The sequence below is a fragment of the Pristiophorus japonicus genome, chromosome 1, assembly GCF_044704955.1.
Source record: "Pristiophorus japonicus isolate sPriJap1 chromosome 1, sPriJap1.hap1, whole genome shotgun sequence".
Taxonomy (NCBI): Eukaryota; Metazoa; Chordata; class Chondrichthyes; family Pristiophoridae; genus Pristiophorus; species Pristiophorus japonicus.
Genome location: NC_091977.1, coordinates 544,352,331 through 544,424,419, shown reverse-complemented (window position 1 = coordinate 544,424,419; position 72,089 = coordinate 544,352,331). Strand labels below are relative to the sequence as shown.

The following is a 72,089-nucleotide window of genomic DNA, read 5'->3' as shown; positions in this document are numbered from 1 at the left end:
GATCCAGGCAGACTAAGTGTCTGACTAACCTGATTGAATTTTTTGAGGAGGTAACCAAGAGGGTCGATGAGGGTAGTGCGTACGATGTAGTATATATGGACTTTAGCAAAGCTTTTGATAAGGTTCCACATGGTAGACTGATCATGAAGGTTAAAGCCCATGGGATCCAGGGCAAAGTAGCTTGGATCCAAAATTGGCTTGGAGAGAGGAAGCAAAGGGTAATGATTGATGGATGTTTTTGTGACTGGAAGGATGTTTCCAGTGGGGTTCCACAGGGCTCAGTACTGGGACCCTTGCTTTTTGTGGTATATATCAATGATTTAGATTTGAATATAGGGAGTATCATTAAGAAGTTTGCAGACGACACTAGAATTGGCTGTGTGGTTGATAATGAAGAGGAAAGTCATGGGCTGCAGGAGGATATCAATCTACTGGTCAGGTGGGCAGAGCAGTGGCAAATGGAATTTAATTCAGAGAAGTGTGAGGTGATGCACTTTGGGAGGGCTAATAAGGAAAGGGAATACACATTAAATGACCTTGGAGTGCTTATTCACTGATCCTTGAAAGTAGCAGGCCAGGTGGATAAGGTGGTTAAGAAGGCATACGGAATGCTTGCTTTTATTGGGCAAGGCATAGAATATAAGAGCTGGGAGGTTATGCTTAAATTGTATAATACTTTGGTTAGGCCACAGCTGGAGTACTACGTGCAGTTCTGGTCACCGTATTGTAGGAAGGACGTGATTGGACTAGACATTGTGCAGAGGAGATTTACTAGGATGCTGCCTGGAATGCAGAATCTTAGTTATGAGGACAGATTGGATAGGCTGGGTTTGTTCTCATTGGAACAGAGGCGGCTGAGGAGACCTCATTGGGTTGTACAAAATATTGAGGGGCCTGGACATAGTGGATAGTAAGGGTCTATTTCCATTGGTGGAGGGGTCGATTACGAGGGGGCATAGTTTTAAGGTGGTTGGTGGAAGGTTTAGAGGGGATTTGAGGGGGAGGGGGCTTCTTTACGCAGAGGGTTGTGGGGATCTGGAACTCACTGCCTGGAAGAGTGGTGGATGCAAAAACCCTCACCACTTTTAAGAGATGGTTGGATGAGCACTTAAAGTGCAGTAACCTGCAGAGTTACGGACCTAGAGCTGGTAATTGGGATTAGACTGGATGACCTTTTGTTGGACGGAGCAGATATAATGGTAAGTACTGCAGGGAATAGAATATGGCCAGGGTGATCTCCTGGACTAGTGTCGATCGCCTGGATGGGTCGGAGAGGAATTCTTCCAGATTTTTTCTCCCTAAATTGGCCTGGGTTTTTAATCTGGTTTTTGCCTCTCCCAGGAGATCACATGGCTCCGGTTGGGGTGGAGTATAGAATGTCATGGTACATCAGTCATTGAAAGTTGGCACGCAGGTACAGCAGGTGGTATGTTGGCCTTCATAGCTTGGGGATTTGCGTATAGGAGCAGGGTGGTCTTAAGGCAATTGTACAGGATCTTAGTGAGACCTTACCTGGAATATTGTGTTCAGTTTTGGTCTCCTAATCTGAGGAAGGACGTTCTTGCTATTGAGGGAGTGCAGTGGAGGATCACCAGACTGATTCCAGGGATGGCTGGACTGACATATGAGGAGAGACTGGATCAACTGGGCCTTTATACATTGGAGTTTAGAAGAATGTGAGGGGATCTCATAGAAACATATAAAATTCTGACGGGACTGAATAGGTTAGATGCAGGAAGAACGTTCCCAATGTTGGGGAAGTCCAGAACCAGGGGACATAGCCTAAGGATAAGGGGTAGGCCATTTAGGACTGAGATGAGGAGAAACTTCTTCACTCAGAGAGTTGTTAACCTGTGGAATTCCCTATCGCAGAGAGTTGTTGAGGCCAGTTCATTGGATATATTCAAGAGGGAGTTCGATATGGCCCTTACGACTAAAGGGATCAAGGGGTATGGAGGGAAAGCAGGAAAGGGGTACTGAGGGAATGATCAGCCATGGTCTTATTGAATGGAGGTGCAGGCTCAAGGGCCGAATGGCCTACTCCTGCACCTATTTTCTGTGTTTCTATGTTTCACTATAAGGAGTGTCGCAGTTGTGGTTAGGCGGATTGGTTGGGCTGGGTGCTCTTTGCCGTTTTGTCATTGTTCATAGGTTTATATGGAACCTTGAGGGCTGCTGACCAAGGGCCATGTTGCTCTTTGTTGGCCGGCGCAGACACGATGGGCTGTAATGGCTTCCTTCTGCGCTGTAAATTTCTATGTTTCTAAGTGAGTGGGCAAACATTTTGCAGATGGAATATAATGTGGGAATGTGTGAGCTTTTCCACTTTGGCAGGAAAAATAAAAAAGCAAATTATAATTTAAATGGAGAGAGATTACAAAGTGCTGCAGTACAGAGGGAGCTGGGGGTCCTTGTGCATGAAACACAAAAAGTTAGTCTGCAGGTACAGCAAGTGATCAGGAAGGCAAATGAAATGTTGGCCTTTATTGCAAGGGGGATGGAGTATAAAAGCAGAGAAGTCCTGCTACAACTGTACAGGGTATTGGTGAGGCCACACCTAGAGTACTGCATACAGTTTTGGTCTCCTTATTTAAGAAGAGATATACTTAGAAACATAGAAACATAGAAAATAGGTGCAGGAGTAGGCCATTCGGCCCTTCTAGCCTGCACCGCCATTCAATGAGTTCATGGCTGAACATGCAACTTCAGTACCCCATTCCTGCTTTCTCACCATACCCCTTGATTCCCCTAGTAGTAAGGACTTCATCTAACTCCTTTTTGAATATATTTAGTGAATTGGCCTCAACAACTTTCTGTGGTATAGAATTCCACAGGTTCACCACTCTCTGGGTGAAGAAATTCCTCCTCATCTCGGTCCTAAATGGCTTCCCCCTTATCCTTAGACTGTGTCCCCTGGTTCTGGACTTCCCCAACATTGGGAACATTCTTCCTGCATCTAACCTGTCTAACCCCGTCAGAATTTTAAACGTTTCTATGAGGTCCCCTCTCATTCTTCTGAACTCCAGTGAATACAAGCCCAGTTGATCCAGTCTTTCTTGATAGGTCAGTCCCGCCATCCCGGGAATCAGTCTGGTGAACCTTCGCTGCACTCCCTCAATAGCAAGAATGTCCTTCCTCAGGTTAGGAGACCAAAACTGTACACAATACTCCAGGTGTGGCCTCACCAAGGCCCTGTACAATTGTAGCAACATCTCCCTGCCCTTGTACTCAAATCCCCTCGCTATGAAGGCCAACATGCCATTAGCTTTCTTAACCGCCTGCTGTACCTGCATGCCAACCTTCAATGACTGATGTACCATGACACCCAGGTCTCTTTGCACCTCCCCTTTTCCTAATCTGTCACCATTCAGATAATAGTCTGTCTCTCTGTTTTTACCACCAAAGTGGATAACCTCACATTTATCTACATTATACTTCATCTGCCATGCATTTGCCCACTCACCTAACCTATCCAAGTCGCTCTGCAGCCTCATAGAATCCTCCTTGCAGCTCACACTGCCACCCAACTTAGTGTCATCCGCAAATTTGGCGATACTACATTTAATCCCCTCGTCTAAATCATTAATGTACAGTGTAAACAGCTGGGGCCCCAGCACAGAACCTTGCGGTACCCCCCTAGTCACTGCCTGCCATTCTGAAAAGTCCCCATTTACTCCTACTCTTTGCTTCCTGTCTGACAACCAGTTCTCAATCCACATCAGCACACTACCCCCAATCCCATGTGCTTTAACTTTGCACATTAATCTCTTGTGTGGGACCTTGTCGAAAGCCTTCTGAAAGTCCAAATATACCACATCAACTGGTTCTCCCTTGTCCACTCTACTGGAAACATCCTCAAAAAATTCCAGAAGATTTGTCAAGCATGATTTCCCTTTCACAAATCCATGCTGACTTGGACCTATCATATTACCTCTTTCCAAATGCACTGCGATGACATCCTTAATAATTGATTCCATCATTTTACCCACTACCGATGTCAGGCTGACCGGTCTGTAATTCCGTTTTCTCTCTCCCTCCTTTTTTAAAAAGTGGGGTTACATTGGCTACCCTCCACTCCATAGGAACTGATCCAGAGTCATTGGAATGTTGGAAAATGACTGTCAATGCATCCACTATTTCCAAGGCCACCTCCTTAAGTACTCTGGGATGCAGTCCATCAGGCCCTGGGGATTTATCGGCCTTCAATCCCATCAATTTCCCCAACATAATTTCCCGACTAATAAGGATTTCCCTCAGTTCCTCCTCCTTACTAGACCCACCGACCCCTTTTATATCCGGAAGGTTGTTTGTGTCCTCCTCAGTGAATACCGAACCAAAGTACTTGTTCAATTGGTCCACCATTTCTTTGTTCCCCGTTATGACTTCCCCTGATTCTGACTGCAGGGGACCTACGTTTGTCTTTACTAACCTTTTTCTCTTTACATATCTATAGAAACTTTTGCAATCCGTCTTAATGTTCCCTGCAAGCTTCTTCTCGTACTCCATTTTCCCTGCCCTAATCAAACCCTTTGTCCTCCTCTGCTGAGTTCTAAATTTCTCCCAGTCCCCGGGTTCGCTGCTATTTCTGGTCAATTTGTATGCCACTTCCTTGGCTTTAATGCTATCCCTGATTTCCCTTGATAGCCACGGTTGAGCCACCTTCCCTTTTTTATTTTTACGCCAGACAGGAATGTACAATTGTTGTAGTTCATCCATGCGGTCTCTAAATGTCTGCCATTGCCCATCCACAGTCAACCCCTTCAGTATCATTCGCCAATCTATCCTAGCCAATTCACGCCTCTTACCTTCAAAAGTTACCCTTCTTTAAGTTCTGGACCATGGTCTCTGAATTAACTGTTTCATTCTCCATCCTAATGCAGAATTCCACCATATTATGGTCACTCTTCCCCAAGGGGCCTCGCACAACGAGATTGCTAATTAATCCTCTCTCATTACACAACACCCAGTCTAAGATGGCCTCCCCCCTAGTTGGTTCCTCGACATATTGCATTGGAGGCTGTTCAGAAAAAGTTCACGAGGTTGATTCCTGAGATGAGGGGGTTGACTTATGAAGATAGTTTGATTAGGTTGTGTTATGTCTTGAATAAAGAGTCAGACCAGATACTGCAAGCTCAAAGTAATGTGTGACTGTCGTCCTTTATCACAGAGGGCCTCCTTATGTACAGATGCTCTCAAGGAATTGTGGGATCCCTTGGGACTCCAGGGGATGAGCCCTCTGGTGGTTAAACATGATATTTACAGGTTTACATATATAACACTTCTCCTTCCCCCGCCCCCTCCCCCCACCAAAGTCAATAGTGTAACTGTTTACAATGTGAGTCGATCTGGGGCCTTCCTTTCCCTGGTTGATCGTCTCGGTGCAAATGCTGGTTTTGGTGAGTCGTTTGTTGGGCCCTCGCTGGGCTGCTGCGCAGCTGGCCTTGCTGGGTTGCCGGGCGTGGTGAGTCCTGCTGGCCTGCTGTGGGTGATGGGTTCTGCTTCGTGGTCAACCGCTGGGTCGGTTGCCAATTGTGTATGTGTTGGACGATCGAAAAAGATAGAGTCTATTGTGGGTTGTTCTGGATAGTCAGTGAATCTGAGTTTGGTTTGGTCCAAGTGTTTCCTGCAGGTGAGTCCATTTGAAAGTTTGACCAGAAACACCCTACTCCCCTCTTTGGCCATGACAGTGCCGGGAAGCCACTTGGGACCTAGTCCATAGTTCAACACAAATACAAGATCATTAATCTCGATTTCGCGTGACACATTTACGCGATCATGATATGTATTCTGTTGAAGCCACCTGCTCTCTACCTGTTCGTGTAGATCAGGGTGGACTAACGAGAGCCTTGTCTTAAATGCCCTTTTCATGAGCAGTTCAGCGGGGGGAATCCCAGTGAGTGAGTGGGGTCTTGTGCGGTAACTAAGTAGGATTCGGGACAGGCGAGTCTGCAGTGAGCCTTGAGTTACCCTCTTCAAGCTCTGCTTGATTGTTTGCACTGCTCTCTCTGCCTGACCGTTGGACGCTGGTTTAGGCGGGGCAGATGTGACATGTTTGATCCCATTGTGGGTCATGAACTCTTTGAACTCGGCACTGGTGAAGCACGGCCCATTGTCGCTCACAAGGACATCAGGCAGGCAGTGCGTGGCAAACATGGCCCGCAGGCTTTCAGTGGTGGCAGCGGACGTGCTTGCCGATATTATCTCACATTCAATCCATTTGGAATATGCATCTACAACCACTAGGGACATTTTTTCCCAAGAATGGGCCTGCATAGTCGACATGGACCCTAGACCACGGTTTGGAGGGCCAGGACCATAAACTTAGTGGAGCCTCCCTGGGTGCATTGCTTAACTGTGAACATGTGTTACAGTTGTGCATGCAGGACTGTAAGTCTGCATCGATACCGGGCCACCACACGTGGGATCTGGCTATCGCTTTCATCATTACAATGCCTGGGTGGATACTGTGGAGGTCACTAATGAAAGTGTCCCTGCCCTTTTTTGGCACAACTACCCGATTACCCCACAGGAGACAGTCTGCCTCGAGAGGCATTTCAGCTCTGCGCCACTGGTACGGCTTTATTTCTTCCTGCATCTCTAAAGGGACACTAGACCAGCTCCCGTGGAGCACACAGTTTTTTACTAAAGACAGTAAGGGGTCCTGGCTCGTCCAGGTTCTAATCTGTCGGGCGGTAACAGGTGATTGCTCACTCTCGAATGCTTCCATTACCATAACTAAATCTGCGAGCTGTGCTATCTCCAGCCCTGTGTGGACAATGGCAGCCTACTGAGAGCATCGGCTCAGTTTTCTGTGCCTGGCCTGTGGCGGATGGCCTATTTATATGCGGACAACGTGAGCGCCCATCTCTGGATGCGGATCGATGCATTCGTATTTATCCTCTTACTTTCAGAAAAAAGGGATATAAGTGGCTTATGATCGGTTTCCAATTCAAATTTGAGTCCGAACAGATATTGATGCATTTTCTTTACCTCATAAACACACGCTAACGCTTCTTTTTCGATCATACTATAGGCCCTCTCAGCCTTAGACAGACTCCTGGATGCATAAACAACCGGTTGCAATTTCCCAAATTCATTAGCTTGTTGCAATACACACCCGACACCGTATGACGACGTATCACATGCTAGTACCAAACGCTTACATGGATCTTACAACACAAGCAATTTGTTTGAGCATAATAGTTTCCTAACTTTCTCAAAGGCATTTTCTTGGCTTTTACCCCACACCCATTCATCTCCTTTACACAGTAAAGAGTGCAGTGGTTCAAACAGTGTGCTGAGTCCTGGTAAGAAGTTACCAAAATAGTTCAGGAGTCCTAGAAACGACCGCAGCTCCGTCACGTTCTGTGGCCTCGGTGCGTTCTCGATTACCTCCGTCTTCGAATCGGTGGGCCTGATACTGTCCGCCGCGATTCTTCTCCCCAGGAACTCCACTTCAGGTGCCAGGAAAACGCACTTGGAGCATTTTAACCTGAGCCCCACATGATTAAGCTCACTAAGCACCTCCTCCAGGTTCTACAGGTGCTCGATGGTGTCCCAACCTGTAACCAAGATGTCATCCTGGAAGACCACGGTGCGCGGGACCGACTTCAGCAAGCTTTCCATGTTCCTCTGGAATATCACCGCGGCCGATCGAATCCCAAACGGGCATCTGTTGTAAATGAAGAGACCTTTGTGCGTGTTGATGCAGGTGAGGCCCTTCGAAGATTCCTCCAGCTCCTGCGTCATGAAGGCCAAGGTCAAGTCGAGCTTCGTGAACGTTTTTCCTCCCACCAGCGTCGCAAATAGGTCGTCTGCCTTTGGTAGCGGGTATTGATCCTGCAGGGAGAAATGATTGATAGTTACTTTGTAATCACTACAGATCCTGACAGTGCCTCTCCCTTGAGGACTGGAACAATCGGACTGGCCCACTCATTGAATTCGATCGGCGAAATGATGCCCTCTCGTTGCAGCCTGTCCAGCTCGATCTCCACCCTCTCTCTCATCATGTAAGGTACCACTCTCGCCTTGTGATGGATGGGTCGCGTCCCCGGAATCAAATGGATCTGAACTTTTGTTCCTTGGATCTTCCTGATACCCGGTTCGAACAGCGAGGGGAACTTGTTTAGAACCAGAGCACATGAAGTGTCGTCGACGGACGAGAGCGCTCGGATGTCGTCCCAATTCCAGCGTATCTTTCCCAGCCAGCTCCTGCCGAACAGTGTAGGGCCATCGCCTGGTACCACCCAGAGTGGTAAATTGTGCACCGCTCCATCGTTGGAGACCTTTATGGTAGCACTACCGATTACGGGAATCAGTTCCTTTGTGTACGTTCTCAGTTTAGTACAAATGGGAGTCAGGACTGGCCTTGAGGCCTTGCTGCACCACAATTTATCTAAAGTCTTTTGCTCATTATGGACTGGCTCGCGCCTGTGTCCAGCTCCATGGACACCGGGAGTCCATTTAATTCAACCTTCAGCATTATCGGGGGACACTTTGTGGCAAATGTGTGCACCCCATATACCTCTCCTCCTCAGTCTGAAGCTCTGGTTCGTTGTGATCCACTGTGGATCTGTCCTTCTCTGCAACATGGTGGTTTGCAGGATTAGCAGGGTTTGCAGCTCACCTGCACATATGTTGGAGGTGTCCCATTGTTCCACAGCCCTTGCAAACGTATCCTTTGAAGCAGCATGAATGGAAATGATGATCACCCCCGCAGCACCAACAAGGTGTTAATGGCCTTGCATTCACCACCCTTGATGGTGGGCTCTGAGTCATCTGTGGACGTGCAGCTGCAGGTATGTGTGACCTGCCCTGTATGTTACGATTCGAAAACAATGTTACTTTGTTCAGAGTACTTGCAGCAGCACTCATGTGCTGAGAGATTTGTTTGGTATTGTCACTGGTGGCGATGAACGCCTGGGCTATCGCTATGACTTTACTCAAGGTTGGGGTCTCTACAGTCAAAAGTTTGCTTCTCCTTCCAGCTCGTTGGCCACGAAGTATTGGTCGAGTTGCTCCACGAAGGTTTCCCATTTATCTCCCTGCGCAAATTTCTCCAGAATGCCCACGTTTCTCCAGGTTCGTCGTGGCCAATGCCAAGTACAATGAAGTCCCTGAGCATGTGCTCCAAGTGTCCTTCAAATTCGCAATGTCCCGCAAGGCACCTTAGCTCGACGACGTAGCTCGCCACTTCCTGGCCTTCAGACCTCTTGTACATGTAGAACCGATACCTCGCCATCAGTACGCTTTCCTTCGGGTTCAGATGCTCCCAGACCAGTGTGCACAAATCATCGTACGAGTTCTCTGTGGGTTTCGCTGGATCAAGCAGATTTTTCATGAGGCCATACGTTGGTGCCCCGCAAACGATGAGGAGGATCGCCCTTTGTTTGGCAGCGTTCGCTTCTCCTTCCGGCTCGTTGACCACCAAGTATTGGTCAAGTCGCTCCACGAAGGTTTCCCAATCATCTCCCTCCAAAAATTTCTCCAGGATGCCCACGGTTCTCTGCATTGTTGTGGTGAGGTTCGTCATCTGTATCTCGTCGCCAGTTGTTATGTCTTGAATAAAGAGTCGGGCCAGATACTGCAAGCTCAAAGTAAGGTGTGACCGTAGCCCTTTATTACAGGTCTCAGAGTTCCTCTCCAGCCTGTGAGGCCTCCTTATATACAGGTGCTCGCAAGGAATTGTGGGATCCCTTGGGACACCAGGGGATGAGCCCTCTGGTGGTTAAACATGATATTTACAGGTTTACATATATAACAGGTTGGGCCTGTTCTGAGGGACTGCCTATGATGGTATGATGATACTCATTGGAGTTTAGAAGAATGAGAGGTGATCTTATTGAAACATATAAGATAATGAGGGGGCTCAACAAGGTCGATGCTGAGAGGATGTTTCCACTCATGGGGGAATCTAGAACTAGGGGGCATAGTTTCAGAATAAGGGGCCGCCCATTAAGAACTGAGATGAGGAGGAATTTCTTCTCACAGAGGGTCATAAATCTGTGGAATTCTCTGCCCCAAAGAGCTGTGGAGGCTGGGTCATTGAATATCTTTAAGGTGAAAATAGACAGATTTTTGAAAGATAAGGGAGTGAAGTGTTATGGGAAGCAGGCAGGGAAGTGGAGCTGAGCCCAAGATCAGATCAACCATGATCTTATAGAAACATAGAAAATAGGTGCAGGAGTAGGCCATTCGGCCCATCGAGCCTGCACATTATTCGATAAGATCATGGCTGATCATTCCCTCAGTACCCCTTTCCTGCTTTCTCTCCATACACCTTGATCCCCTTAGACGTAAGGGTCATTTCTAACTCCCTCTTGAATATATCCAATGAACTGGCATCAACAACTCTCTGCGGCAGGGAATTCCACAGGTTAACAACTCTCAGTGAAGAAGTTTCTCCTCATCTCAGTCCTTAATGGCCTACCCCTTATCCTAAGACTGTGTCCCCTGGTTCTGGACTTCCCCAACATTGGGAACAATCTACCTGCATCTAACCTGTCCCGTCCCATCAGAATCTTGTATTCTTCTAAACTCCAATGAGTATCATCATACCATCATAGGCAGTCCCTCGGAACAGGCCCAACCTGTTATATATGTAAACCTGTAAATCCCCTCTCATCATTCTAAACTCCAATGTATAAAGTCCCAGTTGGTCCAGTCTCTCCTCATATGTCAGTCCAGCCATCCCAGGAATCAGTCCGGTGAACCTTCGCTGCACTCCCTCAATAGCAAGAACGTCCTTCCTCAGATTAGGAGACCAAAACTGAACACAATATTCCAGGTGAGGCCTCACCAAGGCCCTGTACAACTGCAGTAAGACCTCCCTTCTCCAATACTCAAATTCCCTAGCTATGAAGGCCAACATACCATTTGCCTTCTTCACCGCCTGCTATACCTGCATGCCAACTTTCAATGACTGATGAAGCATGACACCCAGGTCTCGTTGCACCTCCCCTTTTCCTAATCTGCTGCCATTCAGATAAAATTCTGTCTTTGTGTTTTTGCCCCCAAAGTGGATAACCTCACATTTATCCACATTATACAGCATCTGCCATGCATTTGCCCACTCACCTAACCTGTCCAAGTCACCCTGCAGCCTCTTAAGAGTCCCCCTCGCAGCTCACACCGCCATCCAATTTAGTGTCATCTGCAAACTTGGAGATATTACACTCAATTCCTTCATCCAAATCATTGATGTACATCGTAAATAGCTGGGGTCCCAGCACTGAGCCTTGCGGCACCCCACTAGTCACTGCCTGCCATTCTGAAAAGGAACCGTTATCCCGACTCTCTGCTTCCTGTCTGCCAACCAGTTCTCTATCCACGTCAGTATATTACCCCCAATACCATGTGTTTTGATTTTGCACACCAATCTCTTGTGTGGGACCTTGTCAAAAGCCTTTTGAAAGTCCAAATACACCACATCCACTGGTTCTCCCTTGTCCACTCTACTAGTTACATCCTCAAAAAATTCCAGAAGATTTGTCAAGCAAGATTTCCCCTTCATAAATCCATGCTGACTTGGACCGATCCTGTCACTGCTTTCCAAATGCGTTGCTATTTCATCCTTAATAATTGATTCTAACATTTTCCCCACTACTGATGTCAGGCTAACTGGTCTATAATTACTCGCTTTCTCTCTCCCTCCCTTTTTAAAAGGTGGTGTTCCATTAGCTACCCTCCAGTCCATAGGAACTGATCCAGAGTCGATATACTGTTGTAAAATGATCACCAATGCATCCACTATTTCTAGGGCCACTTCCTTAAGTACTCTGGGATGCAGACTATCAGGCCACGGGGATTTATTGGCCTTCAATCCCATCAATTTCCCTAACACAATTTCCCGCCTAATAAGGATATCCTTCAGTTCCTCCTTCTCACTAGACACTCGGTCCCCTAGTACTTCCGGAAGGTTATTTGTGTCTTCCTTCGTGAAGACAGAACCAAAGTATTTGTTCAATTAGTCTGCCATTTTTTTGTTCCCCATTATAAATTCACCTGAATCCGACTGCAAGGGACCTACGTTTGTCTTCACTAATTTTTTTCTCTTCACATATCTATAGAAGCTTTTGCAGTCAGTTTTTATGTTCCCGGCAAGCTTCTTCTCGTACTCTATTTTCCCCCTCTTAATTAAACCCTTTGTCCTCCTCTGCTGATTCTAAATTACTCCCAGTCCTCAGGTTTGCTGCTTTTTCTGGACAATGTATATGCCTCTTCCTTGGATTTAACACTATCCTTAATTTCCCTTGTTAGCCACGGTTGAGCCACCTTCCCCGTTTTACTTTTACTCCAGACAGGGATGTACAATTGTTGAAGTTCATCCATGTGATCTTTAAATGTTTGTCACTGCCTATCCACCGTCAACCCTTTAAGTATAATTTGCCAGTCTATTCTCGCCAATTCACGTCTCATACCATCGAAATTACCTTTCCTTCAGTTCAGGACCCTAGTTTCTGAATTAACTGTGTCACTCTCCATCCTAATAAAGAATTCTACCATGTTATGGTCACTCTTCCCCAAGGGGTCTCGCACAACAAGATTGCTAATTAGTCCTTTCTCATTACACATCACCCAGTCTTGGATGGCCAGCTCCCTGGTTGGTTCCTCGACATATTGGTCTAGAAAACCATCCCTAATGCACTCCAGGAAATCCTCCTCCACCTCATTGCTACCAGTTTGGTTCGACCAATCAATATGTAGATTAAAGTCACCCATGATAACTGCTGTACCTTTATTGCATGCATCCTTAATTTCTTGTTTGAATGGCGGAGCAGGCTCGAATGGCCTACTCCTGCTCCTATTTCTTATCTTTTTATGTTCTAAGTTATGCTGCAGCTATACATCACCCTGGTTAGACCACACCTGGAGCACTGTGAGCAGTTCTGGGCAGCAGGAAGGATATATTATTAGCCTTGGAGGCAGCGATTTCAGAATGATAGCTGGAATTCAAAGGATGAATTACGAGGAGAGATTACACAAATTAGGGATGTATTCCCTCGAATTTATACAGTTAAGGGGTGATCTGATCGAAGTTTAATGATATTAACATAGAGAAAAACGCGCTTCCACTGGCTGGGGAGTCCAGGACTGGGGGGGGGGGGCAGAGTCTAAAAATTAGAGCTCGACATTTCAGGAGTGAAAGTAGGAAACACTAGTTTGGGACAAAAACGGGTTGATGGAGTTGGGTCACAGATCAGCCATCCATCACCATTATCATACGCAGTCCCTCAAACGAGGATGACTTACTTCCACGATTTCACAAATCTTTCAATGAGGACCCGATGTTCCAGTCCTGAACTCCAATTGAGGGGGTGGAAGATGCCTGTTCGTGGATTTTTTTAACGTTTGGTGACCGTTGCAAACCAGCCACCACACAGGCTTGACATAGCTCGGCCTTTATCCAGTGGCAAGGGTAAACCAGGACGACTTAAGACCTGCTCTGCTGCACGGACCTGGTGCGCACACATATCGCAGTGTGCTCTGGTCCGTGCTGCCCCTGGGCCCTCGCCTCTTCTGGGCACCGAACCCTCATTCGCCGCACCTCCGCCCACGATCTCTCACCGCTCCTCCGCCACAAAAACACTCGCCGCACCTCCACCACGATCTCCCGCTGCACCTCCGCATCAAACATTCGCTGAACCTCCGTCACGATCACCCACCAAATCTCAGCCACGATCCCACATCGCTCCTCCGTCCCGATCACTCGTCGCAAGCCCGCCAACGACCTTCCCGCTCCTCTGCCGGAACCAGGGCCCCACTATCATCATCATAGGCAGTCCCTCGGAATCGAGGAGGGCCTGCTTCCGCTCCCTTAGTGAGTTCTTTGACGGCTGAACAGTCCGATACGAGAGTCACAGGCCCCGTTACAGGTGGGACAGACATTGGTCGGGGGAAGGGGTGGGTGGGGCTGGTTTGCCTGCGCCTGGCCTCTTCACGCTCCTTGCATCGAGACTCAAAGAGCTCAACGCCCTGCCGGATGGGCTTTCTCCAGCCCGGGCGGTCTGCGGCCAGGGTCTCCCAGGGTCAGTATGGGTACGGCAGCCTATCAGTACGAGTACGGACGGTAACATAGTGGTTATGTGACTGCAGTAATCGAGCAGCTCATGATGCCGAGACAGGTCAGCCGTGATCTCATTGAATGGCGGAGCAGGCCCGAGGGCCTCCTGTCACATTTATCTGTGTGTCTCCAACACTGTTGTCATGCGCCTTGGGACGTTCTACGTTAAAGGCGCTATATAAATAAAAGTGATGATTGTTACTGTCCCCATGTCCCTGGGCTCGGGCGGGGGTCCTGGGGCGATGGGACGCTGTGAGGCCGGAGGTCCTGCTGCAGTCCTTCGGTCGGGCGGCGAGTGGCGAGTGGCGCTGGGCTGCTGACCGGAAGTCCCGCTGCTTCACTGGGGGACGTGCGCGCCCGCGGAGGATGCTGGGAGGAATGGCCGCCATTGCCGTCCCAGGCCCGGTGCTATCCCCTCAGCCGGGAGCCGGCTTCTCACATCCCACGCCCGGCCGGCTGCTCGGTGGCCGCTGGCCGAGTGTCGCTGGGCCGGGAGCCGCCGTCCTCCGTCCCTCTCGGAATGTTTACGCGGCCCGCTGTCACTGCGCATGCTCCGCTCCTCCGCGCCGAACTACACGTCCCGGCGGGCAATGCGCAAGTCCGCCGCACGGCGTCATGGCGTCAGAACGGGGTGACGTATGGGGAACCGTGTGATCCGGTCCCGGGGAGAGTTGGTGACGTAGGACGTCGGGTTACGCCGAGCAGGGATCGCGCGCGCCGACGTCATTGGGTCGTGCGTGATGACGCGGCGGGCCTTGCGCGCTGTGGCTGAGGCCGAGCCTGACGCTTGGGCCGGGGCGAGCGGGGCAACCATGGAGCCGCCGGCAGCCGCTGTAAGTACCGCAGCCGCCGTCTGTCCGCTGCTCCGGCTCCGCGGGGTCCCGGGTCCCGGGTCCGGCTGTGGCCGCGGACAGCGCTCCTCCCGCCGGGGTCAGGGGGCCGGGGGAGACGGGCGAGCCTGGAGCCGGGCCCCGGGGCAGCGGCCGCCGCCGCGCTGGGAGAGCCGGCCCTCGGGACCCCGCGCGGCTCAGTGTCTCCCACAACCGGCCCGCACCAAACACCGTCAGCGGCCTGTCTCCCACAGCTGCTCCTGGGATCTTGCTGTGTGCAAATGGGTCAGTGCACCAGCAAATATCCGTTCCTGTTCAGCCAGGGGCTCATTGAATGGGGCAGGGCCGCAGGGGGCAGGGGGCAGGACCGCAGGGGGCAGGGGGCAGGGCCGCAGGGGGCAGGGGGCAGGGCCGCAGGGGGCAGGGGGCAGGGGGCAGGGCCGCAGGGGGCAGGGGGCAGGGCGGCAGGGCCGCAGGGGGCAGGGGGCAGGGCCGACTCCTGCACCTAGTTTCTATTCCTGGGATGTGGGCATCGCTGGCAGTGCCGGCATTTATTGCCCATCCCCCTTCGCACCGTGAGAAGGTGGTACTGTCCGTGTGGTGAGGGTCTCCCACAGTGCTGTCAGTCCGTGTGGTGAGGGGTCTCCCACAGTGCTGTCAGTCCGTGTGGTGAGGGGTCTCTCACAGTGCTGTCAGTCTGTGTGGTGAGGGGTCTCCCACAGTGCTGTCAGTCCGTGTGGTGAGGGTCTCCCACAGTGCTGTCAGTCCGTGTGGTGAGGGTCTCCCACAGTGCTGTCAGTCCGTGTGGTGAGGGTCTCCCACAGTGCTGTCAGTCCGTGTGGTGAGGGTCTCCCACAGTGCTGTCAGTCCGTGTGGTGAGGGTCTCCCACAGTGCTGTCAGTCCGTGTGGTGAGGGTCTCCCACAGTGCTGTCAGTCCGTGTGGTGAGGGTCTCTCACAGTGCTGTCAGTCCGTGTGGTGAGGGTCTCTCACAGTGCTGTCAGTCCGTGTGGTGAGGGGTCTCCCACAGTGCTGTCAGTCCGTGTGGTGAGGGTCTCTCACAGTGCTGTCAGTCCGTGTGGTGAGGGTCTCTCACAGTGCTGTCAGTCCGTGTGGTGAGGGGTCTCCCACAGTGCTGTCAGTCCGTGTGGTGAGGGTCTCCCACAGTGCTGTCAGTCCGTGTGGTGAGGGTCTCCCACAGTGCTGTCAGTCCGTGTGGTGAGGGTCTCTCACAGTGCTGTCCGTGTGGTGAGGGTCTCCCACAGTGCTGTCAGTCCATGTGGTGAGGGTCTCCCACAGTGCTGTCCGTGTGGTGAGGGTCTCCCACAGTGCTGTCAGTCCGTGTGGTGAGGGTCTCCCACAGTGCTGTCAGTCCGTGTGGTGAGGGTCTCCCACAGTGCTGTCAGTCCGTGTGGTGAGGGTCTCTCACAGTGCTGTCAGTCCGTGTGGTGAAGGTGCTCCCACAGTGCTGTCCGTGTGGTGAGGGTCTCCCACAGTGCTGTCAGTCCGTGTGGTGAGGGTCTCCCACAGTGCTGTCCGTGTGGTGAGGGTCTCCCACAGTGCTGTCAGTCCGTGTGGTGAGGGTCTCCCACAGTGCTGTCAGTCCGTGTGGTGAGGGTCTCTCACAGTGCTGTCAGTCCGTGTGGTGAGGGGTCTCCCACAGTGCTGTCAGTCTGTGTGGTGAGGGTCTCCCACAGTGCTGTCAGTCTGTGTGGTGAGGGTCTCTCACAGTGCTGTCAGTCCGTGTGGTGAGGGGTCTCTCACAGTGCTGTCAGTCCGTGTGGTGAGGGTCTCTCACAGTGCTGTCCGTGTGGTGAGGGTCTCCCACAGTGCTGTCAGTCCGTGTGGTGAGGGTCTCTCACAGTGCTGTCAGTCCGTGTGGTGAGGGTCTCCCACAGTTCTGTCAGTCCGTGTGGTGAGGGTCTCCCACAGTGCTGTCAGTCCGTGTGGTGAGGGTCTCTCACAGTGCTATCAATCCGTGTGGTGAGGGTCTCTCACAGTGCTGTCAGTCCGTGTGGTGAGGGGTCTCCCACAGTGCTGTCAGTCCGTGTGGTGAGGGTCTCCCACAGTGCTGTCAGTCCGTGTGGTGAGGGTCTCCCACAGTGCTGTCAGTCCGTGTGGTGAGGGGTCTCCCACAGTGCTGTCAGTCCGTGTGGTGAGGGTCTCCCACAGTGCTGTCAGTCCGTGTGGTGAGGGTCTCCCACAGTGCTGTCAGTCCGTGTGGTGAGGGTCTCCCACAGTGCTGTCAGTCCGTGTGGTGAGGGGTCTCCCACAGTGCTGTTAGGGAGGGAGTTCCAGGATTGTGACCCAGCGACGATGAAGGAACGGCCGATATATTCCCAAGTCAGGATGGTGTGTGACTGGGAGGGGAACGTGGAGGTGGTGGTGTTCCCATGCACCTGCTGCCCTTGTCCTTCTAGGTGGTAGAGGTTGCGGGTTTGGGAGGTGTTGTTGAAGAAGCCTTGGCGAGTTGCTGCAGTGCATCTTGTAGATGGTACACACTGCAGCCACGGTGCGCCGGTGGTGAAGGGAGTGAGTGTTGGAGGTGGTGGAGGGAGTGAGTGTTGGAGGGAGTGAGTGTTGGAGGTGGTGGAGGGAGTGAGTGTTGGAGGTGGTGGAGGGAGTGAGTGTTGAAGGTGGTGGATGGGGAGCCAATCAAGCGGCTGCTTTGTCCTGGATGGTGTCGAGCTTCTCGAGTGTTGTTGGAGCTGCACCATCCAGGCAAGTGGAGAGTGTTTCATCACACTCCTGACTTGTGCCTTGTAGATGGTGGAAAGGCTTTGGGGAGTCAGGAGGTGAGACACTCGTCACAGAATACCCAGCCTCTGACCTGCTCTTGTTGCCACAGTATTTATGTGATTGGTCCAGTTAAGTTTCTGGTCAATGATGACCCCCAGGATGTTGATGGTGGGGGATTCGGCGATGGGAATGCCGTTGAATGTCAAGGGGCGGTGGTTAGACTCTCGCTTGTTGGCGATGGTCATTGCCTGGTACTGGTGTGGTGTGAATGTTACTTACCATTTATCAGTCCAAGCTGAATGTTGTCCAGGTCTTGCTGCAGTGTGCACGGACTGCTTCATTATCTGAGGAGTTGCGAATGGAACTGAACACTGTGCCTTCATCAAACTTGCTGACGTTACAACAGTGACTTCACTTCAGAAGCGGTGCATTATCTGTGAAGTGTTTTGAGGTGTCCTATGGAATGAAAGGTGCTACATAAGGCCTTTGTTTTCACTCCGCTTTGAGCCAACCAACCAACTTGATCGAGTTTTTTGATGAGGTAACAGAGGGTTGATGTGGGAAATGCGGTTGGCATAGAGTACATGGATTTCCAAAAGGCATTCGACAAAAGGCATGCCACATAATGGGCTTGCCAGCAAAGTTGAAACCCATGGCATTAAAGGGACAGTGGCAGCATGGATACGAAATTGGCTGAGACAGAAAACAGAGTAATAGTTTTCGGACTGGAGGAATGTATACCGTGGTGTTCCCTCGGGGTCGGTTCTTGGACCACTGCTTTTCTTGATCTATATTCAGGACTTTAATTGATAATCAAGGGGCTATTGGGAGGCGGGAACTTAAAACTATCACTCGAGAAAAAGTACTCGGCAAACTAATGGGACTAAAGGTGGACAAGTCCCCTGGACCTGATGGCCTGCATCCTAGGGTCTTAAAAGAAGTGGCTGCAGAGATAGTGGATGAATTGGTTGCAATCTACCAAAATTCCCTTGATTCTGGAGAGATCACAGCGGACTGGAAAACTGCAAATGTAATGCCTCTATTCAAGAAAGGAGGGAGACAAAAAGCAGGAAGCTATGGACCAGTTAGCCTAACATCTGTTATCAGGAAAATGCTGGAGTCCATCATTAAGGAAGACATGACAGAACATTTAGAAAATGTTAATACAATCAAGCAGAGTCAGCATGGTTTTATGAAAGGGAAATCATGTTTGACAAATTTTCTAGAGCTCTTTGAGGATGTAACGAGCAGGGTGAATAAAGGGGAACCAGTAGATGTAGTGTATTTCGTTAAGGTGCCACATAAAAGGTTCCTGCACAAGATAAGAGCTCACTGGGTTGGGGGTAATATATTAGCATGGATATAAGATTGGCTAACTAACAGAAAACAGAGAGTTGGGATAAATGAATCATTTTCAGGTTTTCAAACTGTAACTAGCAGGGTGCCACAGGGATCAGTGCTGGGGCCTCAACTATTTACAATCTATACTAATAGAAACATAGAAAATAGGTGCAGGAGTAGGCCATTCGGCCTTTCGAGCCTGCACCGCCATTCAATAATCATGGCTGATCATTCCCTCAGTACCCCTTTCCTGCTTTCTCTCCATACCCCTTGATCTCTTTAGCCGTAAGGGCCACATCTAACTCCCTCTTGAATATATCCAATGAACTGGCATCAACAACTCTCTGCGGCAGGGAATTCCACAGGTTAACAACTCCCTGAGTGAAGAAGTTTCTCCTCATCTCAGTCCTAAATGGCCTACCCATTATCCTAAGACTGTGTCCCCTGGTTCTGGACTTCCCCAACATCGGGAATATTCTTCCCGCATCTAACCTGTCCAGTCCCGTCAGAATCTTATACGTTTCTATGAGATCCCCTCTCATCCTTCTAAACTTCAGTGAATAAAGGCCCAGTTGATCCAGTCTCTCCTCATATGTCAGTCCTGCCATCCCTGGAATCAGTCTGGTGAACCTTCGCTGCACTCCCTCAATAGCAAGAATGTCCTTCCTCAGATTAGGAGACCAAAACTGAACACAATATTCCAGGTGAGGTCTCACCAAGGCCCTGTACAACTGCAGTAAGACCTCCCTGCTCCTATACTCAAATCCCCTAGCTATGAAGGCCAACATACCATTTGCCGCCTTCACCACCTGCTGAATATTTTTATGATCTTATTGAATGGCGGAGCAGGCTCAAGGGGCCAAATGGCCGACTCCTCCTATTTCTTGTTCTTTTGACTTGGATGTGGGAGTACAGGGCATAATTTCAAAATGTGGATATAACACAAATCTTGGAAGTTTTGTGAACAGTGAGGATGATAGTGATAGACTTCAGGAAGACATAGACAGGCTGGTGGGATGGGTGGACATGTGGCAGATGAAATTTAAGGCAAAAAAGTGTGAAGTGATGCATTTTGTTCGAAAGAATGAGGAGTGGTCATATAAACTAAATGGTACAATTCTGAAGGGGGTGCATGAACAGAGAGACCTGGGGGTTTGTGTGCACAAATCGTTGAAGGTGGCAGGGCAGTTGAGAAAGTAGTTAAAAAGGTTTCATAAATAGAGATATAGAGTAATTATGATGAACCTGTATAAAACACGGGTTCGGCTCCAGCTGGAGTATTGTGTCCAATTCTGGGCACCACACTTTAGGAAGGATGTGAAGGCCTTAGAGAGGGTGCAGAAAAGATTTATGAGAATGGTTCCAGAAATGAGGGACTTCAGTGACGTGGATAGACTGGAGAAGCTGGGGGTGTTCTCCTTGGAGCAGAGACGATTGAGAGGAGATTTGATCGCAGTGTTCACAATCATGAGGGGCATCATGGATCCATCATGAACAGATTGAGAGAAACTGTTCCCATTGGCAGAAGGGTCGAGAACCAGAGGACACAGATTTCAGGTGATGGACAAAAGAACCAAGGGCGACGTAAGAAAATACTTTTTTTACGCAGCGAGTGGTTGGGTTCTGGAATGCACGGCCTGAAAGGGTGATGGAGGCAGACTCGATCTTATTTTTCAAAAGGGAGTTTGCTAATTATCTGAAGGAAAAAAAAATTGCGGGGCTATGGGGGAAGGGCGGGGGAGTGGGACTGGCTGGGAGGAGTCTCGGGCTCGACGGGCCGAATGGCCTTCCGTGCTGTAACCATTCTATGATTCAGGCTAAGAAATTACAAAAAAATTTGTAACCAAATTTGGGACCAAGCAAATTAAAGTAACTGATTATTTCTGCCGTGAACTCTGTTCTGGGCAACGACATTTTTCCTCCACAATACTCACCATTGCACAGTGCAGACTTCAGGTGAACTGGGATTAGGGGGCGGAGGATAATTGGATCAGCGCACGCAGATATAAATCGATGCTCTTTCTAAAGTCGTACGTTCCATCCTAATAATTTGTTTTTAAATCAATTCTTGCATTACATTCTTTCTTTCCAACTATACTTCACAATTGGCCCAATTAATCTCTATTGCAGCAAATATTCCAGACTAATGTTTTCCATACCTTTCTATCTCTAAGATCACCCCTCAGATGCCTCCTTTCCAGGTTGAAAAGCCCATATCTCCAGTCTCTCTCCGTCACTCTGACCCTTGGGAGCAGTCTCCATCACTGGAATGTTTCTTGGTGACAAGAATAACTGAAGGTCATTTGTTGTATGTAAATGAGAGAGGCGCTATATAAATTGAAGTTCTTGCTCAAACTCCAGCAAGATCCTAGAATCTATTGAGGATGCAGTAACAGGGTTCTTGGAACGTCACAATATGATCAGGCAGAGTTTTTGAAAGGGACAATCTATTGGAGCTTTTTGAGGTTGTAACTAGCAGGGTAGATACAGAGGATTTTCAGAAGGCATTCGATAAGGTGCCACACGAGGTTGTTGCACAAGATTAAGGCTCATGGGATTGGGGTAATATATTGGCATGGATTGAGGATTGGTTAAGGTACAGAAAACGGGAGGAATAAACAGGACTTTTTCAGGGTGGCAGGTTGTAACTAGTGGGGTACCGCAAGGATCGGTGCTTGGGCCTCAGCTATTCACAATCTGTATCAATGTACCCAGGTTTGCTGGCGATACAAAGTTATGTACCCTTTAATATCCCACCCAGTCCCCGTACCTTTAATATCCCGCCCATTCTAACCCCACTCTCCCCCTCACTCCCCGTACCTTTAATATCCCACCCAGTCTAATCCCCCTCTCCTCGCACCCTTTAATATCCCACCCAGTCCCCGTACCTTTAATATCCCGCCCATTCTAACCCCACTCTCCCCCTCACTCCCCGTGCCTTTAATATCCCGCCCAGTCTAATCCCCCTCTCCCCGCACCCTTTAATATCCCACCCAGTCCCCGTACCTTTAATATCCCACCCATTCTAATCCCTCTCTCCCCTCTCCCCGCACCCTTTAATATCCCGCCCAGTCTAATCCCACTCTCCCCCTCACTCCCCGTACCTTTAATATCCCACCCAGTCTAATCCCACTCTCCCCCTCACTCCCCGCACCCTTTAATATCCCGCCCAGTCTAATTCCGCTCACTCCCCATACCTTTTAATATCCCGCCCAGTCTAATCCCCCTCTCCCCTCTCCCCGCACCTTTTAATATCCCACCCAGTCTATCCCAGGAATACAGTGGCGATTCCTCTCAGTTGATACAAGTCTGAAGCAATGCTTTGCTCAGTCACTAAAGAGGACATTGGAGTTTGTGAGACTGGAGTCACGTGTAGCCCAGACCGAGTCGGGTTGGTGGATTCCCTTCCCTGAAGGACATCAGTGACCCAGTTAGGTTTTTGTGACAATCCGGCTGTTTTCATGGTGATTTTTCTGCCAGCCCACAGATTACCAGATTTATTCAATTCAATTTGAAACTTTCCCTGGTGGGCCTTGAGCTCGAGATCCCTGGGTTTCTAGTCAGACCCCAGATCCACTACACGACAGATTTCCCTCTCGATGTTACTGGGGTAATATGTTCTATCGCTGATGAATGCAATCCACTCACGCAAGTGACCATTTTTGTTGAATGAGCCGTGATAGTGAGTGTTAGTGTGCTATTCGATCTTGGGGGCACCACCATGTAATCTCACATCCCACACGCATGGGCTTCAATGGTGGAGTGGGCTCTTGGGATACTGATCAGGAGCGGGAAGGACACATGAATCGCTGGATGAAGAAACTGGACTTCCCCAACAACAGGAACATTCTTCCCGCATCTAACCTGTCCAGTCCGTCAGAATCTTATACATTTCTATGAGATCCCCTCTCATCCTTCTAAACTCCAGTAGATCCAGTCTCATAAGAACATAAGAATTAGGAACAGGAGTAGGCCATTTGGTCCCTCGAGCCTGCTCCGCCATTCAATAAGATCATGGTTGGTCTGATCATGGACTCAGCTCCACTTCCCTGCCTGCTCCCCATAACCCTTTATTCACTTATCGCTGAAAAATCTGTCTATCTTCGCCTTAAATATATTCAAATACCCAGCCTCCACAATTCTCTGGGGCAGTAAATTCCACAGATTTACAACCCTGTGAGAAGAAATTCCTCCTCATTCTCAGTTTTAAATGGGCTGCCCCTTATTCTAAGACTATGTTCCCTAGTTTTAGTTTCCCCTATGAGTGAAAATACACTTTCTGCATCCATCTTGTTGAGACCCCTCATTATCTTATAAGTTTCAATAAGATCACCTCTCATTCTTCTGATCTCCAATGAGTATAGACCCAACCTACTCAACCTATCTTCAGAAGTTAACCCCCTCATCTCTGGAATCAACCTAGGAACCTTCTCTGAACAGCCTCCAATGCAAGTATATCCTTCCTTAAATACAGAGACCAAAACTGTACGCAGTACTCCAGGTGTGGCCTCACCAATACCCTGTATAGTTGCAGCAGGACTTTCCTGCTTTTATACTCCATCCTCTTTGCAATAAAGGCCAACATTCCATTGGCCTTCCTGATCACTTGCTGTACCTTCAGACTATAATTTTGTGTTTCATGCACCAGGACCTCCAGATCTCTCTGTACTGAAGCACTTTGTTATTGTTCTCCATTTAAATTATAATTTGCTTTTCTATTATTTCAGCCAAAGTGGATAACCTCACATTTTCCCACATTATACTCCATCTGCCAAATGTTTGCCCACTCACTTAGCCTGTCTATATCCCTTTGCAGATTTTTTGTATCCTCCTCACAATTTGCTTTCTCACCCATCTTTGTATCATCAGCAAACTTGGCTACATTACACTCAGTCCCTTCATCCAAGTCATTAATATAGATTGTAAATAGTCCCTCAAGTTCACCTCCCATCCTGGTAGTTGCACGATACAGTGATACTGGAGTTGTTGACCAATCACAGCGACCTACATCTATCAATGCGTGTACCACAGACTCAGACACGAGGTGAGCAAAAACCCCAATGGGGGAGAGCTTCGGGAACCACAGGCCCAAAGTCTCCTGTTCCTCCCGAGCTCACCACACGTCACATCTCACATTACTTAGCTACTGCGTCACAAAGTACTATCTTCTGAAACAAATCTATCTTAATTTGCATTTGAATGAAACAACACAAACTGTTTCTGCCGTCTCCCGAGGGAGCCTGTTCCATAGATTGACCACTCGCTCACTGAAATATTGTTTCCCCAGATTAGTTTTGAGTTTGCCCTTCAAGCGCAGGCCATGTACTGTACGGGACACGGGGAAGACAGCTGATCACGGTCGACATTATCCAGTCCCTTTAGAATCTTAAAAAGAGCAATCGCATCACCTCCCAACGCTGTCTTTTCCAGTGAGAACATGCCTAATTTTCACAACCGCTTCTCCTCGTCCAAACCCACTGTCCCTGCAATCATTCTGGTTGTTCTTCTGTCTTTGTGCAATATCCTTTATGCACTGTGGCGACCAGAACTGTACCCAGAATTCCAAGTGCGCTGACACCAGGGTGGCAGGAATATCTCACTATCGCGGCTCACTATTAATAAGCAATAGGAGTAGGCCATTCGGCCCCTCGAGCCTGCTCCGCAACTGAATACAATCATGGCTGATCCGATCATGGACTCAGCTCACTTCCCTGCCTGCTCTCCATAACCCCTTATTCCGTTAACGTTTAAGAAACTGTCTATCTCTGTCTTAAATTTATTCAATGTCCCAGCTTCCACAGCTCTCTGGGGCAGCGCATTCCACAGATTTACAACCCTCTGAGAGAAGAAATTTCTCCTCATCTCAGTTTTAAATGGGCGGCCCCTTATTCTAAGATCATGCCCCCTAGTTCTAGTCTCCCCCATCAGTGGAAACATCCTCTCTGCATCCACCTTGTCAAGCCCCCTCATAATCTTATATGTTTTGATAAGATCACCTGAATTCCAGTGAATAGAGGCTCAGCCTTTCCTCATAAGTCAACCCCCTCATCTCCAGAATTAACCTAGTGAACCTTCTCTGAACTGCCTTTCGTAAATATGGAAACCAAAACTGCACGCAGTATTCCAGGTGTGGCCTCACCAATACCCTGTATAACTGTAGCAAGACTTCCCTGCTTTTATACTCCATCCCCTTTGCAATAAAGGCCAAGATTCCATTGGCCTTCCTGATCACTTGCTGTACCTGCATACTATCCTTTTGTGTTTCATGCACAAGGACCCCCAGGTCCTGCTGTACTGCAGCACTTTGCAATCTTTCTCCATTTAAATAATAACTTGCTCTTTGATTTTTTTTTTGCCAAAGTGCATAACTTTGACCGTATCACACACCCTAATGCCTGATCTACTTTGCTCACTGCCCCCGAGCATTGTTGTGAAAGCTTCAGTCTAGTGTCACTCAGGGCCCCCAGATCTTTCATTTTCCATTAATGTCCCTCCATTTGAGTAATAGTCTCTTCCTGTATCTTTTTGTCCCCCATGTGAAGCACTTTAGAAATTTACAGCACGGAAGGAGGCCATTTGGCCCATCAGGTCCATGCCGACCGACAAAGAGCTACCCAGCCTAATCCCACTTTCCAGCTCTCGGTCCGTAGTCCTACAGGTTACGGCACTTCAAGTGCACATCCAGGTACTTTATAAATGTGGTGAGGGTTTCTGCCTCTACCACCCTTTCAGGCAGTGAGTTCCAGACCCCCACTACTTGAAAAACAATTCTCCTCAAATCCCCTCTAAACCTCCTACCAATACTTTAAATCTATGCCCCCTGGTTATTAACCCCTCTGCTAAGGGAAATAGGTCCTTCCTATCCACTCTATCTACACCTCTCATAATTTTATACACCTCAATCAGGTCTCCCCTCAGCCTCCTCTGTTCCAAAGCCTATCCAATCTTTCCTCATAGCAAAAATTCTCCAGTCGAGGTAACATCCTCGTAAATCTCCTCTGTACCTTCTCTAGTGCAATCACATCCTTCCTGTAATGTGGTGACCAGAATTGCACGCAGTACTCCAGCTGTGGCCTAACTAGTGTTTTATACTTTGCATTTCTCTACTTTGAATTTCATCTGCCGCCTGACTGCCCAATTCCCACATGTTCAAATCATCCTGTAGTTTATCCTGTTCAGCTTTGGAGTCCACCACCAGCATTAGCTTTGTATCATCTGCAAATTTGGAGATGGAGTATTGCATCCAATTCTGGGCCTCATTCTTTGGGAAGGATGTGAAGGCCTGGGAGAGGGAGCAGAGGAGATTTACTGGAATGGTCCCGGGGATGAGGGACTTCAGTTACGTGGAGGGACTGGAGAAAGTGGGATTGTTCTCCTTGGAGCAGGGAAGGTTAAGGAGCGATTTAATAAATAAGTGTTCAAAATTATGAAGGGTTTTGAGAGAGTAAATAAGGAGAAACTGTTTCCATTGGCAATGGGGTCAGAGGACACAGATTTAAGGCAATTGGCAAAAATTGCCAGAAGTTGAGATGAGAGTTATGATCGGGAACGCACTGCCTGAAAGGGTGGTGAAAGCAGATTCAATAGTAACTTTCAACGGGGAATTTGATAAATACTTAAAGTAAAAATGTGCCGGGCTATGGGGAAAGAGCGGGGGCAGTGGGCCTAAATTGGATCGCTCTTTCAAAGAGTTGGCACAAGTATGATGGGCCGAATGGACTGTGCTATTTCATTCTATGACATGTATCCATTGTGCTTGTGACTCCAAGCTCCAGATAATTTATGAAATTAAACAAAAGAGTCCCAAAATATCTGCCCCCCCCCTCCAAGGCTAATATATCCTTCCTGAGATGCGGAGCCCAGAACTGAACGCAGTTACTGCAGGTGAGGTCTAACCAGAGCTCTGTACAACTGTAGCATCACCCCCAGCCCTTTCTGTTCCAGTCCTTAAGATAAAAGACCAACATCCCAATTATTTTTTTGTACATTCTTCACCAGCTTTTAGTGATTTCTGTACTTGGATGATTGCAGTATTCAGTGCCATTCGCAACTCCTCAAATAATGAAGCACTCCATGCCCGCATGCAGAATGACCTGGACGACATACAGGCTTGGGCTGATAAGTGTCAAATAATATTCACGCCGCACAAGTGCCAGGCGATGACCGTCTCCAACAAGCGAGAGTCTAACCACCTGCCCTTAATATTCAATGACATTACCATCGCCGAATCCCCCACCATCAACATCCTGGGGGTCACCATTGACCAGAAACTTAACTGGACCAGCCACATAAATACTGTGGCTCCAAGAGCGGGTCAGAGGCTGGGTATTCTGCGGCGAGTGTCTCACCTCCTGACTCCCCAAAGTCTTTCCACCATCTACAGGTCAGGAGTGTGATGGAACACTCTCCACTTGCCTGGATGAGTACAGCTCCAACAACACTCGAAGCTCGACACCATCCAGGACAAAGCAGCCGCTTGATTGGCCCCCCATCCACCACCTTCAACACTCCCTCCCTCCACCACCGGCGCACCGTGGCAGCACCTCCCAAACTCCCAATCTCTTCCACCTAGAAGGACAAGGGCAGTAGGTGCACAGGAACACCATCACCTCCAAGTTTCCCTCCCAGTCACACACCATCCTGATTTGGAAATATATCGGCCGTTCCTTAATCGTCGCTGGGTCACAATCCTGGAACTCTCTCCCTAACAGCACTGTGGGAGACCCTCACCACACGGACTGCAGCGGTTCAAGAAGGCGGCTCACCACCACCTTCTCGGCAATTAGGGATGGGCAATAAATGCCGGCCTTGCCAGCGACGCCCACATTCCAGGAACTAATTTTTTTTAAAGTCATCCATAGACATTCCCTTATCTACCATGTTTGTTACCTCCTCAAAAAATTCAGCTAGATTCGTTGGACTTGACTAGAAATCCATGTTGGCGCTCTCTGACCACTCATTTTTGTCTACATTTTCAGTCACTCTGTTCCCAATATATTCTAGTAAATAGAATCGGTAACCTCTCTTCTCTGAAGGACATTAGTGACTCAGTTGTCTTTTGTCGACAATTCAGCGGGGTCTCTCGTCTGCTAAGCTCTTCTGAAGCCGTGTTCCCATCTCTTGCTCCTCACCATTTTCCTTTTTCATTCTTTCAGTTTCCCGGTTGAGTGATCACGGGAGTTGATGACCTGCGCCATGGCTGTAATCGAAGGAGTCGGGGACGAGGTGACCGTTCTCTTTGGGCTGGTTTTCATGGCGTTGGTGGTGGTTCTGGCCTGGGCATCCACTCGCACCGTGGACCGAGGTGACCAGGAGCTGAGACCCGCTGAAGATACTTCCCCACCCACCCCCGAGCAGCAGGACTTGGCCTGCTCCTCTTCCACCGAGGGCTTACCAAACCAAGGAGAAACCGTAGCCAGCTTAAGAGAGGCGGAATGCAAAGCGGAGAGGGAGAAGGAGGCGGGGAGGGAGGAGCAGAACGAGGAGGCGGAGAGGGAAGAGCAGAACGAGGAGAGGGAGGAGCAGAACGAGGAGAGGGAGGAACATAATGAGGAGAGGGAGAAGCAAAACGCAGAGACGGTGACAGAGAAGCCCAACGAGGAGGCGGAGAAAGAGGAACACAATGGGGAAGCGGAGAGGGAGAAGCGGAACGAGGAGGAGGAGGAGGAGGAGATCGAGAAGGGGAACGAAGTGGAGGAAGAGGTTCTCATCGAGCACGAGGGGACATCTGCCACAGAGAAAGGAGCTGTGGGGCTGGTTACAGATAATGTGCCTGAATTGGATGCCTCACCGCCTGACTCTGTACAGTTACGTCAGCGAGTGAGCTCTGTTATTGGGAGGGAGGATCCCGAGACTCTGTCCACTGGTGACCAGCCCATTCTCAGTGACTCTGCTGAGGACAGCCCCCTGCTGCTGAGACTAAAGTTTTTGAATGACACTGAAAGAATGGTGCGGGTCAGACCACAAGACACGATCGGACATATAAAGAGGTAAAAAAGTGCCTCGATTCCAGAGGGTACCACTTCGTGAACCTATTCTATGAGACAGGAGATTTATATTATTACACTCTACCCCATATTTCCCTCCCTTTCTCTTTATCTCTCTCTGCCCCCCTCTCTTTGTCTCGAGAAATTAAATGAAGCCAATTAGATTAAAAGGTATGATGGTAGATAAACGTTTAAAGAAATGTTCCAAAATTCTCAACAAATATACTTTCCATTGAGAGAAAAACCTCTGAGGGAAAAGTGATCCATATGTGGCCAACTAAAGAAGTTGAGGATAGTATTAAATTAAAAGAGACTTGTAATGTTGCGAAGAATGGTAGTAAGCCTGAGGATTGGGAGGCCTTTAGAAACCAGCAAAGGATGACCAAAAATCATTGATAAAATGGAATGAGAGTAAACTAGCAAGAAATAGAAAAACAGATTGTAAGAGATTGCACAAGTATGTAAAAAGGAAGAGAGTAGTAAAAGTAAGCATTGGTCCCTTAGAGGCTGAGATGAGACGGGAGGAATCGTAATGGGAACATGGCAGAGGCTTTCAACAAATATTTTATATCTCTTCACAGTAAAAGACACAAAAAGCATACCAAAATAGTGGGGAACCAAGGGGCTTATAAGAGTGAGGAACTTGAAGTAATTAATATCAGTAAAGAAAAAGTACTGCAGAAACAAATGGGACGAAAAGCCGACAAATCCCCTGGACCCGCGGCCTACATCCTCGGCTTCTAAAAGAGGTGGTTACAGAGATAGTGGATACATTGTTTGTGATCTTCCAAAATTCCCTCGATTCTGGAACGGTCCCAGCGGATTGGAAGGTAGCAAATGTAACCCCGCTAGTCAAGAAAGGAGGGAGAGAGATAACTGGGAACTACAGGCCAGGTAGCCTGACACCAGTCGTTGGGAAAATGCTGGAATCCATTCTTAAGGAAGTGGTGACATGGCACTTAGAAAGTTATAATAATTAAGCAAAGTCAACATGGTTTTATGAAAAGGAAATCATGTTTAACAAATTTATTGGAGTTTTTGAGGATGTAACTCGCAGGGTAGATAAAGGGGACCCTGTGGATGTAGTATATTTGGATTTCCAAAAGACATTCGATAAGGTGCCACATAAATAGTTGATATGCAAGATAAGGGCTCATGGGGTTGGGGGTAATATATTAGAAAGACTGACTTGCATTTCGATAGCGCCTTTCATGAACACCGGACGTCTCAAAGTGCTTTACAGCCAATGAAGTACTTCCCATGTTGTGGGAAAGCGTGGATAAAGGATTGGTTCACAGATAGAAAACACAGGGTAGAGATAAACGAATCATTTTTGGGTTGGCAGGCTACAACTACATACATAGGACGTACAACACAAACAGGCCACTGGACCCAACCAGTCCATGCCGGTGTTTATGCTCCACTCGAGCCTCCTCCCATCTTTCCTCATCTAAATCTATCCTTCTCCCTCATATGCTTGTTTAGCTTCTCTTTAAATGCTTCGATATTAATCCCTTCAACCACTTCCTGTGGTAGCGAGTTCCACATTCTCACCACCCTCCGGGTAAAGAAGTTTATTCTGAATTGCTTATTGGAATTATTGGTGACTATCTTATATTGATGGCTTCTAGTTATGCTCTTTCCCACAAGTGGAAACATTCTCTCTGTATCTACTCTTTATCAAAACCTTTCATAATTTGAAAGACCTTTTAATAATTTGAAAAACCTTTATTAGGTCACCCCTCTCACTTTTTTTCCAAGAGCCTGTTCATCCTTTCCTGATATGTATACCCTCGCGTTTCTGGTGTCCTTGTAAATCTTCTCTGCACCCTCTCCAGTGCCCCTCTATCCTGTTTTAATAAGGCGACCAGAACTGTACGCAGTGCTCCAAGTTCCAAGGTCTCACCAAGGTTCAATACTTTTTCAATTTGATACATATAGAAATAAACCCTAGTGCTTGGTTTGCTTTTTTATGGCCTTGCTAATCTGTGTCGCAACGATTAGTGATTTGTGTATCTGTACTCCGAGATCCCATAGTTCCTCTACCCCACCCATACTCACGCCCTCCCAGTAATAAGTGACCTCCCTATTCTTTCTACCAATATGTAATAGCTCACATTTATCTGTGTTGAACTTCATTTGCCAATTATATGCCCATTCTGCAAGTTTGTTAATGTCCCCCTGTAATTTATTGCAGTCCTCCTCCGTATTGACTATCGCCCCAATTTGGTGTCATCCGCAAATTGAGAAATTGTGTTTTTGATTCCAAAGTCTAAATCGTTAATGTAAATTGTGAACAACAGTGGTCCTAGCACTGATCCTGGTGGAACACCACGACCCACCTGCTGCCACTGCAAATAGCTGCCCTTTACCCCTACTCTCTGCTTTCTGTCCTGAAGCCAGCTAGCGATCCATTCTGCTACTTGTCTCTGACTCCGCATTCTCTGACCTTGTTCATCAGTCTATTATGGGGTACCTTAGCGCAGGCCTTTTGAAAATCTAGGGAAATTAAATCTACTACATTACCATTGTTTACTCACTCTCTTACCTCTTCAAAACATTCCATGAGGTTGGTCAAGCAAGACTTTCCCTTTTGAAAGCCACGCTGATGATTCATTCCTATATTTTTGGTTTCTAGATGTTCTTCTATTTTCTCCTTTAGTAGGGATTCCATTATTTTTCCTACCAGTGGGGTGCCGCAAGGATCAGTGCTTGGGCCTCAGCTGTTTACAAGATGATGATAATGATATAGATGAAAGGACAGAGTGCAATGTATCCAAGTTTGCTGACGATACCAAAATCATTGGTTCCATGCTGTAATGGTGAGCACTCTGGGCTTTGAATCCAGCGATCCGAGTTCAAATCTTCACTAAGGAAGACACAAATGACCTTCCAGATGTACGAGGGGACCGAGGGTCTAGTGAGAAGAAGGAACTGAAGGATATCCTTATTAGGCGGGAAATTGTGTTGGGGAAATTGATGGGATTGAAGGCCGATAAATCCCCAGGGCCTAATTGTCTGCATCCCAGAGTACTTAAGGAAGTGGCCCGAGAAATAGTGGATGCATTGGTAATCATTTTCCAACGGTCTATCGACGCTGGATCAGTTCCTATGGACTGGAGGGTAGCTAATGTAACACCACTTTTTAAAAAAGGAGGGAGAGAGAAAATGTACCGGTTAGCCTGACATCAGTAGTGGGGAAAATGTTGGAATCTATTATTAAGGATGAAATAGCAGCGCCTTTGGAGAGCAGTGATAGGATCAGACCAAGTCAGCATGGATTTATGAAAGGGAAATCATGCTTGACCAATCTTCTGGAATTTTTTGAGGATGTAACTAGCAGAGTGGACAAGGGAGAACCAGTGGATGTGGTGTATTTGGACTTTCAAAAGGCCTTTGACAAAGTATCACATAAAAGAGATTAGTATACAAGATCAAGGCACATGGTATTGGGGGTAATGTACTGGAGTAGATAGAGAATTGGTTAGCAGGCAGGAAGCAGAGAGTCGGGATAAACGGGTCATTTTCGGAATGGGAGGCAGTGACTAGTGGAGTACCGCAGGACTCAGTGCTGGGACCCCAGCTCTTCACAATATACATTAATGATTTGGATGAAGGAATTGAGTGTAATATCTCCAAGTTTGCAGATGACACTAAACTGGGTGGCGATGTGAGCTGTGAGGAGGACGCTAAGAGGCTGCAGGGTGATTTGGACAGGTTAGGAGAGTGGGCAAATGCATGGCAGATGAAGTATAATGTGGATAAATGTGAGGTTATCCACTTTGGTAGTAAAAACAGAGAGACAGACTATTATCTGAATGGTGACAGATTAAGAAAAGGGGAGGTGCAACGAGACCTGGGTGTCATGGTTCATCAGTCATTGAAGGTTGGCATGCAGATACAGCAGGCGGTTAAGAAAGCAAATGGCATGTTGGTCTTCATAGCGAGGGGATTCGAGTACAGGGGCAGGGATGTGTTACTGCAGTTGTACAGGGCCTTGGTGAGGCCACACCTGGAGTATTGTGTTCAGTTTTGGTCTCCTAACTTGAGGAAGGACATTCTTGCTATTGAGGGAGTGCAGCGAAGGTTCATCAGACTGATTCCCGGGATGGCGAGACTGAGAGATCAAGAAAGACTGGATCAACTGGGCTTGTATTCACTGGAGTTCAGAAGAATGAGAGGGGATCTCATAGAAACGTTTAAAATTCTGACAGGTTTAGACAGGTTAGATGCAGGAAGAATGTACCCAATGTTGGGGAAGTCCAGAACCAGGGGTCACAGTCTAAGGATAAGGGGTAAGCCGAGATGAAGAGAAACTTCTTCACCCAGAGAGTGGTGAACCTGTGGAATTCTCTACCACAGAAAGTTGTTGAGGCCAATTCACTAAATATATTCAAAAAGGAGTTAGATGAAGTCCTTACTACTAGGGGGATCAAGGGAAATGGCGAGAAAGCAGGAATGGGGTACTGAAGTTGCATGTTCAGCCCCTCGGAATGAGTGATCACAGTATGGTTGAATTTGTAATACAGATTGAGGGTGAGGAAGTAGTGTCTCAAACAAAGGGGACTACAGTGGGATGAGGGCAGAGTTGGCTAAAGTAGACTGGAAACACAGACTAAACGGTGGCACAATTGAGGAACAGTGGAGGACTTTTAAGGAGCTCTTTCATAGTGCTCAACAAAAATATATTCCAGTGAAAAAGAAGGGCGGTAAGAGAAAGGATAACCAGCCGTGGATAACCAAGGAAATAAAGGAGAGTATCAAATTAAAAACCAATGCGTATAAGGTGGCCAAGGTTAGTGGGAAACTAGAAGATTGGGAACATTTTAAACGACAGCAAAGAATGACTAAGAAAATCAATAAAGAAAGGAAAGATAGATTACGAAAGTAAACTTGCGCAAAACATAAAAACAGATAGTAAACGCTTTTACCGATATATAAAACGGAAAAGAGTGACTAAAGTAAATGTTGGTCCCTTAGAAGATGAGAAGGGGGATTTAATAATGGGAAATGTGGAAATGGCTGAGACCTTAAACAATTGTTTTGCTTCGGTCTTCACAGTGGAAGACACAAAAACCATGCCAAAAATTGCTGGTCACAGGAATGTGGGAAGGGAGGACCTTGAGACAATCTCTATCACTAGGGGGGTAGTGCTGGACAGGCGAATGTGACTCAAGGTAGACAAGTCCCCTGGTCCCGATGAAATGCATTCCAGGGTATTAAAAGAGATGGCGGAAGTTATAGCAGATGCATTCGTTATAATCTACCAAAATTCTCTGGACTCTGGGGAAGTACCAGCGGATTGGAAAGCAGCTAATGTAATGCCTCTGTTTAAAAAAGGGGGCAGACAAAAGGCAGGTAACTATAGGCCGGTTAGTTTAACATCTGTAGTGGGGAAAATGCTTGAAACTATCATTAAGGAAGAAATAGCGGGACATCTAGATAGGAATAGTGCAATCAAGCAGATGCAACATGGATTCATAAAGGGGAAATCATGTTTAACTAATTTACTGGAATTCTTTGAGGATATAACGAGCATGGTGGATAGAGGTGTACCGATGGATGAGGTGTATTTAGATTTCCAAAAGGCATTCAATAAGGTGCCACACAAAAGGTTACTGCAGAAGATAAAGATACACGGAGTCAGAGGAAATGTATTAGCATGTGTCGAGAATTGGCTGGCTAACAGAAAGCAGAGAGTCGGGATAAATGGGTCCTTTTCGGGTTGGAAATCAGTGGTTAGTGGTGTGCCACAGGGATCGGTGCTGGGACCACAACTGTTTACAATATACATAGATGACCTGGAAGAGGGGACAGAGTGTAGTGTAACAGAATTTGCAGATGACACAAAGATTAGTGGGAAAGCGGGTTGTGTAGAGGACACAGAGAGGCTGCAAAGAGATTTGGATAGGTTCAGCGAATGGGCTAAGGTTTGGCAGATGGAATACAATATCGGAAAGTGTGACGTCATCCACCTTGGGGGAAAAAAACAGTAAAAGGGAATATTATTTGAATGGGGAGAAATTACAACATGCTGCGGTGCAGAGGGACCTGGGGGTCCTTGTGCATGAATCCCAAAAAGTTAGTTTGCAGGTGCAGCAGGTAATCAGGAAGGCGAATGGAATGTTGGCCTTCATTGCGAGAGGGATGGAGTATAAAAGCAGGGAGGTTCTGCTGCAACTGTATAAGGTATTGGTGAGGCCACACCTGGAGTACTGCGTGCAGTTTTGGTCACCTTACTTAAGGAAGGATATACTAGTTTTGGAGGGGGTACAGAGACGATTCACTAGGCTGATTCCGAAGATGAGAGGGTTACCTTATGATGATAGATTGAGCAGACTGGGTCTTTACTCGTTGGAGTTCAGAAGGATGAGGGGTGATCTTATAGAAACATTTAAAATAATGAAAGGGATAGACAAGATAGAGGCAGAGAGGTTGTTTCCACTGGTCGGGGAGACTAGAACTAGGGGGCACAGCCTCAAAATACGGGGAAGCCAATTTAAAACCGAGTTGAAAGGAATTTCTTCTCCCAGAGGGTTGTGAATCTGTGGAATTCTCTGCCCAAGGAAACAGTTGAGGCTAGCTCATTGAATGCATTCAAGTCACAGATAGATAGATTTTTAACCAATAAGGGAATTAAAGGTTACGGGGAGCGGGCGGGTAAGTGGAGCTGAGTCCACGGCCAGATCAACCATGATCTTGTTGAATGGCGGAGCAGGCTCGAGGGGCTAGATGGCCTACTCCTGTTCCTAATTCTTATGTTCTTATGAATGGCGGTGCAGGCTCGAAGGGCCGAATGGCCTACTCCTGTACCTATTTTCTATGTTTCTGTGAATCTCTTAATATCCAAAAATCTATCGATCTTTATTTTGAATGTACTCAATGACTGAGGCTCCACAGCCCTCTGGGTAGAGAATTACAAAGATTCCAAGTGAAGAAATTTCTCCTCATCTCAGTCCTAAATGGCCGATCCCTTATCCTGAGACTGTGACCCCGGTTCTCGACTCCCCAGCCAGGGGGGAAACATCCTCCCTGCATCTATCCTGTCAAGCCATGTAAGAATTTTGTATGTTTCAATGAGATCACCTCTCATTCTTCTAAACTCTAGAGAATATAGGCCTAGTCCCTGGCCCAAGACCGCCCTCAGTGGAGGACCTCGAGTCTCAACGCGGGAACATGCCGCAATCAAGCGCAGACTGCGGAAAGAGTGTGCGGCAAACCAGTCCCACCCACCCCTTCCCTCAATGACTATCTGACCCACCTGTGACAGAGTCTGTGGCTCTCGTATTGGCCTGTTCAACCACTAAAGAACTCACTTCAGGAGTGGAAGCAAGTCTTCCTCGATTCCGAGTGATTTCCTATGATGATGATGATGATGAGTCTACTCAATCTCTCCTCAGGACAATCCCCCCATCCCAGGAATCAGTCTGGTGAACCTTCGTTGTACTCCCTCTATGGCAAATATATCCTTCTTTAGTTAAGGAGACCAGAACTGTACACAATACTCCAGGTGTGGTCTCACCAGGGCCCTGTATAACTGCAGTAAGACATCTTTACTCTGATACTCAAACCCTCCTGTAATAAAGACCAACATCCCATTTGCTTTAATCACTTGCTGTACCTGCAGGTTAACTTTCAGTGATTGGTGTACAAGGAACCCAGGTCCCTCTGAACACCAACATTTCCCAATCTATCACCATTTAAAAAATACTCTGCTTTTCTATTTTTCCTACCAAAGTGGATAACGTCACATTTCTCCACATTATATTTCATTTGCCATGTTCTTGCCCACTCACTGAGCCTGTCTATAATCCCCTTGGAGCCTCTTTGCATCCTCCTCACAACTTACATTCCCACCGAGCTTTGTATTATCAGCAAACTTGGTTATATTAAGTGTGTTCCCTGTTTTCTCTCTCCCTCCTTTCCTAAAGGCGATGTAAGAAAAAACATTTTTAGGCAGCGAGTGGTTAAGATCTGGAATGCACTGTTGGAAGGGGTATTGGAGGCAGACTCAATGTTATCTTTCAAAAGGGAGTTGGATAAGTATCTGAAGGAAATAAAATTGCAAGGCTGCAGGGAAAGGACGGGTGAGTGGGACTGGCTGAGAATCGGCATGGAGTCGGCGGGCCGAATGGCAGCCTTCCATGCTGTAACCATTCTATGATTCTATTACATTTCGTCCTCTTATCCAAATCATTGTGAGCTGGGGCCCCAGCATCGATCCCTGCGGTACCCCACTAGTTACAGCCTGCCAACCCGAAAATGACCCGTTTATTCCTACTCTCTGTTTTCTGTCCATTAACCAATCCTCAATCCAGGCTAGTATATTACCCCCAATCCCAGGAGCCCTAATTTTGTTTAATAATCTCTTGTGTGGCACCTTATTGAATTCTTTCTGAAAATCCAAATACACCACATCCACTGGTTCCCCCTTATTTACTCTGCTAGTTACAGCCTCAGAAACTCGAACAGATTTGTCAAACATGATTTCCCTTTCATAAATCCATGTTGACTCTGCCCAATCCTATCATTATTTTCTAAGTGTCCTGTTACCACGTCCTTAATAATAGATTCTAGCATTTTCCCCACTACTGATGTCAGGCTACCTGGTCTGTAGTTTCCCATTTTCTCTCTCCCTCCTTTCTTAATTAGCGGGATTATATTTGCATCCTTCCAGTCCGTGGGAACCATTCTATAATCTATGGAATTTTGGAAGATGACAACCAATACTTCTATAGCCACCTCTCTCAAAACCCAAGGATGTAGGCCAAGGGGTCCAGGGGATTTATCAGCTTTCAGTCCAATTAATTTTTTTAGTACTTTTTTTATTAATATTAATTTCTTTCAGTTCCTCATTCTCACCGGACCCCTGGTTCTCCACTATTTTGGAAGGTTTTTTGCGTCATCTTCTATGAAGACAGATAAAGTATTTTTTTAAAGCCTCTGCTGTCTCCTATTCCCATTATAATTTCTCCTGTCTCAGCCTGTAAGGGACCCACATTTACTTTCGGAAATCATTTCCTTTTTACATGCCTATAGAAGCTTTTACAGTCTGTTTTTATGTCTCCAGTTTACTCTCGTATTCTGTTTTCCCCTTCTTTATCTAATTTCTTGGTCCTCCTTTGCTGAATTCTAAAACCCTCCCAATCCTCAGGCTTACTGCTCTTTTTGGCAACATTATAAACCTCTTCCTTTAATCTAATATTATCTTTAACTTCTCTTGTTAGCCACGGTTGGACTACTTTTCCTGTGGGGTTTTTGTGTCTTAAAGAAATGTATATTTGTTGTAAATTATGTATTAATTCTTTAACTGCTAGCCATTGTTATCTACCGTCATACCTTTTAATGTAATTTCTCAATCTACCTTAGCCAACTCTCCCTCATACCTATGTAGTTTCTTTTGTTTAGACTTAACAAAATCACTTTCAAACTTAATATAAAATTCTATCATATTATGGTCTCTCTTCCCCAAAGGCCCCATTACTACAAGGTTATTAATTAACCCTTTCTCATTGCACAATACTAGATCTAAAATAGCCTGTTCCCGAGTTGGTTCCTCGACATACTGATCGACAAAACTATCTTGTACACATTCCATGAATTCATCCCTCACACTATTACTGCAAATTTGGTTTGCCCAGTCTATATGTAGATTAAAGTCCCCCATGATTACTGTATTACCCTTGTTACATGCATCTCTAATTTCCTGATTTATACTCTGCCCGACATTACAACGACTATAAACAACTCCCCTCAATGTTTTTTGCCCCTTGCTGTTTCTTCATTCCACCCAAACAGATTCTACTTCTTGATTTTCCGAGCTAAGATCCTTTCTCTCTACTGTCTGTGTCCCATCCTTTATTGTCAGGCTCGCCCATCTCCTTTTCCAATTTTGCCGATCTCTTCTAACCGTTAAGTATCCTGGAATATTTAGTTCACAACTTTGGTCACTTTGCAACCACGTCTCCTTGATGACAATTCGATGAAACCTATTAATTTCTATCTGCGCTATTAATTCATCTATTTTGTTGTGAATGCTTTGCGCATTCAGATATAGGGCCTTTAGCTTTGACTTTTTTCTATTAGTCACTGATGCCCTATTACCTTTGTTACTCTCTGTCCCTTCCTGACCCACTCAGCTTATTTTTACCCAAAACTCTGCTCTGCTCCAGGTCCTTGACATTTCTCTAGCTGCTTTCAAATTTACTCTTTCCTGAATCGTCCCGGCCCCCCTTCATTCGTTTAAAGCCCTGTTGACTGCCCTAGTTATTCAATTTGCCAGGACGCTGGTTCCAGCCCGGTTTAAGTGAAGCCCGTCCCAAGGGAACAGCTCCCTCTTTCCCCAGTACTGGTGCCAGTGGCCCATGAAGCAAAACCCCTGCCTCCCACACTAATCTTTGAGCCATGTATTTAACTTTCTAATCTGTTTATCCCGATGCCAATTGGTGCGTGGTTCTGGTAACAATCTGAGATTATTACCTTTTGAGGTTCTACTTTTTAATTTGGACCCCAACTCAAACTCTCTCAACAGAACCGCATTCCTAGTTGGTTCCTACGTGGACCGCGACAACTGGATCCTCCCTTCCCACACCAAAGTTCTTCTCCAGCCTCGAGGAGATGTCTTTAACCCTGGCACCGGGCAGGCAACACAACCTTTGAAACTGGTCGTGGCTGCAGAGAACAGTATCTATCCCTCTGACTATATTGTCCCCGACCACAACAACATCCCCTTCCACTCCCCACACTTGAATGGCCTCCTGCCCCACGGTCAGCTTGCTCAACCATCCTGCAGGCTTTTCCCTATCCACACAGGCAGCAAGAACCTCATACCTGTCGGATAAGGACAAAGACCAAAGCTCCTCCAGCACTGCACCTGAGGTCCCCTTACCTGCCTGAGTTGCAGTCACACCCTCCTGTCCCTGACCATGAACCAGACCTGCACCACTATCTAACCTAAGATGTGTGACTGCCTCCTGGATCAAAGTGTCCAAGTAAGTCTCCCTCTTCCTGATGCCCTGCACTATCTGTATCTCCGACTCCAGCTCAACAACTCTGAGCTGAAGTTCCTTAAGATGCAGGCACTTACTGCATACGTGGTTGTTTGGGATCACAATGCTCTCCTCAAACTCCCACATGCTGCAGTTGCGACACACCACCTGCCCTGCCATCCCTATAGGACCTTGTTCCATTTAATTAAATTGAATTACATTTGTATTTAAGTAACGTAGTTTACTGTTTAATTTCTTGACTAATTAATTGATCTAGATTACTGTCATGGGTAATGAAATTACATAACTTGTAACACAGCACTACAAGTAGTGTAGGCAAAAGACAGCAACTCCTTCTCCCTCTTCTCCGAATTCCCACTCTTTCCAAATTTCCAAATACTCTATTTAATCCTGCTCTCTGCAGACTGCGCTGTGCTCAGTGACAGGAAAGAGAGTAATGGTGAACGGTTGTTTTTTGGACTGGAGGAAGGTATAGAATGGTGTTCCCCAGGGGTTGGTACTGGGACCACTGCTTTTCCTGATATATATTAATGACTTGGATGTGGGTGCACAGGGCACAATTTCAAAGTTTGCAGATGACACAAAATTGGAAATATAGTGATCAGTGAGGAGGGTAGTGATAGACTTAAAGAAGACATAAACAGTCGGGTGAAATGGGCAGACAGGTGACAGATGAAATTTAACGCAGAAAAGTGCAAAGTGATACATAAAAAATCATAGAAATTTACAGCATGGAAGGAGACCATTTTGGCCCATCGTGTCCGTGCCGGCCGACAAAGAGCTATCCAGCTTAATCCCACATTCCAGCTCTGGGTCCGTAGCCCTGTATGTTACGGCACTTCAGGTGCACATCCAAGTATTTTTTAAATGTGGTGAGGATTTCTGCATCTACCAGGCAGTGAGTTCCAGACCCCCACCACCCTCTGAGTGAAGACATTACCCCTCAAATCCCCTCTAAACCTCCTACCAGTTACTTTAAATCAATGCCTCCTGGTTATTGCCCTTTTGCTAAGGGAAATGGGTCCTTCCTATCCATTTTATCCAGGCCCCTCATAATTTTATACACCTCAATTAGGACTCCCCTCAGCCTCCTCTCTTCCAAAGAAAACAACCCCAGCCTATCCAGTCTTTTCTCACAGCTAAAATTCTCCAGTCCAGGCAACATCCTCGTAAATCTCCTCTGTACCCTCTAGTGCAATCATTGTCTTTCCTGTAATGTGGTGACCAGAACTGCACGCAGTACTCTAGCTGTGGCCTAACCAGTGTTTTATACAGTTCAAGCATAACCTCCCTGCTCTTATATTCTGTGCCTTGGCTAATAAAAGCAAGTATCCCGTATGCCGCCTTAATCTATCCTACCTGTCCTACCTTCAGGGATCTGTGGACCTGTACTCCAAGATCCCGGTTTCTCTACACTTCTCAGTGTCCTACCATTTAATGTGTATTCCCTTTCCTTGTTAGCCCTCCCCAAATGCATTATCACTCACTTCTCCGGATTGAATTCCATTTGCCACTGTTCTGCCCACCTGACCAGTTCATTGATATCTTCCTGCAGTCCCCAGCTTTCTTCTTCTTTATCAACCACACAGCCGATTTTTGTATCATCTGCAAACTTCTTCATCATACCCCTTACATTCAAGTCTAAATCATTGATGAAATACCACAAAAAGCAAGGGACCCAGTACTGAGCCCTGCAGAACCCCACTGGAAACACCCTTCCAGTCACAAAAACACCCATCGACCATTACCCTTTGCTTCCTACCTCTGAGCCAATTTTGGGTCCAACTTGCCACTTTGCCCTGGATCCCATGGGCTTCTCCTTTCGTGACCAGTCTGCTTTGTGGGACCTTATCAAAAGCCTTGCTAAAATCCATATACACTACATCGTACACACTCCCCTCATCGACCCTCCTTGTTACCTCCTCAAAAAATTCAATCATGTTAGTCAGGCACGACCTTCCCTTAACAAATCCGTGCTGACTGTCCTTGATTAATCCATGTCTTTCTAAATGAAGATTTATCCTGTCCCTCAGAATTTTTTCCAATAATTTTCTCGCCACTGAGGTTAGGCTGACTGGCCTATAATTACTCGATCTATCCCTTTCTCCCTTTTTAAACAACGGTACAACTTTAGCAGTCCTCCAGTACCACACCTGTAGCCAGAGAGGATTGGAAAATGATGGTCAGAGCCTCTGCTATTTCCTCCTTGCTTCTCTTAGCAGCCTGGGATACATTTCACCCGGGCCTGGAGATTTATCCACTTTTGAAGATGCTGAACCCTTTACGACTTCCCCTCACTGTTTTTCATTTAATATTTCACACTCCCCCACTCTGATTGCAATGTCTGCATTGCCTCTCTCTTTGTGAAAACAGATACAAAGTATTCTTTAAGAACCATACCCACGTCTTCCTCCTCCACACACAGGTTACCTTTATGGTCTCTAATAGGCCCTACTCTTTCTTTAGTTATCCTCTTGCTCTTAATGTATTTATAAAACATTTTTGGGTTTTGATAGGAAGGAGAGGCAATATAAACTGAAGGGTACAATCCTAAAGAGGGTGCATGAACAGAGAGACCTGGAGGTGTATGTGCGCAAATCATTGAAGGTGGCAGGGCAGGTTGAGAAAGCGGTTAAACAGCTTACAGGATCCTGGGCTTCATAAATAGAGGCATAGAGCACAAAAGCGTGGAAATTATGATGAACCTGTATAAAACACTGGTTCGGCCTCAACTGGAGTATTGTGTCCAATTCTGGGCACCACACTTTAGGAAGGATGTGAAGGCCTTAGAGAGGGAGCAGAACAGATTTCCGAGAATGGTTCCAGGAATGAGGGACTTCAGTTACGGGGATAGACGGGAGAAGCTGGGGTTGTTCTCCTTGGAGCAGAGAAGGTTGAGAAGAGATTTGATCGAGGTGTTCACAATCATGAAGGGGCCTGGACAGAGTAGAGAGAGAGAAACTGTTCCCATTGGTGGAAGGGTCGAGAACCATAGGACACAGATTCAAGATGATTGGCAAAAGAACCATAGGTGTTATGAGGAAAAACAGTTTTACGCAGCGAGTGGTTAGGATCTGGAATGCACTGCCTGAAAGAGTGGTGGAGGCAGACTCAATCACAGCTTTCAAAAGGGAGTTTGATAAGTTCCTGAAGTTTTTTAAAAATTGCAGCGCTCCAGGGAAAGGGTGGGGTAGTGGAACTGGCTGAGTTGCTCTTGCAGAGGGCCGGCAATGGCTCAAGGGGCTGAAACTATTCTAGGATTCTATAAATAATGTAAGGGCTGGGCTGGAGGAGGCCAAGGCTGCCGGTGATTCGTGCCGAGGTTGGTTCTGTCTCTCGGACCTGCCTGTTGCCTTTCGCTGCTTATTAATGTGTTTGCCTATTTCGTTGTGTCCACAGGACCCACTTCCCCCACCAGGAGCACCAGGTTCGTCTGATCTACCAGGGGCAGCTGCTGGGAGACGACACACAGACACTCTCCTCGCTCAACATAGTCAACAACTGCGTCATTCACTGCCACATCTCGCAGAACGCCACCCCTCAGTCCCCTGCAGGTAGCCACGCGGCCGAACACACCGAGACCACCCTCAACATCGGCGGCCTCATGTTGCCCGTCTTCTTCCTCATGCTCTCGGTGCTGTGGTATTACCAGATCAACTACCGCCAGTTCTTCACTGCGCCCGCCACCATCTCGCTCGTCGGCATCACCATCCTGTTCAGCTTCGTGGCTTTTGGGGCGTACCGCCGGTGAGATTCGAACTGCCCCCTGCACCTGGAACCGACTGCTAGGGCCACCAGACTGGACTGACATAAACTCTGCTTTTTATCGATTAAAACCGGAAATCATTTGGAAGGTGTGGCGATTATTATGTTACTATTATGTGATTTTCCCCTTTTCGATGGAGCGGTGTTTCAATCAATCGATGGATGGTGCTGTCATTTTCATCTATAAAGCTCTTTGCACCTTGTGGCTGGACTCTGGTCATTTTTCTGACCCCTCACGGAGGTGTGCAGCGGGTCTCCTGCCCGCCTCCCCGCCAGACAGCTCCTGGCCGCAGCTGCCTGTCTCGCGGTGCGCAGGTAAGGAGCCCCGCAGGAGCTGTCTGGAGGTGGACCCTCCCGAAGGAGAGGAAAGACCGAGCAGTGTGTCCTCTCTCTGCCAAACCCACCTGCTCACGGCAGAGCAGCTTCACAATCGCAGCCAAAGTTGTCCATAGAATCAGAGAAATTCACAGCACGGAAGGAGGCCATTCGGCCCATCGTGTCCGCGCCGGCTGACCAAGAGCTCCCCAGCCTAATCCCACTTTCCAGCTCTCGGTCCGTAGCCCTGTAGGTTACGGCACTTCAGGTGTACATCCAGGTACTTTTAAATGTGGTGAGGGTTTCTACCTCTACCACCCTTTCAGGCCGTGAGTTACAGACCCCCACCACCCTCTGGGTGAAGAAATTTCCTCTCAAATCCCCTCTAAACCGTCTACGAATTACTTTAAATCTATGCCCCCTGGTTGTTGACCCCTCTGCTAAGGGAAATAGGTCCTTCTTATCCACTTTATCTAGGCCCCTCATAATTTTATGCACCTCAATAAAGTCTCCCCTCAGCCTCCTCTGTTCCAAAGATAGCAAACCCAGCCTATCCAATCTTTCCTCATTGCTAAAATTTTCCAGTCCTGGCAACATCCTCGTAAATCTCTTCTGTACCCTCTCTAGTGCAATCACATCCTTCCTGTAATGTGGTGACCAGAACTGCATGCAGTATTCTAGCTGTAGCCTAACCAGTTACCTGTAATCTGTACAGTTCAAGCATAACCTCCCTGCTCTTGTATTCTATTCTATGCCTCGGCTAATAAAGGTAAGCATTCCGTATGCCTTCTTAACCACCTTATCTACCCGGCCTGCTACCTTCAGGGATCTGTGGACCTGCACTCCCAGGTCCCTCTGTTCCTCTACACTCCTCAGTGTCCTACCATTTAATGTGTGTTCCCTTGCCTTGATAGCCCTCCCCAAATGCATTACCTCACACTTCTCCAGATTGAATTCCATTTGCCACTGTTCTGCCCACCTGACCAGTTCATCGATATCTTACTGCAGTCTACAGCTTTCTTCATTATCAACCACATGGCCAATTTTAGTATCATCTACATTCAAATCTAAATCATTGATATGTACCACGAAAAGCAAGTACTGAGCCCTGAGGAATCCCACTGGAAACAGCCTCCCAGTTTAAAAAAACATCCTTCAACCATTACCCTTTGTTTCCTGTCTCTGAGCCAATTTTGGATCCAACTTGCCACTTTGCCATTGATCCTATGGGCTTCTCCTTTCGTGACCAGTCTGCCTTGTGGGACCTTATCAAAAGCCTTGCTAAAATCCATATACACGACATCAAACGCACTGCCTTCATCGGCCCTCCTTGTTACCTCCTCAAAAAATGCAATCAAATTAGCCGGACACGACCTTCCCCTAAATCCGTGCAGACACCCTTGATTAATCCGCGTCACAGCCTGGGATACATTTCATCTGAGCCTGGGGATATATTCACTTTCAAAGCTGCTATGCCCACTAATAATGTTTATTTCAACTAATATTTCACTCTCCTCCCTGATTGCAAAACATACATCGCCCCACTCTTTTGTGAAAACGTAAAGTATTCATTAACAACATCGTCCGCCTCCACATACAGGTTACTTTTATGGTCTCTAATAGGCCCTACTCTTTTTAGTTATCCTCTTGCTCCGAATATATTTATAAAACATATTTGGGTTTTCCTTGATTTTACTTGTCCACTTGGAACTGTAGAACTTTACAGGACACAGGAGGCCATTCAGCCCATAACATCTGTGCCGGCTCTTTAGTAGGGCAATCCCAAGACAAATTCCCGCGCTCTCCCCATAGTTCTATATCAATCCCAAATTAATCCCACTGCCCCGCTCTCTCCTTAGAGCCCTGTATCCATCCCAAACTAATCCCACTGCCCCGCTCTCCTGCCATCGCCCTGTATCAATGTACTCTATGTACTTTGTTATTCTATGCCTCTATTTATGAAGCCCAGAATCCTGTATGCTTTTTTGACCGTTTTCTCAACCTGCCCTGCCACCTTCAAAGATTTGTGCACATTAAATTTAATCTGCCACGTGTCTGCCGATTTCACCAGCCTGTCTGTCTGTCTCTGTCTTGAAGCCTCTCACTATCTTCCTCACTGTTCACTATACTTCCAAGATTTTGTGTCATCTTCAAATGTTGAAATTGTGCCCTGTACACCCACATCCAATCATTATATATCCAGAAAAGCAGTGGTCCCAGTCCCGACCCCTGGGGAACACCACTGTATACCTCCCTCCAGTCCCAGAAACAACCATTCACCACTACTCTCTGTTTCCTGTCACTGAGACAATCCCGTATCCATACTGCCCCTGTCCCTTTTATCGCACGGGCTTCAACTTTGTTAGCAAGCCTATTATGTGGTACTTTATCAAACGCCTTTTGGTCGTGCGTGTACACCACATCAACCACATTACGCTTATCAACCCTCTGTTACCTCATCAAAAAATTCGATCAAGTTGGTTAAACACGATTTGCCGTTAACAAATCCGTGCTGGCTTTCCTTAATTAATCCACACTTGTCCAAGTGACTCTTTTGTGTCGGATTATTGTTTCTAAAAGCTACCCCTCCCCTCCCCTCCCCAGCCGAGCCATGATTAAACTGACTGGCCTGTAGTTGCTGGGTTTATCTTTACACCCTTTTTTGAACAAGGTGTAACATTTGCAATTCTCCAGTTTTCTGGCACCAGCCCTGTATCCAAGGAGGATTGGAAGATTATGGCCAGTACCTCTGCAATTTCCACCTTTACTTCCCTCAGTGTTCCTAGGATGTATCCCATCCAGTCCTGGTGACTTATCTACTTTAAGCACAGCCAGCCTTTCTCGTACCTCATCAATTTCTATCCCATCCAGTATCTCCACTACCTCCTCTTTCACTGATTTTGGCAGCATCTGTTTCCTTGGTAAAGACAGATGCAAAGTATTTATTTAGGACCTCAGCCATGTCCTCTGTCTCCATGTGTAGGTCTTTTTGGTTACTAATTGGCCCCACCCCTCTTACTAAGCGTTTATGCCGATAAGAAAACTTTTAGATTCCCTTTTATGTTGGCTGCCATTCTATTCTCACACTCTCTCTTTGCCCCTCTTATTTCCTTTTTCACTGCCCCTCTGAACTTTCTATATTCTGCCGATTCTCGCTTGTATTCTCAACCTGACATCTGTCCCCCTTTTTCTGCTTCATCTTACTCTCTCTTTCATTATCCAGGAAACATAGAAACATAGAAAATAGGTGCAGGAGTAGGCCATTCGGCCCTTCTAGCCTGCACCGCCATTCAATGAGTTCATGGCTGAACATTCAACTTCAGTACCCCATTCCTGCTTTCTCGCCATACCCCTTGATCCCCCTAGTAGTAAGGACCTCATCTAACTCCTTTTTGAATATATTTAGTGAATTGGCCTCAACAACTTTCTGTGGTAGAGAATTCTACAGGTTCACCACTCTCTGGGTGAAGAAGTTCCTCCGCATCTCGGTCCTAAATGGCTTACCCCTTATCCTTAGACTGTGACCTCTGGTTCTGGACTTCCCCAACATTGGGAACATTCTTCCTGCATCTAACCTGTCTAACCCCGTCAGAATTTTATATGTTTCTATGAGGTCCCCTCTCATTCTTCTGAACTCCAGTGAATACAAGCCCAGTTGATCCAGTCTTTCTTGATAGGTCAGTCCCGCCATCCCGGGAATCAGTCTGGTAAACCTTCGCTGCACTCCCTCAATAGCAAGAATGTCCTTCCTCAGGTTAGGAGACCAAAACTGTACACAATACTCCAGGTGTGGCCTCACCAATGCCCTGTACAACTGTAGCAACACCTCCCTGCCCCTGTACTCAAATCCCCTTGCTATGAAGGCCAACATGCCATTTGCTTTCTTAACCGCATGCTGCACCTGCATGCCAACCTTCAATGACTGATGTACCATGACACCCAGGTCTCTTTGCACCTCCCCTTTTCCTAATCTGTCACCATTCAGATAATAGTCTGTCTCTCTGTTTTTACCACCAAAGTGGATAACCTCACATTTATCCACATTATACTTCATCTGCCATGCATTTGCCCACTCACCTAACCTATCCAAGTCGCTCTGCAGCCTCACAGCATCCTCCTCGCAGCTCACACTGCCACCCAACTTAGTGTCATCCGCAAATTTGGAGATACTACATTTAATCCCCTCATCTAAATCATTAATGTACAGTGTAAAGAGCTGGGGCCCCAGCACAGAACCTTGCGGTACCCCACTAGTCACTGCCTGCCATTCTGAAAAGTACCCATTTACTCCTACTCTTTGCTTCCTGTCTGACAACCAGTTCTCAATCCATGTCAGTACACTACCCCCAATCCCATGTGCTCTAACTTTGCACATCAATCTCTTGTGTGGGACCTTGTCGAACGCCTTCTGAAAGTCCAAATATACCACATCAACTGGTTCTCCCTTATCCACTCTACTGGAAACATCCTCAAAAAATTCCAGAAGATTTGTCAAGCATGATTTCCCTTTCACAAATCCATGCTGACTTGGACCTATCATGTCACCTCTTTCCAAATGCACTGCTATGACATCCTTAATAATTGATTCCATCATTTTACCCACTACCAATGTCAGGCTGACCGGTCTATAATTCCCTGTTTTCTCTCTCCCTCCTTTTTTAAAAAGTGGGGTTACATTGGCTACCCTCCACTCCATAGGAACTGATCCAGAGTCAATGGAATGTTGGAAAATGACTGTCAACGCATCCACTATTTCCAAGGCCACCTCCTTAAGTACTCTGGGATGCAGTCCATCAGGCCCTGGGGGTTTATCGGCCTTCAATCCCATCAATTTCCCCAACACAATTTCCCGGCTAATAAGGATTTCCCTCAGTTCCTCCTCCTTACTAGACCCCCCGACCCCTTTTATAACCGGAAGGTTGTTCGTGTCCTCCTTCGTGAATACCGAACCAAAGTACTTGTTCAATTGGTCCGCCATTTCTTTGTTCCCCGTTATGACTTCCCCTGATTCTGACTGCAGAGGACCTACGTTTGTCTTTACTAACCTTTTTCTCTTTACATATCTATAGAAACTTTTGCAATCCGTCTTAATGTTCCCTGCAAGCTTCTTCTCATACTCCATTTTCCCTGCCCTAATCAAACCCTTTGTCCTCCTCTGCTGAGTTCTAAATTTCTCCCAGTCCCCGGGTTCGCTGCTATTTCTGGCCAATTTGTATGCCACTTCCTTGGCTTTAATACTATCCCTGATTTCCCTTGATAGCCACGGTTGAGCCACCTTACCTTTTTTATTTTTATGCCAGTCAGGAATGTACAATTGTTGTAGTTCATCCATGCGGTCTCTAAATGTCTGCCATTGCCCATCCACAGTCAACCCCTTAAGTATCATTCGCCAATCCATCCCAGCCAATTCACGCCTCATACCTTCAAAGTTACCCTTCTTTAAGTTCTGGACCATGGTCTCTGAATTAACTGTTTCATTCTCCATCCCAATGCAGAATTCCACCATATTATGGTCACTCTTCCCCAAGGGGCCTCGCACAACGAGATTGCTAATTAATCCTCTCTCATTACATAACACCCAGTCTAAGATAGCCTCCCCCCTAGTTGGTTCCTCGACATATTGGTCTAAAAAACCATCCCTTATGCACTCCAGAAAATCCTCCACCGTATTGCTTCCAGTTTGGTTAGCCCAATCTATGTGCATATTAAAGTCACCCATTATAACTGCTGCACCTTTATTGCACGCACCCCTAATTTCCTGTTTGATGCCCTCCCCAACATCACTACTACTGTTTGGAGGTCTGTACACAACTCCCACTAATGTTTTTTGCCCTTTGGTGTTCTGCAGCTCTACCCATATAGATTCCACATCATCCAAGCTAATGTCCTTCCTAACTATTGCCTTAATCTCCTCCTTAACCAGCAATGCTACCCCACCTCCTTTTCCTTTTATTCTATCCTTCCTGAATGTTGACTACCCCTGGATGTTGAGTTCCCAGCCCTGATCATCCTGGAGCCACGTCTCCGTAATCCCAATCACATCATATTTGTTAACATCTATTTGCACAGTTAATTCATCCACCTTATTGCGGATACTCCTTGCATTAAGACACAAAGCCTTTAGGCTTGTTTTTTTAACACCCTCTGTCCTTTTAGAATTTTGCTGTACAATGGCCCTTTTTGTTCTTTGCCTTGGGTTTCTCTGCCCTCCACTTTTCCTCATCTCCTTTCTGTCTTTTGTTTTTGCCTCCTTTTTGTTTCCCTCTATCTCCCTGCATTGGTTCCCATCCCCCTGCCATATTAGTTTAACTCCTCCCCAACAGCACTAGCAAACACTCCCCCGAGGACATTGGTTCCGGTCCTGCCCAGGTGCAGACCGTCCGGATTGTACTGGTCCCACCTCCCCCAGAACCGGTTCCAATGCCCCAGGAATTTGAATCCCTCCCTGCTGCACCATTGCTCAAGCCACGTATTCATCTGAGCTATCCTGCGATTCCTACTCTGACTAGCACGTGGCACTGGTAGCAATCCCGAGATTACTACTTTTGAGGTCCTACTTTTTAATTTAGCTCCTAGCTCCTTAAATTCATTTCGTAGGAACTCATCCCTTTTTTTTACCTATGTCATTGGTACCAACGTGCACCACGACAACTGGCTGTTCTCCCTCCCTTTTTAGAATGTCCTGCACCCGCTCCGAGACATCCTTGACCCTTGCACCAGGGAGGCAACATACCATCCTGGAGTCTCGGTTGCGGCCGCAGAAATGCCTATCTGTTCCCCTTACAATCGAATCCCCTATCACTATCGCTCGCCCACTCTTTTTCCTGCCCTCCTGTGCAACAGAGCCAGCCACGGTGCCATGAACTTGGTTGCTGCTGCCCGCTCTTGATGAGTCATCCCCCTCAACAGCACTCAAAGCAGTGTATCTGTTTTGCAGTGGGATGACCACAGGGGACCCCTGCACTACCTTCCTTGCACTACTCTTCCTGCTGGTCTTCCATTCCCTCGCTGGCTGTGGACCCTTCTCCTGCGGTAAGACCAACTCGCTCCACGTGATACTCACGTCATTCTCAGCATCGTGGATGCTCCAGAGTGAATCCACCCTCAGCTCCAACTCCGCAACGCGGACCGTCAGGAGCCGGAGGTGGATACACTTCCCGCACATGTAGTCGTCAGGGACACTGGTGTTGTCCCCGTGTTCCCACATGGTACAGGAGGAGCATATCACGTGACCGAGCTGTCCTGCCATGACTTAACCCTTAGATACACTTAAATTGCCGACAACAATGTTAAAAGTTACTGACTAATAAAGAAAAAGAAAAACTACTCACCAATCAGCAGCCAATCACTTACCACGTTGGCTGTGAAGTCACCTTTTGATTTCTTTCTACTTCTTTTTTGACTTCTCTCAGCTGGAGCTGCACAAGTCACGCCTCTCTCGACTCCCGCCTCTCTCGACGCTCCCCGGACTGCTGAGCCTTTTATAGGCCGCTGCCTCTCTCGACGCTCCCCGGACTGCTGAGCCTTTTATAGGCCGCTGCCTCTCTCGACTCCCGCCTCTCTTGACGCTCCCCGGACTGCTGAGCCTTTTATAGGCCGCTGTCTCTCTCGACTCCCGCCTCTCTCGACTCCCCGGACTGCTGAGCCTTTTATAGGCCGCTGCCTCTCTCGACTCCCACCTCTCTCGACGCTCCCCGGACTGCTGAGCCTTTTATAGGCCGCTGCCTCTCTCGACTCCCGCCCTGACTTTAGTTGCCCTGCCTTTCCCCCAAGTGGGTATATACCTCGGCTGTACCCGAACTATTTCCCCTTTAAAGGCAGTCCATTGTTCCACTACAGTTTGCCTGCCAATCTTTAATTCAGATTTACCCGGACCAAATCCGTCCTCATCCCACTGAAATTTGCCTTCCTCTAATTAAGTATTTTTACTCTAGATTGTTCCCTGTCCTTTTCCATAGCTAATCTAAAACCTTATGGTACTATGATCACTGTTCCCTAAATGTTCCCCGACTGACACTTGACCCACCTGATTCCCCAGAACTGGATCCAGCAATGTCTCCTGCCTCGTTGGGCCGGAAACGAACGGATCAAGAAAGTTCTCCTCAGCACATTTGAGACATTTTTCCCCCTCTCTGCCCTTTACACTATCACTATCCCAGTCTATATCAGGATAGTTGAAGTCCCCCATTATCACTACTCTATAGTTCTTGCACCTCTCTCTAATTTCTCTGCCAATTTGCTCCTCCATATTTTCCTACTATAGAATACACCTAGTCGTGAAATGTCACCTCTATTATTTCTTAACTCTAGCTCTCCAGCATTGTAACATTCTCCTTAACCAATACATTACGTTCTATCTTTCCTTCTCTATCTTTCCTGAACACCCTATATCCAGGAATATTTAATACCCAATCCTGCCCTTTTTTTTTTAAAGCCAGGTCTCCATTATTGCCGCAACATCATATTCCCATGCGGCTATTTGTGCCTGCAGCTCACTTATCTTGTTTACTACGCTTCGTGCGTTCACAAACATACTGTAAACCTATCTTAGACCATCTCTTAGTTTGACCCCACCTAATACCTCACTATTACTTGCTTTAGTGCAATCCATCTCTCCCAATCCTTTGTTTCTCCTTTCTAATGCCTAATCCTGGTGCCCATCCCCCTGCCAGCATAGTCTAAAAAGCACCAGTAACCATACCCCCCCCGCTTGAGGATATTCGCTTCGGCTCTGTTGAGGTACAAGCTGTCCGGCCTGTACAGGTCCCACCTCCCCCAGAGCCAGCCCCAATTCCTCAGGAATCTCAAGCCCTCCCTTCTGCACGCATTCATCTGCTCTGTCCTCCCATTTCTGTACTAGCTCTTGCGTGGCACATGGAATAATCCAGAGATTACTACCGTTGAGATCCTGCTTTTTAATCTCCCAGCTCCCTAAAATCTGCCTGCAAGATCTCATCCCTCTTCCGACATACGTCATTGGTACCAACATGGACCATGATCTCTGGCTGTTCACCTTCCTCCCTGTGTGTTCTGCAGCCGCTCAGTGACATCCTTAAACCTGGCACCATGGCAACAAACCACCCGGGAGTCACGTCTCTGACTGCAGCAATGTCTGTCTGCTCCTCCAACTATCAAACCCCCTCCCATTATTGCTTCTCCCATCTTAGAAATTCATTTACAGTGCAGAAGGAGGCCATTCCGGCCCAACGTGTCTGCCCCGGCCGACAAAGAGCCACACGGCCCTCGGTCAGCAGCCCTAAAGGTTACATATAAACCTATGAACAATGGCGGAAAGGTAAAGAGCTCCCAACCCAACCAGTCGGCCCCACACAACTGTGATACCCCTTGCACCGCAACATTACACTCCATCGTAACCGGAGCCATGTGATCTCTTGGGAGAGGCAAAAAAATAGAAAAACCCAGGCCAATGGAGGAAAAAAATCTGGGAAAATTCATCTCCAACCCATCCAGATGATCGAAACTGGTCCCGATCACTCTGGCCATAGTAAATTCCCTGAAGTACTTACCATCGTATCTGCGTCAGCCAACAAGAGGTTATCACACTTACCAGCTCCAGGTGTGTAACCCTGCAGGTTACGACACTTCAAGTGCCCATCCAAGCACCTTTTAACTGGTGAGGGTTTCTGCCTCTACCACCTTTCCAGGCAGCGAGTCCCAGACCCCCCGCAACCATCTGGGTGAAGAAGCCTCCCCTCAAACCCCCTCTCAACCTTCCACCAATCACCTTAAATCTATGCCCCCTCGTAATTGACCCCTCCACTAAGGGCAATCGGCACTTATTATCCACTATATCCAGGCCCCTCAAAATTTTATACACCCCGATGAGCTCTTTCCTCAGCCGCCTCTGTTCCAAGGAGAACGAACCCAGCCTATCCAATCTGTCCTCATAGCTAAGATTCTGCATTCCAGGCAGCATCCTAGTAAATCTCTTCTGCACCCTCTCTAGTGCAATCACGTCCTTCCTATAATACCATCAGAACTGCGCGCAGTACTCCAGCTGTGGCCTAACCAGTGTATTATACGATTTAAGCATAACCTCCTTGCTCTTGTATTCTATGCCTCGGCCAATAAAGGCAAGTATCCCGTATGCCTTCTTAACCACCTTATCCACCTGGCCTGCTACTTTTAGGGATCTGTGGACAAGCACTCCAAGGTCCTTTTGTTCATCTACACTATTAAGTGGCCCACCGCTTAATGTATATACCCTTTCCTTATTAGCCCTCCCCAAGTGCATCACCTCACACTTCTCTGAATTAAATTCCATTTGCCACTGCTCTGCCCACCTGACCAGTAGATTGATATCCTCCTGCAGCCCATGACTTTCCTCTTCATTATCAACCACACAGCCAATTTTAGTGTCATCTGCAAACTTCTTAATCATACATTCAAGTGTAGATCATTGATATATACCACAAAAAGCAAGGGACCCAGTACTGAGCCCTTCAGAACCCTACTGGACACATCCTTCCAGTCACAAAAACATCCATCAATCATTACCCTTTGCTTCCTACCTCTAAGCCAATTTTGGATCCAACTGCCACTTTTACCCTGGATCCCATGGACTTTAACCTTCGTGACCAGTCTACCATGTGGGACCTTATCAAAAGCCTTGCTAAAGTCCAGAAACACTACATCGTACGCACTACCCTCATCGACCTGGTTACCTCCTCAAAAAATTCAATCAGGTTAGCCAAACACGACCTTCCCTTAACAAGTCCGTGCTGACTGTCTCTGATTAATCCTTGCTTTTCTCAATGCAGATTTATCCTGTCCTTAAGAATTTTTTCCAACAATTTTCCCACCACTGAGGTTAGGCTGACAGGCCTGTAATTACTTGGCCTATCCCTTTCTCCCTTCTTAAACAAGGGTACTACATTAGCAGTCCTCCAATCCTCCGGCACCGTGCCCAGACCCAACGAGGACTGGAAAATGATGGTATTTTCTCTTTTGCTTCGCTCACAGCCTGGGGACGTACATAGAAACATAGAAACATAGAAAATAGGTGCAGGAGTAGGCCATTCGGCCCTTCGAGCCTGCACCACCATTCAATGAGTTCATGGCTGAACATGCAACTTCAGTACCCCATTCCTGCTTTCTCGCCATACCCCTTGATCTCCCTAGTAGTAAGGACTACATCTAACTCCTTTTTGAATATATTTAGTGAATTGGCCTCAACAACTTTCTGTGGTAGAGAATTCCACAGGTTCACCACTCTCTGGGTGAAGAAGTTTCTCCTCATCTCGGTCCTAAATGGCTTACCCCTTATCCTCAGACTGTGACCCCTGGTTCTGGACTTCCCCAACATTGGGAACATTCTTCCTGCATCTAACCTGTCTGAACCCATCAGAATTTTAAACGTTTCTGTGAGGTTCCCCTCTCATTCTTCTGAACTCCAGTGAATACAAGCCCAGTTGATCCAGTCTTTCTTGATAGGTCAGTCCCGCCATCCCGGGAATCAGTCTGGTGAACCTTCGCTGCACTCCCTCAATAGCAAGAATGTCCTTCCTCAAGTTAGGAGACCAAAACTGTACACAATACTCCAGGTGTGGCCTCACCAAGGCCCTGTATAACTGTAGCAACACCTCCCTGCCCCTGTACTCAAATCCCCTCGCTATGAAGGCCAACATGCCATTTGCTTTCTTAACCGCCTGCTGTACCTGCATGCCAACCTTCAATGACTGATGTACCATGACACCCAGGTCTCATTGCACCTCCCCTTTTCCTAATCTGTCACCATTCAGATAATAGTCTGTCTCTCTGTTTTTACCACCAAAGTGGATAACCTCACATTTATCCACATTATACTTCATCTGCCATGCATTTGCCCACTCACCTAACCTATCCATGTCACCCTGCAGCCTCATAGCATCCTCCTCGCAGCTCACACTGCTACCCAACTTAGTGTCATCCGCAAATTTGGAGATACTACATTTAATCCCCTCGTCTAAATCATTAATGTACAGTGTAAACAGCTGGGGCCCCAGCACAGAACCTTGCGGTACCCCACTAGTCACTGCCTGCCATTCTGAAAACGACCTATTTACTCCTACTCTTTGCTTCCTGTCTGACAACCAGTTCTCAATCCACGTCAGCACACTACCCCCAATCCCATGTGCTTTAACTTTGCACATTAATCTCTTGTGTGGGACCTTGTCGAAAGCCTTCTGAAAGTCCAAATATACCACATCAACTGGTTCTCCCTTGTCCACTCTACTGGAAACATCCTCAAAAAATTCCAGAAGATTTGTCAAGCATGATTTCCCTTTCACAAATCCATGCTGACTTGGACCTATCATGTCACCTCTTTCCAAATGCGCTGCTATGACATCCTTAATAATTGATTCCGTCATTTTACCCACTACCGATGTCAGGCTGACCGGTCTATACTTCCCTGTTTTCTCTCTCCCTCCTTTTTTAAAAAGTGGGGTTACATTGGCTACCCTACTTAGCACTTTCAAAGCTGCTAAACCCCCTGATACCTCCTCTCTCACTATGTTTATTTCGTCCAGAATTTCACACTCCCCCTCAATAGCAGTGTCTGCCTTGCCCCCTTTCTTTGTGAAAACAGACGAAAAGTATTCATTGAGAACCAGACCCACATTTTCCGCCTCCACACACGCATTATCCTCAAGGTCTCCACTAGGCCCCACTCTGTCATTAATTATCCTCTTGCTCTTAATATATTTATAGAACAATTTGGATTTTCCTTGCCAAAATTTTTTCATACTCTCAGCATCCCTAATATCCTTTTAAGGGTTACGGGGAGCGGGCGGGTAAGTGGAGCTGAGTCCACGGCCAGATCAGCCATGATCTTGTTGAATGGCGGAGCTGCTCGAGGGGCTAGATGGCCTACTCCTGTTCCTAATTCTTATGTTCTTATGTTCTTTTTAATTTCACCTCTGAACTTTCGATATTCCTTCAGAGTATTTAGCCGTCAGTATATGACATACGCTTCCATTTTTTTCTTAATCTCCCCTGTAAGATCCTAGACATCCAGGGGGCTCTAGAATTGTTATTCCCACCCTTTTTCTTTAAGGACACATGTTTGGCCTGAGCCCTCCGGATCTCCTCCTTGAATGCCTCCCACTGTTCCGACACTGATTTACCTACAAGTAGCTATTTCCAATCCACTGTGGCAAATCACTTCTCAACTTAATAAAGTTAGCCTTTCCCCAATTTGGAACTTTTATTCCTGGTCTATCCTTGTCTTTATCCATAACTACCTTGAATCTGACTGAATTATGGTCACTGGCACCCAAGTGTTCTCCCACTAATACCCCTTCCACCTGCCCAGCTTCATTCCCCAAAACTAAATCCTGAACTGCTCCCTCCCGTGTTGGGCCAGGGAGTGGAAGGAGCAGTGTGGCGGGGTACCACTCCAGGGAGCAACACGTGCTGGAGCAGGAGAGCAACGGCAGTGAAAAGGGGCATCAACAGATCCAGGTCAGTGATTGGAGCGTGAGCAGGGACATCAGGAGCGGCGAGGTCAGGGCGAAGGAGCGGCGAGAGACTGGAGAGGGATGTGATCGGGGCCCAGGAGAGGCGCGAGTTCGGGGCTCAGAAGAGGCAAGGGCCCAGGGTCAGCACAGGCCCAGCCCACACCGCGATATGTGTGCGCACTGGGTCCATGCAGCAGAGCTGGTCTCCAGTCGTCTTGGTTAATCCTTGCTACTGGACCAAGACCTCGCTCTGTCAAGCCCGTGTGGTGGCTGGTGTGCAACGGTCACCCCACGTTAAAAAAATCCACCCACAGGCATCTTCCACCCTTCAACATGTAGTTCGGACCTGGAATTTTAGGTCCTTCAGTGAAACACGTGAACTTTTTGACGTGGAAGCAAGTCATCCTCTATTCGAGGGACTGCCTATGATGATGATGTTACATACTGACTATAAAAGTTCTCTTGAATGCATTTTAGGAATTCCGCACCCTCTATACCATTCACACTATATTTGTCCCAGTCAATATTTGGATAGTTGAAATCCCCTACTATTACTGTCCTATGTTTTTGGACTTCACAAAATTTTGCCGACATATTTGCTCCTCTATCTCACTCCCACTATTTGAGGGTCTATAACACACACCCATCATCATAGCAATCCCTCGAAATTGAGGAAGACTTGCTTCCACTCTAAAAGTGAGTTCTTAGGTGACTGAACAGTCCAATATGGGAATTACAGTCTCTGTCACAGACAGTCACACCCAGGGGAAGATAAAGAAAAATAGGGAAGCATATGTCCTATACCGACGGCAACACACGGTAGAATCTCAGGAGGAATATAGAAAGTTCAGAGGTGAAATTAAAAAGGATATTAGGAATGCTAAGAGAGAGCATGAATACACACCTAGCAGCGTGATCACCATTTTTTATTTTTCAGTTCGAACCAGATGGCCTCATTTGATGATTCCTCTAACATATTGGTTGTAATTTACCAAAATTCCCTGGATTCTTGGAAGGTCCCAGCAGATTAGAAAACTGCAAATGTAACGCCCCTATTTAAAAAAGGAGGCAGACAAAAAGCAGGAAACTATAGACCAGTTAGCCTAACATCTGTGGTTGGGAAAATGTTGGAGTCCATTATTAAAGAAGCAGTAGCAGGACATTTGGAAAAGCAAAATTCGGTCAGGCAGAGTCAGCATGGATTTATGAAGGGGAAGTCATGTTTGACAAATTTGCTGGAGTTCTTTGAGGATGTAACGAACAGGGTGGATAAAGGGGAACCAGTGGATGTGGTGTATTTGGACTTGCAGAAGGCATTTGACAAGGTGCCACATAAAAGGTTACTGCACAAGATAAAAGTTCATGGGGTTGGGGGTAATATATTAGCATGGATAGAGGATTGGTTAACTAACAGAGAACAGAGTCGGGATAAATGGTTCATTCTCTGGTTGGCAACCAGTAACTAGTGTGGTGTCACAGGGATCAGTGCTGGGACCCCAACTATTTACAATCTATATTAGCGACTTGGAAGAAGGGACTGAGTGTAACGTAGCCAAGTTTGCTGACACTACAAAGATGAGAGGAAAAGCAATGTGTGAGGAGGACACAAAAACTCTGCAAAAGGACAAAGGCTAAGTGAGTGGGCAAAAATTTGGCAGATGGAGTATAATGTTGGAAAGTATGAGGTCATGCACTTTGGCAGAAAAAAAATCAAAGAGCAAGTTATTATTTAAATGGAAAAAGATTGCAAAGTGCTGCAGTACAGCGGGACCTGGGGGTACTTGTGCATGAAACACAAAAGGACAGTATGCAGGTACAGCAAGTGATCAGGAAGGCCAATGGTATCTTGGCTTTTATTGCAAAGGGGATGGAGTATAAAAGCAGGGAAGTCTTGCTACAGTTATACAGGGTATTGGTGAGTTCACACCTGGAATACTGCGTGCAGTTTTGGTTTCCATATTTACGAAAGGATATACTTGCTTTGGAGGCATAGAAACATAGAAAATAGATGCAGGAGTCGGCCATTCGGCCCTTCGAGCCTGCACCGTAATTCAATAAGATCATGGCTGATCACTCCCACAGTACCCCTTTCCTGCTTTCTCTACATACCCCTTGATCCCTTTATCCTTAAGGACCATATCTAACTCCCTCTTGAATATATCCAATGAATTGGCATCAACAACTCTCTGTGGCAGGGAATTCCACAGGTTAACAACTCTCTGAGTGAAGAGGTTTCTCCTCATCTCAGTCCGAAATGGTCTACCCCTTATCCTAATACTGTATCCCCTGGTTTTGGACTTCCCCAACATCGGGAATATTCTTCCCGCATCTAAACTATCCAGTCCCGTCAGAATCTTATATGTTTCTATGAGATCCCCTCTCATCCTTCTAAACTCCAGTGAATAAACATAGAAACATAGAAACATAGAAAATAGGTGCAGGAGTAGGCCATTCGGCCCTTCTAGCCTGCACCACCATTCAATGAGTTCATGGCTGAACATTCAACTTCAGTACCCCATTCCTGCTTTCTCGCCATACACCTTGATCCCCCGAGTAGTAAGGACCTCATCTAACTCCTTTTTGAATATATTTAGTGAATTGGCCTCAACTACTTTCTGTGGTAGAGAATTCCACAGGTTCACCACTCTCTGGGTGAAGAAGTTCCTCCGCATCTCGGTCCTAAATGGCTTACCCCTTATCCTTAGACTGTGACCCCTGGTTCTGGACTTCCCCAACATTGGGAACATTCTTCCTGCATCTAACCTGTCTAACCCCGTCAGAATTTTAAATGTTTCTATGAGGTCCCCTCTCATTCTTCTGAACTCCAGTTGATCCAGTCTCTCCTCATATGACAGACCAGCCGTCCCTGGAATTAATCTGGTGAACCTTCGCTGCACTTCCTCAATAGCAAGAACATCCTTCCTCAGATTAGGAGACCAAAACTGTACACAATATTCCAGGTGAGGCCTCACTAAGGCCCAGTACAACTGTAGTAAGACCTCCCTGCTCCTATACTTAAATCCTCTAGCTTTGAAGGCCAACATACCATTTGCCTTCTTCACCGCCTGCTGTACCTGCATGCCAACTTTTAATGACTGATGAACCATGACACCCAGGTCTCGTTGCACCTCCCCTTTTTCTAATCTGCCGCCATTCAGATAATATTCTGCCTTTGTGTTTTTGCCCCCAAAATGGATAACCTCACATTTATCCACATTATACTGCATCTGCCATGCATTTGCCCACTCACCTAACCTGTCCAAGTCACCCTGCAGCCTCTTAGCATCCTCCTCACAGCTCACACTGCCACCCAGTTTAGTGTCATCTGCAAACTTGGAGATATTACACTCAATTCCTTCATCTAAATCATTGATGTATATTGTAAAGAGCTGGGGTCCCAGCACTGAGCCCTGCGGCACTCCACTAGTCACTGCCTGCCATTCTGAAAACGACCCATTTATCCCGACTCTCTGCTTCCTGTCTGCCAACCAGTTCTCTATCCACGTTAGTATTTTACCCCCAATACCATGTGCTTTAATTTTGCACACCAATCTCTTGTGCAGGACCTTGTCAAAAACCTTTTGAAAGTCCAAATACACCACATTTACTCGTTCTCCCTTGTCCACTCCGCTAGTTACATCCTCAGAAAATTCCAGAAGGTTTGTCAAGCATGATTTCCCTTTCATAAATCCATGCTGACTTGGACCGATCCTGACACTGCTTTCCAAATGCGCTGCTATTTCATCCTTAATGATTGATTCCAACATTTGCCCCACTAATGATGTCAGGCTAACCGGTCAAAAATGACCCGTTTTCTCTCTCCCTCCTTTTTAAAAAAGTGGTGTTGTATTAGCTATCCTCCAGTCCATCGGAACTGATCCAGAGTCGATAGACTGTTGGAAAATGATTACCAATGCATCCACTATTTCTAGGGCCACGTCCTTAAGTACTCTGGGATGCAGACTATCAAGCCCCGGGGATTTATCGGCCTTCAATCCCATCAATTTCCCGAACACAATTCCCGCCTAATAAGGATATCCTTCAGTTCCTCCTTCTCACTAGACCCACTGTTCCCTAGTACATTTGGAAGGTTATTTGTGTCTTCCTTCGTGAAGACAAAATCGAGGTATTTGTTCAATTGGTCTGCCATTTCTTTGTTCCCCATTATAAATTCACCTGAATCCGACTGCAAGGGACCTACGTTTGTCTTCACTAATCTTTTTCTCTTCACATATCTATAGAAGCTTTTGCAGTCAGTTTTTATGTTTCCGGCAAGCTTCCTCTCGTACTCTATTTTCCCCTTCCTAATTAAACCCTTTGTTCTCCTCTGCTGAATTCTAAATTTCTCCCAGTCCTCAGGTTTGCTGCTTTTTCTGGCCAATTTATATGCCTCTTCCTTGGTTTTAACACTATCCTTAATTTCCCTTGTTAGCCACGGTTGAGCCACCATCCCCGTTTTATTTTTACTCCAGACAGGGATGTACAATTGCTGAAGTTCATCCATGTGATCTATAAATGTTTGCCATTGCTTATCCACCGTCAACTCTTTAAGTATCATTTGCCAGTCTATTCTAGCCAATTCACATCTCATACCGTCGAAGTTACCTTTCTTTAAGTTCAGGAACCTACTTTCCGAATTAACTGTGTCACTCTCCATCTTAATAAAGAATTCTACCATATTATGGTCACTTTTCCCCAAGGGGCCTCGAACAACAAGATTGCTAATTAGTCCCTTCTCATTACACATCATCCAGTCTAGGATGGCCAGCCCTCTAGTTGGTTCCTCGACATATTGGTCCAGCAAACCATCCCTAATACACTCCAGGAAATCCTCCTCCACCGCATTGCTACCAGTTTGGTTAGCCCAATCTATATGTAGGTTAAAGTCACCCATGAAAACTGCTGTACCTTTAGTGCACACATCCCTTATTTCTTGTTTGATGCTGTCCCCAACCTTACTACTACTAAAATAAAAAAGGGAAGGTGGCTCAACCGTGGCTATCTAGGGAAATCAGGGATAGTATTAAAGCCAAGGAAGTGGTATACAAATTGGCCAGAAATAGCAGCGAACCCGGGACTGGGAGAAATTTAGAACTCAGCAGAGGAGGACAAAGGGTTTGATTAGGGCAGGGAAAATGGAGTACGAGAAGAAGCTTGCAGGGAACATTAAGGCGGATTGCAAAAGTTTCTATAGGTATGCAAAGAGAAAAAGGTTAGTCAAGACAAACGTAGGTCCCCTGCAGTCAGAATCAGGGGAAGTCATAACGGGGAACAAAAAAATGGCAGACCAATTGAACAAGTACTTTGCTTCGGTATTCACTGAGGAGGACACAAACAACCTTCCGGATATAAAAGGGGTCAGAGGGTCTAGTATGGAGGAGGAACTGAGGGAAATCTTTATTAGTCGGGAAATTGTGTTGGGGAAATTGATGGGATTGAAGGCCGATAAATCCCCAGGGCCTGATGGACTGCATCCCAGAGTACTTAAGGAGGTGGCCTTGGAAATAGCGGATGCATTGACAGTCATTTTCCAACATTCCATTGACTCTGGATCAGTTCCTATGGAGTGGAGGGTAGCCATGGCAGATGCAGTATAATGTGGATAAATGTGAGGTTATCCATTTTGGGGGCAAAAACACGAAGGCAGAATATTATCTGAATGGCGGCAGATTAGAAAAAGGGGAGGTGCAACGAGACCTGGGTGTCATGGTTCATCAGTCATTGAAAGTTGGCATGCAGGTACAGCAGGCGGTGAAGAAGGCAAATGGTATGTTGGCCTTCAAAGCTAGAGGATTTAAGTATAGGAGCAGGGAGGTCTTACTACAGTTGTACTGGGCCTTAGTGAGGCCTCACCTGGAATATTGTGTTCAGTTTTGGTCTCCTAATCTGAGGAAGGATGTTCTTGCTATTGAGGAAGTGCAGCGAAGGTTCATCAGACTAATTCCAGGGACGGCTGGTCTGTCATATGAGGAGAGACTGGATCAACTGGAGTTCAGAAGAATGAGAGGGGACCTCATAGAAACATTTAAAATTCTGACGGGGTTAGACAGGTTAGATGCAGGAAGAATGTTCACAATGTTGGGGAAGTCCAGAACCAGGGGTCACAGTCTAAGGATAAGGGGTAAGCCATTTAGGACCGAGATGAGGAGAAACTTCTTCACCCAGAGAGTGGTGAACCTGTGGAATTCTCTACCACAGAAAGTAGTTGAGGCCAATTCACTAAATATATTCAAAAAGGAGTTAGATGAAGTCCTTACTACTAGGGGGATCAAGGGGTATGGTGAGAAAGCAGGAAGGGAGTACTAAAGTTTCATGTTCAGCCATGAACTCATTGAATGGCGGTGCAGGCTAGAAGGGCTGAATGGCCTGCTCCTGCACCTATTTTCTATGTTTCTATGTTTCTATGTTTGTTGGTCTGTACACAACTCCCACTAGCGTTTTCTGCCTTTTGGTATTCTGCAGTTCCACCCATACTGATTCCACATCATCCAGGCTAATGTCCCTCCTTACTATTGCATTAATTTCCTCTTTAACCAGCAACGCCACCCCGCCTCCTTTTCCTCTCTGTCTATCCTTCCTAAATGTTGAATACCCCTGGATGTTGAGTTACCAGCCTTGGTCACCCTGGAGCCATGTCTCCGTGATGCCAATTACATCATATCCGTTAACTGCTATCTGCGCAGTTATTTTGTCCACCTTATTCCGAATACTCCTCGCATTGAGACACAGAGCCTTCAGGCTTGTCTTTTTAACACACTTTGCCCCTTTAGAATTTTGCTGTAATGTGGCCCTTTTTGTTTTTTGCCTTGGGTTTCTCTGCCCTCCACTTTTACTATTCTCCTTTCTATCTGTTGCTTCTGCCTCCATTTTTTATTTCCCTCTGTCTCCCTGCATTGGTTCCCATCCTCCTGCCATATTAGTTTAACGCCTCTCGAACAGCACTAGCAAACATTCCCCCTTGGACATTGGTTCCGGTCCTGCCCAGGTGCAGACCGTCCGGTTTGTACTGGTCTCACCTCCCCCAGAACCGGTTCCAATGTCCCAGGAATTCGAATCCCTCCCTTCTGCACCACTCCTCAAGCCACGTATTCATCTGAGCTATTCTGCGATTCCTACTCTATCTCGCACTATTTTTGAGGTCCTACTTTTTAATTTAGCTCCTAGCTCCCTAAATTCGTCTTGTAGGACCTCATCCTGTTTTTTACCTATATCGTTGGTACCAATGTGCACCACGACAACTGGCTGTTCACCCTCACTTTTCAGAATGTCCTGCACCCGCTCCGAGACATCCTTGACCCTTGCACCAGGGAGGCAACATACCATCATGGAGTCTCGGTTGCGGCTGCAGAAACGTCTATCTATTCCCCTTACAATTGAATCCCCTATCACTATCGCTCTCCCACTCTTTTTCCTGCCCTCCTGTGCAGCAGAGCCAGCCACGGTGCCATGAACTTGGCTGCTGCTGCCCTCCCCTGATGAGTCATCCCCCTCAACAGTACCCAAAGCGGTGTATCTGTTTTGCAGTGAGGTGACCGCAGGGGACCCCTGCACTACCTTCCTTGCACTGCTCTTCCTGTTGGTCACCAATTTACTATCTGGCTGTGGACCCTTTACCTGCGGTAAGACCAGCTCGCTAAACGTGCTATTCACATCATTCTCAGCATCGTGCATGCTCCAGAGTGAATCCACCCGCAGCTCCAGTGCCGCAGTGCGGTCTGTCACGAGCTGCAGCCGGACACACTTTCCGCACACCGGAAGCGTCCCTGAGTTCCCACATAGTACAGGAGGAGCATAACACGTACCCGAGCTCTCCTGCCATGACTAACCCCTAGATAAACTTAATTTGGCAACAACAATGCTAAATGTTACTTACTGATAAAGAAAAGAAAAAAGAAAAGCTACTTACCAATCACTTACCCCCTTTGCTGTGATGTCACCTTTCGATTTCTTTCTACTTCTTTTTTGCCTCCCTGCTGCAGCTGCACCGGCTGACCTCCGACTTCCGACCTCCCGACTCCCCTCCGACCTCCCGACTCCCCGCTCGCCCCTCCGACCTCCCGACTCCCCGCTCGCCGCCCGAACTCCCGCTGCTCACTGACGGGCCTCTTGTAGGCCGCTCGCCGCCCGAACTCCCGCTGCTCACTGACGGGCCTCTTGTAGGCCGCACGCCGCCCGAACTCCCGCTGCTCACTGACGGGCCTCTTGTAGGCCGCTCGCCGCCCGAACTCCCGCTGCTCACTGACGGGCCTCTTGTAGGCCGCACGCCGCCCGAACTCCCACTGCTCACTGACGGGCCTCTTGTAGGCCGCTCGCCGCCCGAACTCCCGCCTCTCTCGAACTCCCGCTGCTCACCTCCCGAGCTCACGCCTCTCAATACTCCAGGTGTGGTCTCACCAATGCTACAGTTGTAGGAAGACTTGCCTACTTTTATACGCAGTTCAGAGAAGGTTCACTAGGTTGATTCCGGGGATGAGGAAAGGTTGAGTAGGTTGGGCCTCTACTCAGTGGAATTCAGAAGAATGAGAGGTGATCTTATCAAAACGTATAAGATTATGAGGGGGCTTGACAAGGTGGATGCAGAGAGGATGTTTCCACTGATGGGGGAGACTAGAACTAGGGGGCATGGTCTTAGAATAAGGGGCCGGCCATTTAAAACTGCAATGAGGAGGAATTTCTTCTCTCTGAGGGTTGTAAATCTGTGGAATTCGCTGCCTCAGAGAGCTGTGGAAGCTGGGACATTGAATAAATTTAAGACAGAAATAGACAGTTTCTTAACCGATAAGGGAATAAGGGGTTATGGGGAGTGGGCAGGGAAGTGGAGCTGAGTCAATGATCGGATCAGCCATGATCTTATTAAATGGCGGAGCAGGCTCGAGGGGCCGTATGGCCTACTCCTGCTCCTATTTCTTATGTTCTTATGGTTCCTCACAGCTGTATTAGTTTCTTTAATCAATACCGTGACACCCCCGCCCCCCCACACTTTTTACCCCCCTCTCTGTCTTGTCTAAAATCCTGTAACCAGCAATGTTAAGCTGCCAAACCTCCCCCTCTATCAGCCATGTCTCTGTAATGGTTATAATGTCATATTCCCAAGTGTCTACCTGTGCCGTCAGCTTATCCGCCTTACTCGCTATACTCCTTGCATTGAAGTATTTACTATTTAGCACAGGAAGACCTCCTTGATTACTACTTACTAACCCTTGTTCCTCTGTCTTACAGATTCACTTTCTGCATTCATGCTTTCCAATTTCAGCTTTACTTCCTTCCCTATTGAATTTGTTCTCAGGTTCCCATCCCCCTGCCAAGCTAGTTTAAACTCTCCCCAACAGCACCAGCAAAACTCCCTGTGAGGATATTGGTCCCGGCGCTGTTAGGGTGCAACCCATCCGGTTTGTACATGTCCCATCTCCCCCAGAAGTAGTCCCAATGCCTCAGGAATTTAAAGTCCTCCCTCCTGCACCAACTCTCCAGCCACGTGTTCATCCTCCCAATCTTCGATTCTTGTACTCATTAGCACGTGGCACCGGTAGTAACCCGGAGATTACTACCTTTGAGGTCCTATCCTTTTAATTTTCTCCTAGCTCCCTAAATTCTGCCTGCAGGACCTCTTCTCTCTTTCTACCTAGGTCATTGGTCCCGATATGGACCATGACCTCTAGCTGTTCACCCCCCAGAATGCCCTGCGTCCGCTCTGTGACATCCTTGACCCTGGCACCAGGGAGGCACCATACCATCCTGGAGTCACGTCAATGGCCGCAGAAACGCCTCTCTATTCCCCTAACTATTGAATCCCTACCGCTACAGCTCTTTTATTCTTTGTCCCTCCCCCCTGTGTTTTATTCTTTGTCCCTCCCCCCTGTGCAGCTGAGCCGCCCATGGTGTCTTGGAGTTGGCTCTGGCTGCACTCCCCAGAGGCACCATCGCCCTCACAGATACTCAGTAGTGAATATCGGTTTGAAAGCGAGATGGACTCACGGGGGTGCTCCTGCGCTACCTGCCGAGTGTTCTTCCTCCGTCTCGTGTCTTCCTCTTTGCCTGCACGCTTTTAAACTACGGGGTGACCACCTCCTGAAACGTGCTATGCACGAAGCTCTCAGCCTCGCGATAACGCCAGCTGTTGCTCCAGCTCCAGACACCTTCTGCACACGTGGCTGTCCAGGACACGGGAACCATGCTGGAGTTCCCACATGGTACAGGATGTGCCCTCCACGGGACCGAGCTGCCCGCCAAGCCTTTAGTTATTCGACTATTAATTAACTTTACAGAAACTTAATTACACTTAATTAAAGTCTTTATTCAAAAATTATTTATAGTTAAATTAATTTAACTAGTTAAGTTATAAATTTAATTAAAAAAATGTGACGATTTCCCACCACTAGTTTAAATCACTGTCCGAGGTTAGAGAGAATAAGCGTTAATACCCATGCACCAGTCACCTACCTGCTGTCCTGTGACGTCTCTCCTTGGTTTTTGTTCTTGTTGAAATTGTTGGAGGTGCAGCCACCTCACTGCTCCCGCCGCTCAGGTCCACAATACCGTGGCCTCTCGCTGTTTTTCTCTGCTGCCGCCACTCAAGTCCGAGCTGCCTTGGTCTCCTCGTTGCTACTCTGGAATCACAGAACGGTTACAGCACAGAAGGAGGCCGTTCGGCCCGTCGAGCCCGTGCCGGCTCGCTGCAAGGGCACCTCAGCCAGCCCCACTCCCCCGCCCTTTCCCCAGAGCCCTGCAGTTTTTTTTCCTTCAGGTGCTTATCCAACTCCCTTTTGAAAAGCTAACTAAGGAAGTTAAGGATGGTATCAAATTGAAAGAAAAGGCATACAATGTTGCAAAGATTAGTGGTAGGCCAGAGGATTGGGAATATTTTAGAAACCAACAAAGAATGACTAATAAATAATAAAGAGGGAGAAAATAGATCATCAGAGTAAATGAGCAAGAAAGATAAAAACAGACAACAAGAGCTTCTACAAGTATATAAAAAGGAAAAGAGTGGCTAAAGTAAAGGTTGGTCCCTTAGAGGATGAGACTGGGGAATTAATAATGGGAAACAGGGAAACGGCAGAGACGTTGAACAAATATTTTGTATCTGTCTTCATGGTAGAAGACACTAAAAACATCCCAATAATAGTCGATAATCAAGGGGCAACAATCGCTACCACTAGAGAAAAAGTACTCGGTAAAATAATGGGACTAAAGGTGGACAAGTCCCCTGGATCTGATGGCCTGCATCCTAGGATCTTAAAAGAAGTAGCAGCAGAGATAGTGGATGCATTGGTTGTAATCTTCCAAACTTCCCTAGATTTTGGAAAGTTCCCAGCAGATTGGAAAACTGCAAATGTAACACCACTATTCAAGAAAGGAGGGAGACAGAAAGCAGGAAACTACAGGCCAGTTAGCCCAACATCTGTCATTGGGAAAATGCTGGAGTCCATTATTAAGGGAGTAGTAGCGGGACATTTAGAAAATCATAATACAATCAAGTAGTGTCAACATGGTTTCATGAAAGGGAAATCGAGTTTGACAAATTTATTAGAGTTCTTTGAGGATGTAACGAGCAGGGTGGATCAAGGGGAACCAGTGGATGTGGTGTATTTGGATTTCCAGAAGGCATTCGATAAGGTGTCACATAAAAGGTTACTGCACAAGATAAAAGTTCATGGGGTTGGGGGTAATATATTAGCATGGGTAGCGGATTGGCTAACTAACAGAAAACAGAGTCGGGATAAATGGGTCATTTTCAGGTTGGCAAACTGTAACAAATGGGGTGCCACAGGGATCAGTGCTGGGGCCCCAACTATTTACAATCTATAATGAGTTGATGAAGGGACTGAGTGTACTGTAGCTAAATTTGCTGATGATACAAAGATGGGTGGGAAAGTAAATTGTGAGGAGGACACAAAGAGTCTGCAAAGGGATATAGACAGGCTAAATGAGTGGGCAAAAATTTGGCAGAAGGAGTATAGGCCCCAAGTTTCGTCCCGCGGTGAAAACGGCACACCTCCAAGCTGGGCGCCTGTTTTTCGCGCCGAAAATTGCGCCTAAAAAAAGTCCGATATTCTCGAATTCCTTGGAGCTCGATGTCTGCTTGGCGCGGCGCGCTCGTCGCAGCAGGGGGCGGAGCCTAACACTCACGCCGATTTTCTAAGTAGCAGGGGGCGGGTACAATTTAAATTAGCCTTCGTGGTGCCGGCAACCCTGCGCGTGCGCGTTGGAGCAGTCTCACACAAACATTGGCACTCGGCCATTTTTAAAAATACTGCAGAAAAAGTGAAGATTTGTTTCTTGGACCCCTGCAAAGGCTTGTAATTTCATTTTTTTTGATATTTCTGTGTGTGAGGGAGTGCTTTTAGCAGCACTGCTGAATAAATCACCTGCTGAAATCAGTGAGTTCAGCTTTTCACTGCTAAACTTGCAGAACCGGTGCTGCATTGGTGCATGCAAATTAAGGACTGTGTGTTTGGAGAAATAAGAGTGCCAATTCAACTTTGCAATAATACGTGGTGTTGACAATGCAGCACCCATTCTGCAAATTTAAATATAAAACTGCCGATGTGGCTGCCTCTCCCTGTCCAAATGGCCTCAGTCCCCCTCACAGCTCGAAGGCTGCTGCTGTATCTTCGGCTGCCGGCCAGCCACTGACACCGCTGCTATCTCATGGCCGAATAGCCTCACATCGGTCCGCTGATTCTTCGGCTGCCGGCCAGCCACTGATATCTCATGGCCGAATGGCCTCGGGTCCGTCCGGTGTTGCTTCTTCGCGGCCGGCCACGAAGAGAATGAAGGCCTGCCTCAAGCACTGCAGCTCAGCTCGAAGCTTGCTGCCGCCGCCGTCGAGACACTGATGCCATACCCCTGCCTGTCTCCAACATGAAAGGCCTGCCTGAAGCACTTTCACACAGGTAGGAACATGGTTTATTTAATCTTTTCTTTGCTTATAAATTTTTATTCAGGTTGGATTTATTTGTATAATATTTGTATAAGTATAACTAAGGATTGATTGTAGAATTTAATGACTTCCCTTCCCCCGCCCCTCCCCCCCACACCTCGTTCCCTACACCTAATTTGTAACCTACGCCTGATTTCCTAAAGTGTAGACAAGGTTTTTTCGAGCGTACAAAAATCTTCACTTACTCCATTCTAAGTTAGTTTGGAGTAAGTTTTCACTCACGAAACTTTGAAATCAGGCGTAAGTGGCCAGACACGCCCCCTTTTGAAAAAAAAATTCTGTTCCAAAGTGAAACTGTTCTAACTGACTAGAACTGGAGCAAACTAAATGTCGAGAATTCCGATTTCTAAGATACTCCGTTCTACACCAGTTGCTCCTAAAAATCAGGAGCAAATCATGTGGAAACTTGGGGCCATAATATGGGAAATTTGAAGTAATCCACTTTGTTATGAAGAATAGAAGAGCAGAATATTATTTAAATAGAGAGAGACTAAAGAATGCTGTGGTACTGAGAGATCTGGGGGTCCTCATACATGAAACACAAACTGTTAGTCTGCAGGTACAGCAAGTGATCAGGAAGGCTAATGGTATGTTGGCCTTTATTGCAAGGGGGATAGAGTATAAAAGCAGAGAAGTCCTGCTACAACTGCACAGGGTATTGGTGAGGCCACACCTGGAGTACTGCGTACAGTTGTGGTTTCCTTATTTAAGGAGGGATATACTTGCATTGGAGGCAGTTCAGAGAAGGTTCACCAGGTTGATTCCTGAGATGAAGGGGTTGTCATATGAAGGTTGAGCAGGCCATAAAAAAGCAAACCAAGAAGTAGGGTTTATTTCTAGAAGTGTAGAATTGAAAAGGAGGGAAGTTATGCTAAACCTGTTAGCGAACCTTGGTTACACAATTGCTGATTTTCTAATTTTAACTTAATTTATAATTATGGTATATATTATTTAATTTTGTTTAATTATAATTAATCTTTATTATACTGATTTTACTATTGTATACTCATTGTATTATTTACAATGTAAATTGAATTTATTATTTTCTTTAATTCTTTCGCATTTTAGCTGCTGCTTCAGACCAGAGCATTTAACCTCTTTTTACACTTGCTTCTCACGCTTTTTCTCTCTTTCCCTCAATGGTCAATATCTAACGTGTTGTAAAATTGTTGTGAATTAGGACATCTTACTACGTTAAAGGCGCAATATAAATAAAAGTTATTATATTATTATTAGAACACTGCGTACAGTTCTGGTCACCATATTATAAAAAGGATACAGAGGCACTGGAGAGGGTGCAGAGAAGATTTACGAGGATGATACCAGAAATGTGAGGGTACACATATCAGGGAAGGATGAACAGGCTGGGTCTCTTTTCCCTTGAAAAGGGAAGGCTGAGGGGTGACCTAATAGAGGTCTTTAAAATGATGAAAGGTTTTGATAGAGTGGATACAGAGAGAGTGTTTCCACTTGTGGGGAAGAGCATAACTAGAGGCCATCAATATAAGATAGTCACCAAGAAATCCAATGGGGAATTCAGAATAAAATTCCTTACCCAGAGAGTGGTGAGAATGTGGAACTCGCTGCCACAGGGAGTGGTTGAGGCGAATAGTATCGATGCATTTAAGGGGAGGCTAGAC

General features: G+C 47.0%; 1 protein-coding gene across 1 annotated transcript; it reads left to right on the top strand.

The window, feature by feature from the left end:
* Positions 1–14,775: 14,775 nt before the first annotated feature.
* On the top strand, positions 14,776–43,934 carry LOC139278447 (transmembrane and ubiquitin-like domain-containing protein 1). The gene is made up of 3 exons (XM_070897225.1): positions 14,776–14,895; positions 28,127–28,960; positions 43,366–43,934. The coding sequence occupies exons 2-3, from the start codon at positions 28,155–28,157 to the stop codon at positions 43,715–43,717; spliced, it is 1,158 nt and encodes a 385-aa protein (XP_070753326.1). The 5' UTR covers positions 14,776–14,895; positions 28,127–28,154; the 3' UTR covers positions 43,718–43,934.
* The last annotated feature ends 28,155 nt before the right edge of the window (positions 43,935–72,089 follow it).

What these genes read in the sequence shown, in the direction of transcription:
- LOC139278447 (XM_070897225.1), top strand. Translation starts at nt 28,155, where the DNA reads ATGACCTGCGCCATGGCTGTAATCGAAGGAGTCGGGGACGAGGTGACC. An exon ending in ACGATCGGACATATAAAGAG is followed by an intron (nt 28,961 to 43,365) that starts GTAAAAAAGTGC and finishes TTGTGTCCACAG; the next exon opens with GACCCACTTCCCCCACCAGG.